We start from the raw sequence: 72,089 nt of genomic DNA, 5'->3' as shown, positions 1-72,089 counted from the left end.
AAGATGTGGTCCGGTACGCTTAGCACAGGAGGGCCGCGACGGTATCTCGTCCGCGAGATATACTTCCCGTCTACCCGAGCATGGCGCTCCTGTGGTAACTAATGTAGCTACTGTCATTTTTCAGGGTTTTGAATCAGGCCACCTCTACCCACTAGGTGGCGAGGAGAAGACGGGTGGCTACAAAGGATACTGCCTCAGCGCCATGAATGAGGTGTTCTGCAGCTCGCTTTCAGGTAATTCCACCTCCTGTTATGATTTTAGATAACTTAGTTGCCCAGCAAACATTTTTGGTAAATATTACGATAAAGGCACCTATTTCCTATTTTAAGTCGCTAAATTTACGGTGACCAAAATGAGATAAGTACCGTAAAGTCGAGTTACTTTAGCCCTGGACGGTAACTTCTCCACTGAGATGAAAATATGACATGAGATTAATCTTAGCTAACCTTTCACGTTTTTATGTTTTTATGTGAGGTTTTCATGTGGGTCAAAGTTACCCTCCATTGGGTCAAAGTAACCCCAGTTTACGGTACCTCGAATTGACGTCAGCGTATCAGCGTTGGGGTTTATAACATATTCAATTTTCATTATCAAACGCTGCCTTCAAAAATATTTCAGGAGCCCTGGCAAGCCACCAACGCCCGTGGGGTGGCACCAACCCCGAGGACCCGCCCAACCTGGGGCAGATGTTCGTGGCCATTGACCCGGGGTGCTTCGCTCCCGGCTTCGGGGACCGTCTCGCGGAATCACTGAGTCACTGGAGGGGTTTGCCACCGGTAACGCTCATTCGTTTTTATACAAAAAGAACTGAAAGCACTGATTGACTAACACGTTATTTTTTCGCGTATCAGCAAAGCTATTAAGGTTTTAATTAAGAAGAAAAAATATAAGTACCTAATATTTACCTAACTTTAGTCTGGAAAACCAATTTTGTCAGTAGCACACCCAACTAGCAAAATCACGCTAACAACAGTCTCTAGACTACAATTTTGTCGCTCTTATATTGATTTTATATCATCGTATAAGCCCGGGTTTGGGCACAAAGCATAAGCGTATTTATTTTAATATCGTTCTAATATCAGTCTAATTGAATGTTGTTTGCATTCACAGTAATCTTTTTCAAAACTATATTAAGCTGCTTTAGGCTAATATCGCTTTTACGTAAGTATCTTGTAAGCCTACATAGGCTTATATTGGTCGAACGTAAGTATCTTGTAAGCCTACATAGGCTTATATTGGTCGAACGTAAGTATCTTGTAAGCCTACATAGGCTTATATTGGTCGAACGTTAGAATCTTGTAAGCCTAAATAAGCTTATTTTGGTTTGAAACATTCTATTTGTGAAGTATAAATATACGGGTGAAATTAACTGCAACGTGACAAAAACATATTAGTGTAAGTGTTTATCAAACTTTTTATGAATTATGTTTAAATATAATAACGTGCTGTTTATCATCGTCTGTTTATGTTTCAGGGTAAGTATTCACATGGGAAAATATTATTTATTGTAAAGTAGACCCTGTTTTACACTTCAAACTTTATGCGCCTACTCAAATATGGTATTTGAATATTTTTATAATTATTTTATTTCTTTATTTTGTATTGATAGTCAGCCATTGATGTAGGTGCATTTTTCAAGCGCACTATTAGAGTATTTTAAGCATTCTGAATACAAATGATGTGGCCATGTTGAATACTTATACTAACAATAGTGTTCCCAAAAACGATTTAAGATCAAACCATCTGATATTGATCTTCTCTATTGTGATATAAGTGTCTTGATCTTATATCACTCTAATATCTTACTAAAGTGCTGCTGTTGATCTTATTATAGCTTTAGTAAGATCAGAAAAGTACGTACTTACTTACAGTGTTCTTATGCTATGTTAATATTAGTCTTACATTCTTACAATAGCATTTAGAAATCTAATATAAAATCAAATGAACTAAGAGAATGAGGATATAAGACCAGGTACTCTCAAGTTCAATGAGACTTCGTAAATGTTGTTGTAAGAGCAAGAGGCTTATAATAGTATTATGCTATGTTGATATTAGTCTTACATTCTTATAATAGCATTTAGAAAGTCTAATATAAGATCAAATGAACTAAGAGAATGTGGATATAAGACCAGGTACTCTCAAGTTCAATGAGACTTCGTAAATGTTGTTGTAAGAGCAAGAGGCTTATAATAGTATTATGCTATGTTGATATTAGTCTTACATTCTTATAATAGCATTTATAAAGTCTAATATAAGATCAAATGAACTTAGAGAATGTGGATATAAGACCACGTACTCTCAAGTTCAATGAGACTTCGTAAATGTTGTTGTAAGAGCAAGAGACTTATAATAGTATTATGCTATGTTGATATTAGCCTTACATTCTTATAATAGCATTTAGAAAGTCTAATATAAGATCAAATGAACTTAGAGAATGTGGATATAAGACCAAGTACTCTCAAGTTCAATGAGACTTAGTAAATGTTATTGTAAGAGCGAGAGGCTCATAATAGTATTATGCCATGTTGATATTAGTCTTACATTCTTATAATAGCATTTAGAAAGTCTATTATAAGATCAAATGAACTTAGAGAATGTGGATATAAGACCAGGTACTCTCAAGTTCAATGAGACTTAGTAAATGTTATTGTAAGAGCGAGAGGCTTATAATGGTATTATAAAATGCTCTTATATACATATATAAGACTAGGTAATAAGACTAAACTTACTAAAGTGCGTATTAGCTTGTCTAAGACTAATATAAGAGCGATGACAAGTTCAAAACAAAAATAAGAGCGCTATAAGCTCACTACTCTTATAAAGTGCGCAATCTGAGACTTTTTTGCTAGTTGGGACAAGGCACGAAATCCATTCAATGGATTACGGACCCTACGCGCCTACATTATTCAAATATGTCGTCTTTTTGTACTAACGGAAATGGTTTGCCAAACTAATATTTAAAATGTTGGTACAGTCAACATCAAAATTGGCAGATGACACAACACGCTAAAAGTATCTGCTTCTCTGGAATACTTTTCAAATCTAGATATCTGTATTCTGTATAGTTCGAGTTCAATCATGTATTTATACCTAACAGTCTTTCAACTATAGCCCGCGGTGTTTCTAGACCGATACGCTCTCCAAACGTTCAAGAAAAGATTTTTTAATTTCCGATTATTAAGGCCGGCAACGCACTTGCAACCTCTCTGATGTTGGAGGTGTCTTTGGGCGACGGCAATTGCTTGCCTAGAAGGCATAGCCTAGATATTACCTACGTACATTGTCTAGAATATCATAAAATCTGGTTAACGTATGTGCCCGTTGTCGAGTTGTCGAGTCTACAACTTCTAGGTATGTTTAAGCAATTAAGTTGTCGAGTCTAGAACTTCTAGGTACTTATGCCTAATCAAGTTGTCGAGTCTAGAACTTCTAGGCAAGTTGTAGAGTCTAATAGAACTTCTAGGTATGTTTAAGCAAGTTGTCGAACCTTTATGTTTGTTTTCTTTTTCTAGGCCGATCCTTCACTGCCAGTACTGGCTCCCGGAGACAAGGAGCGTAATCATTTGGAACAAACGAAGAAAAGAGGGACGATTGTCTATGAACCCAAACAGATCGAGACTTGTGCGGCTCTCGCAAAACGGCTAGGCGTGAAACCTATACAGACTTTGTAATTTATTTACCTTACCGGAAAATCAGGTAACCTTAGTCCACTACTTACAACTATGATCCAAATTCAAGTTCCAGTAAAGTGTGTACCTATATAATATAGAAAGTAGAGATGCACCGCGAATATCCGGTATCCGGCCCATCCGGCCATTAATTTACTAACCGGCCGGATACCGTATAGTGGCCTACTATCCGGCCGGATACCGGATAGTAACAATGCTTGATTTCGGAGTAAACAAATTGGATTTATGAAACAGACACAGTCATAATCATACTTGTTTATTATTTTAAAGCAATTTAATCATTCCACTGACTTGCACGCGCACTCATATCGAACCTAGAAATGTGTCCGCGCGAACATTTACTAGGAAACAGGTCAAACCTGCAGAATGCGCAACCTGAAGAACCGAAATGTAGTATAGTTCCGCTGGCCGAATATTCGGCGGCCGGATACCGGATATTCGGCCGATGGTCAGGCCGAATATCCGGTATCCGGTATCCGGCCAAACAACTATCCGTTGCATCTCTAATAGAAAGAGCATTAGTGTACTAAGCTCCAAAATAAATGTACCTAACGAGTACAAATCATAAAGGCTCGTTAAGAATCAACGTTATAAACTGGGCCATAGTTGTACTTAAGGACTAACCCCCTTATTCATAAACGGTTACTAAAGTTAGCAAGCCGATAATAATCGTTTGTCCCTTTCCATCATATCAATACGTCGGAAAGGGACAAACGATTATTATCGGCTTGTCAACTTTAGTAAACGTTTATGAATAAGGGGGTAAATAGTTACCTGATTTTACGGTACTGTTTTATTATTATATTATACAATTAGTTTGTTGTTTTATTGTGATAAAAAAGATAAATAATTAAACTCGTCAAAAAGAATCATAATATGAGTGCAATCTCCAGGGGTCTACCTATTAGTAGCCACCGAAAAGTGACACAGGTTTGTTATAATATGCTTTGATTATACGTTTGTACAATTTGTACATATTGCAGCGACCACGAACGAACAGACAAGTCGGATTTTCGTTAGGAATTTAAACACACAAATTTTATACGCATTTAAGTAGTATAAAGTAAGTGAATATTAACTAATTCTCTAGTTACGACACAACCGATCTCTTTGGAGTCCTGATTTTACTTAATTGAAATACGTAGTGTGACTTTATTGCTCGTTTCATATGTTTAGGCGCTACAATGATTGGACACTATAAACATCGTTCATTTGTTTTATTAAATTGTTTAAATACTTTGTTTACTTAAAAAAAATTAAAATACCTACTTAAACTCATAAAATCTTCATTTCAGTGGCCTTATTTACAGGATCAAATGCTGATATTAAGCTGCCTAAAGAACAGTAGGTATTTCGTATATTTATTGATTAGGTATGTTTTATTTAATTATTTAATAAAATACAGAGATATTCTTAAAAATAGTCATAGCTCCGCAAAACTTATTATGTTTCCAGTAGGTATATTTATGCGATTATACGACTCACCTCACTGAATTATCACAACAATAAGGTACCTAATGCTGAATTTATAAAATAAAATTTATTGGCAACGTGCTTACCTAAGCATAGTCCTGCGACGTGTAATTAATACTCGTCACACGACTATGCTTATGCCATAATAATTATCCTGTTCCCTTGGACTATACATACGTACATAAGTAGAGTTGCATATGCAGGGGTTAAAAAAATTTAAGAGCCCTTCAACGTGCACACTAGCGCCACAGCTAAATAATCGTCATTATTTAAATTTCACGAAAGATATTGAAAAAAGGGGGCCGCTACGTACTGTATTGTGTATTTAAGTACCTTTGGAATACATCAAACTAGTTTTTATGTTGCTGGTTTCGTCGATCTAGGAACTCAAAACAAAAACGGCCGTTTTAATTTAACTTTGGACGCATAGATTGACGAATCCTGCAACATAAAAACTAGTCTGATGTATTCAAAAGGTACTTACATACACAATACAGTACGTAGCGGCCCCCTTTTTTCAATATCTTTCGTTAAATTTAAATAATCACGATTATTTAGCTGTGGCGCTAGTTTGCACGTTGAAGGGCTCTTAAGAAAAGAAGCCAGCCACAGAAAAAAAACAAAACATAATTCTATCATTTTTTGAAGCCAGTAAATGTGGCTTTACGTCAGAGAAGGGGTCCTAATAGTCCTTAACTTCATGTGCATAAAGAGCTTATGCAAATGAAGCATAAGGACCCTTCTCTGATGGAAAGCCATAAATTGAGAACAGGTTGTCATAACTCATTTCTGCTATAACCAACACCAGCGGCGTAAAAACCATTGAAACTACGCCGTTTTTACCTGCAATTAGCGAGGAGGCAGATGTATACGAGATAATTTACGAATGAATATGAATGAACTGCAGGTGCACATTTCTTGGAAATTGCTTCTCCATTTGCCAGATCTATCGGAGCGGCCAAGGTGCCCAAAAATTTCTGAACATGAACTGTAACGTCTTGATCATAGAGTCTTTTCACAGATTTGTGAACATAAGTGTAGCACATTTTTATGGTAAATTGGTCTCTGATTCTCAGTTATGTGGTCAAGACTACGTGAAATATGTGTTATAAGAAATACCTGCATGATACAGTAAACCTATAAAATAAAGAGGACTGAGGTATGTTTTTACATCGATTATTATGATGAACTAGGTATCACGGTTTTGCCTCATGATATTAATCTAAAATTCTCAATTTATGGTTTATTATGCTCTGTTTTTACTGTTTACCAAGTTCATGTATTATTTTATTTTTTATTATTACTTATTCCTTTATTTGTCTTATAGTTCGTTTTTTTTAGCATTAGAAAGAACTCCACAGAAGCAAGCGTGCAGTTTTTATCAGGCTCTTTAATTGTTAATAATTATTGAATTATCTAATGTAGCATGGTCAATACATATAATTTACTTCAAATTATTACCGCTAAAAGTGCCGAATTTGGAACCACAAGCTTACTTCTGCGAAGTTCTTTCTAATGCTAAAAAAACGAACTATAGGTTAGGGTTTTATAATATGAATATATAAGTAAAATATAAAAAAAAAACACTAACAAAATAATAAAAAATACATATAATCACATTATAATAAAAAAACCCGCCGGCAGCGGGGCAAGGCCCACGCTACAATTAGAAAGAAAGAAAGAAAGAAAGAAATACATTTATTTAACGTCACAACATAGTACATGAAAAAAAAAGAAAAGTATGCAGACATAAAACAGATTAGGACGCTAAAATAGGATCCCCACTCAGCATGATGCCGCGGCAGACCGTGGCGCTGGTTTTCTGTGGGGACCTGACTTAATCTAAAATTGAATGGCGACACGTATTACGCCAACGACACACAAATAAATTATTTACATTGATTACAATTACTTATTTTTATTATTTAATGTGACAATCATGACATATATTTGTATGTTTGTCTATATCTTCATAATTATGTCTGCGCTGCTTGTATAGTTAATTAAAATATTTATTTCAACGTCGTGAAGTACCTTGTGCCTACACATAAGTAACACTGACTTTGTACCTAGATAAGAGGTCAAAGTTGCCACATAAGGTTATCCATCCCACACACACACACCATGTAAATAAGTGTTAATCAGGAAGACTTTGGCATTCCTTGCAATACTAAAGATGTTAAAAATTCATATTTTCGTCCTCAAAAACGAAAAGACTTATCTTATGTGTTGGTTGCATAACATCCTAAGTTAGGTTCCTAAAATACGTTGACTTATAATTTTTGAGGTATATTTTTCTCACTTACACAAAATGTCACGAACTCTGGCAAAATGATCACTACGCCTTATAAAACGAAGTCCTCCGCCGCGTCTATCTGTGTGTTTGTATGTTCGCGATAAACTCAAAAACTACTGAACTGATTTTCATGCGGTTTTCACCAAGCGATAGGGTGATTCTTGAGGAAGTTTTGTGTATAATTTATTAACCCGTTCGAAGCCGGGGCAAGTCACTAGTTATACCTACTAAAAATAAAGTAAACATCCAATCTGGTGTCAATACCAATAATTGACAGCCCGATTGTCATCTCTATTGCTTGGAGTTAAGATCGAAGGTGTAAACTATTGGGTGTAAACAGCATCTGTTAAGGGGCCAGGCCACACCATAATGAAGAACTGCACTGCTCCATGTTTCTGCGTATACAAAGAAAATAGAGCGAGTAATAGACTTTGCCCCGCTTTGAGAATGAATGATTCGATTTTACACACACTGTTTTTCGTGTGATTCTTAACTTAACGAACGCTTAGAGCTTACCACGCAATAAATGCAAGTAAGTACTTAAATATATACGTGCAGTGTGATGAGACCTTTAGTTGGCAGTAATTCAAAACGAGCCGGATTTCTCCGAGAGAAAGGTCCTTGGCGCTGGCGCCGCCGTCGATCTGCAATGTGTAGGAATCCGCTTTCGCCGGGGAGGTATAGTAGTATAGTAGGTATAGTGGGTCTCTATTGTTTCCATAGTTTTAAGTCATAATGTATTGTATGTACGCATTTTGGTTAAGGTGACAGTCCATTTCCAACGACAGCAGCATTACCATTAATTTTACAATACACCGACGCGTTCGTACTAGCGCAGCTGCGGTCAGAAATGGAGTGTTATCCTTAGTCATAATTTGGTTTATCTTATATTAAAAATGCGTAAATTTTCAGGATAGCCATAATACAAACCAAACCTAACCTAACCTATCTATATAGGATAACCTTACGAAAATCCTGAAAAGTGAACGATTTCAGAATGATGACGACCTAGCTCTGCCCGCGAACTAGTCTGTGTCAGTAAGTGACTAATTCACCCCTAATTTCTCTCCCTCTCCCCTGGAGGCGGAACTTGAAGTAAAGTTGACAGATGTACGATGTACGCTAGAGGACTATTCTTCTAGCGTACATCGTACATCGTCATCGTCATCTCATCTACTCAAAGGTTAACTGGAAGAGATCCCTCAAAGGGATAAGTTCGCCTTTGTACTTCTTGCTAATTGTATGTTATTTTTAATATGTCTTTTTGTACAATAAAGAGTTTACTACTATAGTAACAGCACCAGTCATGGGACATTTAAGAGGAAATTTGGAGTATTGATGATATTTCCCTTATACATGTAAATGGTCTACCGCTTAGCGTGTTAAAAGATGAAAGTCCTATCCGTCTTTCATGTTTTAGGCGTGTTGTATCAAAGATACTGCAATTAGTTTCCACATATTTAACAAATTAAAACTATGCTTTTTTTCTCCAGTCATGGACACCAAAGTTCCAGTAATGGGCCCCCGGTAATGGACGTGGATCCAGTAATGGGCCCCCTATAATGGACATTGCTCTATCAGTATAAAATATTGAAATGAGGAATAAATTACGGCAAAATAAAACCATTTTTGGTATAAGCTTTTATCGCTGAATGTATTTTTCTTTCCACAGCCAATTATTATTGTATTAGATCCATTGAGACAATTCTAATATACCCTAACACAATTATAGTTCGTTTTTTTTAGCATTAGAAAGAACTTCGCAGAAGTAAGCTTGTGGTTCCAAATTCGGCACTTTTAGCGGTAATAATTTGAAGTAAATTATATGTATTGACCATGCTACATTAGATAATTCAATAATTATTAACAATTAAAGAGCCTGATAAAAACTGCACGCTTGCTTCTGTGGAGTTCTTTCTAATGCTAAAAAAAACGAACTATAGTTAAGGTTTAATGCGATAAAGTTCCCATGGCCACCTCCTGTCTCCATCATCAGATCAGGTCCATGTTGTCATAATATTGCATTATCATCCGATTTGCATACTTAATTACGTACTTACACAAAATTTCAACTGAATCGGAAATCGAAAAGTGGCTGTAATTCAGCTACCAAGATTGGATCCACACTAACTAACAGGGCAAGTTAAATAAAAGTTTGGAAAAACGATATTAATTTATCCGAAGTCCGAGAATACCTCCTGATTGACATATTTCTTAACTACATTTTATTTCTGTATTGTTTAAACATGAAATTATGGCATAGCAAGCAACATTCTGTCATTTGTCCCATCATAGGAGGTACGCAGTTTTACAGCTCCTATAATGGGATTGGGCCAAATACTACTATTTTTTTACATCTGTGGAGTCACAACATAGTGTGTTGTATACCTTATCTCATGGTAAATGCAATTAACAAAACACATTCTAGTTTTCATCAAGTATTAATTAATTACAATTTAATAAATTAACTCATCACTCTTAGCGAAGTTGTTAAGAATTCGTAGTGGTATTTTTTTTCAGTGACACGACAACTTTTGGGTTGACGCCAATTTCTTAAAAAACAACCAAATTTTATAAAACTTCAAACTGAAACAGCTTTAGGACTCTTATTTATGATAATATACAGCCAGTGTTTATAAACTACTTTTAGATACTTATTTTAGAGGAATTATGTTTTTTTGTCCCATTACTGGTTCCACGTCCATTATAGGGTCCACTACTATACTACTACTACTACATCTGTCAACTGTAGTCCTGATAAAATATTTCTATTGTCCTGATAAAGTAGGTATCACTAAATAAAACTGCACTCCAAAATCAATAGCTTTATTTGCCCTTATTCAAAGTTTTGACGTGATTTAAACGACCTAGAGATAGATAGGTAGATGTATATCGAACGATACAGTAAGGTACACCCGGGTAAGACCGGACTATTTTTCGGTACAGATGGGGTATCGCGAAAACCGAAATTCGCAAATTGCGGGGATCTTTCTCTTTTACTCCAATGAAGGCGTAATTAGAGTGACAGAGAAAGACGCCCGCAATTTGCGAACTTCGGTTTTCGCGGTTATAGCCCTGACCTTCTTCAGCTTTATTATATGTATAGATATGCCGCTAACTATTTACAGTGCCGAGCTAATATAATTTCAATTTTCTCTAGAGGTACTCAATGATGGTCGAGGTTATTTTTAACTACTTTCTGCCGCTATTGTTTTCAAAGCGTCCAACGATAAACTGAATGATCGCATGACACTTTACCTGTCATTAGTAAACAATTAAAAGTCGTTAGAGAGCAGTTTCTCGGAACCCGCATCCTCGGATGGACGGATCGATGAGTGATAAGCTGATAAGTGATAAGTGAATTTATCTTAAACTATGCTATGAAATATGACAATTTTGTATATAAAGATGTCCATTTGGATGCATTCGGAAGGAATGGTGAGTAAATTGTGTCGCTAACTTCAAACTCGGGTAAATCCATTCGACCCTTTCAGCCTACCTTATTATACCTTTAGAGAATATCTATATAGGTACCTTATTACCTTTTCTTAGTACCAAAATCGTATAATCTGACAGATGGATTTACCAGAGTTTGAAGTTAAGCGTCTTAATTATAGACCTAGAATAGAATAGGACAATTTATTACGGTAATGATTTATCTAATTACAGTACCCGGCGATAGATATTGCACTTCGGTCCTTGGAAAGAGACAAATGATTTCCGAGCTTAATAGAGCTCCGTCGGCTGTCTATCTCCATCAATTATTGTAATTATTAAGTGTCGTTCCATGTCAAACAAGTACTGCGCTTGCTGGACATTATGCCAAATCGAATGTAAACTTTAATACGAGTAATATGAGATCTTTTTACATACGCCACAAAGGTGTTACAACTAACAATGCGCTATAAAGCCGAAATTACAAATCTCTTCCCAAAGACCAATGTGCAATATTTATCGCCGGGTACTTTATTTAATAACATAGAGTAATATTGAGTAATGAAAGAGTGGTAACTCCATACATCAGTTTTCCTACCAAACATCTATTCTATCGTCAAGTACGTCTAACGTTAACATTTTGGTCCACCTGCGTTCACTCTGCCTGGCAACGTGTCCCGCTAATTTCCAAAATATCGATCCTAGAAGAAAAATTGTGAGGACCAAACTTGTAGAGAATCAAATGTCCTACAATTTTTGTCCTCACGGTTTTACTGTAAAATCAAAAATGGCCGAGTTATTCAAGAAAAACCGTTTTTCGAATATACACAGGAACCTGATTCCGTCTACTTTTTGAATTTACACTCCCAGCTCCCAGGGACCTACGAAAAAAAATCCAAGAACTGATTAAGTATTCACGGGTATGGTCGGTTTTTTGGATATAATGACTGGACTACGCCCAGCTCTATTTAAGTTTGTGCATTTTAGTCTTATTTCCCCTAAAGGGTGACTCATCGCTCTTCAAGTTAAAATATGAAGCAAGGTCAGGAACAAGGCTTAAGGTTGCACAAATTGCACAATGCAACTAAATGTACAAAATAATGGCAGTTGGAGGAAACTGGGTTGAGTTAAATAAGAGGAAGTGCAAGCGGAAGATGGACCTGGTTAATTCACAGTGGATAGTTTATGTCTTTGACATTGTTATAGACATTAAAAAACCGGCCAGATAAGATTTGGACTCACGACAAAGGGTTGGATGTAGGGCTCGAATCTTTTTCTTTTTTTCTTTTTATTTCTGACTATGAAATTATTTGCTTTTCAAACAGTATATTCCAAACTAATTATTACCACCCACCATTTCTGCTAAATGCAGCTTTTCGTGTTTTCCGGTCCTCTAACGAGGCGGTTCTCAAACTTTTTTATCGTTCCGTCGAAAATGGAAAATGTACAAATTGTTTGTTTACTTTTATTTCAATATCTAAAGATACAGAGTATAGATCTTTGATCTAGACAATGGTTTTGTGCAGATCATTTTGGAGACTTCGCCTAAGCGACTTCTGCTGTTGACTGTACGTGAACCTAAACAGCAACATACCTAATCTCAAATATTAGGTAAGTATGTTGCAAATAATCCTATTTTGAACATTATGTCCAAAACGTGAATCGTTAATTATAGTAATATTCTAGCTTGGAGAGGCAAATCCCAGAATCTGGTTTTAAGCCCGTTGCTGGCGATTTGCCACAGTCAAGGCGAACGAGCTAAGCCTAAATGCCACGTTGTTGTGTGACCTAACAGGATTTCATTAAGATGTGAAGCCTAAGGGACACTTGCACCATTCACTAACCCGGGGTTAACCGGTTAAACCTGGAGTTACCATGGTTTACCACTACAATTTGACACGGTTATTATGAACGGTTTAACCAGTTAATCCGGGGTTAGTAGGTTGGTGCAAGTGGTTCATTTTCTATGAAAGGGTACTTTTTTTTGTGATTTCGGGGTTGGTCCCGTGGTAAAAGTTGCTCAGTATAATCCGGGCAACGGGAATGCAGTTATTTTTTATCCACCCTGTATATTCACTGTGGGGACCAATTGGCGTTGAGCAACTGTCGAGGTCGTATCAAAATCAAAACAAGATTAAAACCTTACCTTTACACCAGAACCCTCAAGAACAAATTTGTTAAATGTCAAATTTTTTTCGCATTATTTTTAGTTTAAAAATCATTAGTAGGTAACTTATGTGTAGATGGTACAGTCAGCAGCAAAAGTTGCTAAGCGGGCAAGGTGTTCAAAATTACCTTGACACGCTCTTATTCTCTTTTCAATACAGTCGCGTATAGATAATTTTGAACACCTGGCACGCTTAACCTTCTGCTGCTGACTGTAGGTACAACCGGGGTACGAACCGCGACCTTCGGTTTAGAAGTTGCACCTTAGGCCCCCCCCACATCTAGCGTCTTTCGAGCGTCGGCGTCTGTCGGCGTCTGGTCAGCGCTATGGAAAATGACGTCGCTGCGCAGTTGCGTCGACGCTGCGTCGACGTTGCGTCGACGTCGGCCATAGAATTGTAGACGCCGACGCTCGAAAGACGCCAGATGTGGGGGGGCCCTTACCACTACCAGAGATCTTTTTTCCGCCATTGTCTTCAACTTATGCATAATATAACTTTTTATGCGAAACGAGGGAAAGTTTTAAATAATAAGGCGTTCTAGGAACCGTGGTGATTAGATAACGGCAGGCAGTGTTGCCAACTTGGATTTTGAAAAAATGCTAGATTAATGTCTAGATTATGCCAAAATTATGACAAAGTTTTTTGATATATGCTAAAAAAAGGCTGACATGTCACTTGACATTAGACACTTAAAACACATACATTTTTCAAATTTTCTACTGACAAGATCTGCTCAAACAACTTTATATACATGTAGTCCGTCGACGTCCATCCGTCCACAAAAATCAAAATTCATATAAAAATATGAACCACATACGGCGATGGCGCATATTGTTGCTGCCAAGTTGGTGCAAACTTGGCTTAGACTAAATTATGCTAAAAATATGCCAGATGCTAAATGGAAAATTTTGGTGCCAAAGCGAGTGAAAATATGCCAGATCTGGCATCATTTATGCCATGTTGGCAACACTGACGGCAGGAGATAATAAATTGCATCACCGCCAACGATATAACACCACCGCCTGTAGTCAAATAGATTAGTGGTAAAATTTAAATTACTTCATAATAGAGAAATTAGAATTAGAAAGTCGATATAAGGTAAACAATATTTCGGGGTTTAAAAACCTGAGTTCTCTTAGAATCTAAGAGAACTTAGATTCTCTTAGATCTTAGAATTCGACACATCAAATCCCGTTCTATTTTTGCATAAAAGTGTAACGATAACATTTACATGCGTACTAGTAGTTACGTAGGTACGCCCTTCTAAATCACGTTAATAATATTAGTAGAAAATATGGAGGTTATTTCATCATTTGTGAAATTACAAATAAGAGGAAAGGGAACGACGGTTATCCGTATAAATATAGTCCCCATTTTCCTCTCTGGATATTAACATGTCAGAAAACAAGTTTACACAATTTGTTGTATATTAACCACACCACAGCAATATCCCTTAGTTTTTTAGATTTTTACAAATTTACACAATCGCATCCCGGGCCGTGTCCGGGCCGGAACTTCCGGCGCTTACTTTTCTATAACATGACAGGCGATCACGTGATGTTTTCCATATTTGCCAATTTTGACATCATTCCGATTTTGGTCGTACTTTTGATATTTGACAGGTAATCTTTTACAATGGATCTAGAATCTACATTACAGCTACATGCATATGTAGAGCAAAATTAGCTTGGTCCGACTTTAATCATTCTTCTATTGTATTTTTTGTCGTTTTTGACATATTTAAACTCGCGCTCAGTCCCAATAAGGACGAAATCTGGTGCATCAAATTGATGACATATTTATTTTTATGTTCCAAACAAATAATCATGGATGTTATTCAACAGAACTTTAACTTTTTTATTTGACCTTGACACACGTAAGTATAAAAACCGGGCAAGTGCGAGTCGGACTCGCGCACGAAGGGTTCCGTACCATAATGCAAAAAAAAAAACAAAAAAAGCAAAAAAAAACGGTCACCCATCCAAGTACTGACCACTCCCGACGTTGCTTAACTTTGGTCAAAAATCACGTTTGTTGTATGGGAGCCCCATTTAAATCTTTATAGTAGAAGAGCGGGCCGCAAATTTTCTAACCGACTTGATACCACGATGAAATGCACAATGGTTTCCCATAAAAGTGGTGCTAAGTCCGAATTCGATAGTCTGCCACGGCGGAACTTGCCGAAAGTACGAAAAAGAAGGCCACTTCCGGTGCCAAAAAAGGGGGTTGATTTAACCCATCTGATACCGAAATAATAGTTATGGCAGCAGTTAGAAATTTACATGTAGACACATAAAAGCGAAGTCTGCCAGTATTTTTTTTGCCGGAAGTGCTTGGCAGACGCTCTCAAAGGTGGCCACCGGGACCCCTAATTTAACCCATCTGATACCACCATGAAACCAATTCCAGTCGGTAGTTATGAACCCCCATTTGAGGAATATATAAGTCTGCCAAGGTTTTTCCTGCCGAAACACCTTGGCAGACGAGATTACAAGCAAGATGGCCATCGGTTACCGTACACTAACCCATCTGATACCACCATGAAACCAATTCCAGTCGGTAAGTATGAACCCCCATTTCAGGAATATATAAGTCTGCCAAGGCTTTTCTTGCCGAAACACCTTAGCAGACGAGATTATAAGCAAGATGACCATCGGTTACCGTACACTACCCATCTGATACCACCATGAAACCAATTCCAGTCGGTAGTTATGAACCCCCATTTGAGGAATATATAAGTCTGCCAAGGTTTTTCCTGCCGAAACACCTTGGCAGACGAGATTACAAGCAAGATGGCCATCGGTTACCGTACACTAACCCATCTGATACCACCATGAAACCAATTCCAGTCGGTAGGTATAAACCCTCATCTCAGGAATATATAAGTCTGCCAAGGCCTTTCCTGCCGAAACACCCTGGCAGACGAGATTATGTTAGCAAGATGTACATCAGTTACATGAAACCAATTCCAGTCGATAGGTATGAACTCGTATTTCAGGAATATATAAGTCTGCCAAGGCGTTGGAAGACTTGACATGGCAGACTGGACTTTTCAAACAAGGTATCAGAAGGTGTACTGATGTACACCTTGCTAACATAATCTCGTCTGCCAAGGTTTTTCGGCAGGAAAAGCCCTGGCAGACTTATATATTCCTGAAATGAGGGTTCATACCTACCGACTGGACTTGATTTCATCGTGGTATCAGATGGGTTAGTGTACGGTAACCGATGGTCATCTTGCTTATAATCTCGTCTGCCAAGGTGTTTCGGCAGGAAAAGCCTTGGCAGACTTATATATTCCTGAAATGGGGGTTCATTCATACCTACCGACTGGAATTGGTTTCATGGTGGTATCAGATGGGTTGATGTAGGGTAACTGATGTACACCTTGCTAACATAATCTCGTCTGCCAAGGTGTTTCGGCAGGACAAGCCCTGGCAAACTTATATATTCCTGAAATGATGGTCCATACCTACCGACTGGAATTAGTTTCATCGTGGTATCAGATGGGTTAGTGTACGGTAACCTATGGTCATCTTGCTTATAATCTCGTCTGCCAAGGTGTTTCGGCAGGAAAAACCTTGGCAGACTTATATATTCCTCAAATGGGGGTTCATACCTACCGACTGGAATTGGTTTCATGGTGGTATCAGATGGGTTAGTGTACGGTAACCGATGGTTACCTTGCTCACATAATCTCGTCTGCCAAGGTGTTTCGGCAGGAAAAGCCTTGGCAGACTTATATATTCCTGACATGAGGGTTCATACCTACCGACTGGAATTGGTTTCATGGTGGTATCAGATGGGTTAAATTAGGGGTCCCGGTGGCCACCTTTGAGAGTGTCTGCCAAGCACTTTCGGCAAGAAAAATACTGGCAGACTTCGCTTTTATGTGTCTACATGTAAATTTCTAACTGCTGCCATAACTATTATTTCGGTATCAGATGGGTTAAATCAACCCCCTTTTTTGGCACCGGAAGTGGCCTTCTTTTTCGTACTTTCGGCAAATTCCGCCGTGGCAGACTATCGAATTCGGACTTAGCATCATTTTTATGGGAAACCATTGTGCATTTCATCGTGGTATCAAGTCGCTTAGAAAATTTGCGGCCGGCTCTTCTACTATTATTTTATTCTGTTTTTAGTATTTGTTGTTATAGCGGCAACAGAAATACATCATCTGTGAAAATTTCAACTGTCTAGCTATCACGGTTCGTGAGATACAGCCTGGTGACAGACGGACGGACGGACGGACGGACAGCGAAGTCTTAGTAATAGGGTCCCGTTTTACCCTTTGGGTACGGAACCCTAAAAAACAAACCTCGTCAGAAATTTAGAAAAAAAAATTCACTCATAGTGTCGATTACAAACCGGTTAAATGGGACTTAGGGCCATTTCAAGTGAATCATAGACAATTATTCTGATTCGCAAATTACACCTCTTATTGTAAAACTGGTTTAAGTGTGTACTTAAGTGGACTTAGCTGGTTGATACTCATAAGTAAGTGTAGTAGGTCCAATGAACTTTAACTATATGAGAACAAGTGGATTGTGCCCTCGAAAGTCGTTGTCAAAAATGTGCAACCGAATTAGTTAGAAAGGTAACTTTTTTATTGTCTACGGACAATAGAGGCATAGATAACAGACGTTGATCTCTATTAAAAAGTTTTTGTTTTGTCTACGGTTATGTTAAAGTGTTTTTACACGATCAAAATTGGTTGAATACAACGCGAATATGAATTCTTTATGATATGGTCCGGTCCGATCGTGTACAGTCATTTTAAATACAGCTGGTCAAGCAAATCGTGTCAGTAAACAAAGGCGCGAAATTCAAATTTTCTATGGGACGATATCCCTTCGCGCCTACATTTTTGGGGTCCCGTACCTCAAAAGGAAAAAAACGGAACCCTTATAGGATCACTCGTGCGTCTGTCTGTCTGTCTGTCTGTCCGTCTGTCACAGCCTATTTTCTCCGAAACTACTGGACCAATTAAGTTGAAATTTGGTACACATATGTAAGTTTGTGACCCAAAGACGGACATGTAACGTAAACAAATGAATTTTAAACATGGGGGCCACTTTTAAACTGGGGGGTAAATGAGAAAATCAAAAAATAAAGTTTTTCAAACTATATCGTGTTACATATCAAATAAAAGAGCTCAATGTGAGAATTTCAAACATATTTTTTTTTATAATTTTAGAATAAACAGTTTAGAAGTAATTCAAGAAAATAGGCAAAAAGTTACCATTCCCCCGCCTTTATCTCCGAAACTACTGGGTCTAAAATTTTGGAAAAAATACATAAAATAGGTCTTTACCTATAGATGACAGGAAAACCTATTAGAAATATGTAGTCAAGCGTGAGTCGAACCAATTACTTCGTTTTTGATCCGACCCCTACGGGTTTTTTAAAGTCAATTCAGTCGCGTTCCACATATATAAAAAAATATATTGTTAATTTAGTAATGTACGGAACCCTTGGAACGCGAGTCCGACTCGCACTTGGCCGGTTTTTTCAAATTTGCCGCCTTTTTCTACTGACAAGATCTGCCTGACCAACTTTACTTTTTTTTAATTGTTTTATTACAGTTACAATTAATTGTATGGGACCTACCTAGACGGGACAAAGCGTTTGGGGGCGTAATAGAAGAAGTAGGCACTCGATAGGTACTCAGAAACTTTAATATACTTACCTACTTCATTTTCTTGGTAAATATTAATTTGTAATGCCTAGTAACCAAAACCGAAAGTGACGCAAACACGGAGTAGTTACCAAAACCTGCTGCAATTTGCTTTACAACTTGACAATCGATCGTGTGGGAAAATCCAGTAACAATTAGAGTTTTTGCACTTCCTTCTAAGCCGAATTCATCGTTTGAGCCATTTAAAGTTATTTAGTTTTCCGCAAGAAACGTAAAATAACTCAAAGGGAAATACAGTGACAAAAGATCGAGTTTGGAGCAGGTTTTTTCGACGTAGGCAATCGAAAGCTGTTAGCCTCCGCATAAGATTTTGCTTGTTGATTTTGTTCTTATTAGGAACTTTTGGAATGGTCGATTGTGCTCGAAATAAGTATTTCCTAGTTACGAGCGTCGCTAATTAATGGATAGAAGAAAAATAATGAGTGCCTAATGTTTTTAGAAGGTTGTAACTATATTGTAGTGTGCACCATGACACGCACACTCTTTCACATGTACCTATCCTATACATATATATACCCTAGCATATAATAAGTACTATATAATCATATATCGGATTCATACACTTATACTCCAGAGATAGTGTTTGTCTTTACGTCTCACACCACATGGCGATCCTGCCAGGATCCTGCCAGGATCGCCATATGAGGTGTGGCGTCAATTGAGACAACTTGTCGGTTAGAAGTATATATATAGTTTATGAAATATGAGCTCTAACCTTAGGAATATATATATAGAGATAAAGTGTGAAGGTATGTGTAACGTACGTAACGCACATTCCAACATAATAACCTCGTTAAGAGCCCTTCAACGTGCACACTAGCGCCACAGCTAAATAATCGTGATGACGAAACCAGCAACATAAAAACTAGTCTGATGTATTCAAAAGGTACTTAAATACACAATACAGTACGTAGCGGCCCCCTTTTTTCAATATCTTTCGTCAAATTTAAATAATCACGATTATTTAGCTGTGGCGCTAGTGTGCACGTTGAAGGGCTCTTAACCCATTATCAATCCGAGGTTATCAATGTTGCAATTCATTGAAAATCAGGGTTGGCAACAGCGGGCCTACCGCGAACCACGTTCGACGTGTTGCCTCTGTGTCGCACTTGTAAATTCGTACGTTAGTGTAACAGGAAGGCAACATGTACTCAGAACGTGGTTCGCGGTAGGCCCCAGTACCTATTGAATCCCGCTATTGGGCATTTGTTTGTGTGCTTATCATAAAAGTATATGGATGAGTTATAATAGTAGGTACATGTGTTTGAATAGTCGTCATAAGTAATAGATATATATATCATCGTCTGCCTACAATCTTTATTGAGCTCATTGGACTCCTTTAAGTTTTGTTCAGATCACTTTGCAAGTTGTTTTTAACTACCTATTCTCATTTGATTTCCGTGATATTGTTAATACTTAAGTACCTATAGCTATAGCTAGTATACCTAATAATGTCCTTCCTGATTATATGTTAATTATATCGCGCAGATTCGAACTGGTTTGCTTAAAAATAACTTAGTGAACTTTATAAGATCAAACCTTCTAGAAGATTTTATTAAATTGTAGATAAACATGAGACTTAACTAATATAACCCTGCAGATCTGTAGGTATGTTATTAATTTAGTTATGAATTTGAATAGTACCTATTTAAAATTAATTACTTAATTATAAGTAACTTGTTTTAAAAGGAGGCAAAGTTGATGTTTAACCGCTTATGCTAATATTGATACCAGAGCAAGCGAAAGATTCCAACATTAAACCACGAGCGTAGCAAGTGGTTGGAAAAATGGAATCTTGAGAGTTGCGAAGGTTTCAACACGAGGGCTATGTCTGGCTTTAAAAAGAAAATAATGTAATTAATCAATCTTTTGATCATAATATCATTTACCCTAGCTACTTCTATAGGTATACGGTATATCAACTCGTTGATTTTCTAGATTTTTCCTGTTTCGCACATGTTGATCGCATAAATACGTGACTTCTCTCGCGAATGCAACGAGTTACGATCTCGGACCATAACAGTCTGGGCGCACCTTCATTAATTTATGACGTTTTTTGCAAATCTTTGTAGCCCAGTCTGATTCGTCTTTATAGAGCTATTAATAAGTCTGTTTACTGCTTAGGGGCTATCCATAAATTACGTCATTTCAAATTAGGGGGGGGGGGGGGGCGTCTGGATATCGGATGATGGTATCATGATGTAGGAGGAAATGGGGTGATTTGAAGCATGATTTTTGAATGATTTTAGGGCGGGGTCCAAAATCGTCAAAAATCGATTACGTAATTTATGGACAGCGCCTTAGGTAGGTATTCAACATAATGTAGGTACTTATGAAATATATTAATTAAATATTGTCCTGTAATTTTTAATGAACAGCCCGAGATGTCGTATTATTAATAGCGTCGGATCATGAAATTTTTTCGAGTAATTCAAAGCATCAGTCAAATTGCAGTAATAGCCTTGTATTTTGTATTTTGTAGTCACTCACAATGCCTATTTGTTTTAAATTTATTCTTTGTACTTTGAAAATTCTACATAAATACATATATCCTTCACAGCTCTGTCACAAGTACTTAGCCTAAAGGATGGCTCACGTTTGAATGGCCCGGGTCTAGGGCGAAGCAGACTCTTCGTATGATATAGAAAACACCTGTCATAGAATATTAAGTGTCGGGTGCCTCAGCCCGGGTCACTGCCATTCCAGCATGAACCTTAAATCTTTCAAAATATACAACTCATAAAACGTTACCTATGGTAGGTAGGATTCGTAAGATATCTATCCTAAATACTAATAAGTAGTGAGGACATTAATCTCTATAATCTATCTATCTATATCTAGCGACCTTCACCAAGGAGGAGTTTTGGCCGAAGGGTGTCAAGTTCCGGCGGTTCCGCGGCCGGCTCCCTGACACTGCGGGGTTGCGAACTGCGTCGTAACCATAATTGTGTTTTTAGTTTTAAGATATATTTTGTAATAATATGTATGCTAGTTTTAAGGTATTTATCTATGGGCCAATAGTTGACTGAAAATAAATGTCTTCATTCATTCATTCATTCATTCATTAATTAGTCCTTAACACGCAATCGGCATCGATACTGCCATTAACAACGCCACGACTGACAGCACATCCTGTATCTACTGATCATTACAAAGTTGCAACTGTTGTGACGTTTTCAATCAAGAGGTACCGCATTATGTGTGTGAATATTATCGGAAATAATCACTCCTAAAACATTAAAAAAATGTGTCTTTCCTTTCCATTCCACCTTTTGCAACACAGGTCCAAAAAACCGGGCAAGTGCGAGTCGGACTCGCGCACGAAGGGTTCCGTACGATAATGCAAAAAAAAACAAAAAAAAAAGCAAAAAAAAAAACGGTCACCCATCCAAGTACTGACCACCCCCGACGTTGCTTAACTTTGGTCAAAAATCACGTTTGTTGTATGGGAGCCCCATTTAAATCTTTATTTTATTCTGTTTTTTAGTATTTGTTGTTATAGCGGCAACAGAAATACATCATCTGTGAAAATTTCAACTGTCTAGCTATCACGGTTCGTGACATACAGCCTGGTGACAGACGGACGGACGGACGGACGGACGGACAGCGAAGTCTTAGTAATAGGGTCCCGTTTTACCCTTTGGGTACGGAACCCTAAAAATCATGAAAATTTAAGATTTTTTCATATGAAAACTACTTAGCTGACATGATCGGTTGAGCTTTTGTTGTGTTTCAGAGAACGTAGATTATGCCTTCACACGAGACGAAGTCACGTGGCATTAATAAAATGCTCTCCCCTATAAAGGATAACTCACGCTTGATCAGGACGGGGCCGGGACCGGACCGAACCACTCCGTTTTCTGTGGAAATCACCACGTGATCACCGATCAACCGTCATAGAAAATAAGATGTCGGCCGCCCCGGCCCAGGCACAGCCCGGTCTAGCATCAGTCATCCTTGTCACACGTGACCGGGAGCTATTTTAGAATGGCACTTTTTAATTGCATGATTATACTAGTTATTCGCTCTTTTAATACATTTTAAATTATTCATATATGCGTCTTGGATGTTATGTTTTGATCGTATATAAAATTAAGGTAAAAAAGTTTTAAGTTAAACGGTTTTATTTTAATCAGAAAGTGTACCAAAAACTAGAAAATAAAAATTATTATTACTATACTAATCGGAGTTCTATATATGTACTACCTACGTTTCTTTTCTGGGCAGTAATCATGCAAGACGTTTAGCAAAATGTAGTTTTCTCGAGTCTGATTCTAAACGCCACTTTTCGACACTATGTCAGTGGATTAAGTATTAATCGGATTTTTTTCTGAGACTAAAATAAAAACGTGGGGCGTTAGAATAAAAATACATTCATATATTTGGAAAAGAAATATTAGTAAACATAACTAGAAATCATTATAACACAATTTTCCTACGTCATACCTATCTCAGAAAGCTCCACATTTCATTGTATATTTTTACCTTTTTAGATCTTACTCAACATTTTTAAATACTAACGCCCCACGTTTTTATTTTAGTCTCAGAAAAAAATCCGATTAATACTTAATGCACTGACATAGTGTCGAAAAGTGGCGTTTAGAATCAGACTCGAGAAAACTACATTTTGCTAAACGTCTTGCATGATTACTGCCCAGAAAAGAAACGTAGGTAGTACATATATAGAACTCCGATTAGTATAATAATAATAATTTTTATTTTCTAGTTTTTGGTACACTTTCTGATTAAAATAAAACCGTTTAACTTAAAACTTTTTTACCTTAATTTTATTTTTAAGTTTTTAGTTGAGAGCCCGAAGCCTCCGGCAGGATAGTGCTCGAACAGAGAACAATGGTTCAAGTGTCTTAATTGCGAAGGCCGAAGGCCGAGCTCCGCGTAGGGCCGAAGGCCCGAAGCGTCCGGCAGGTTCGAACAGAGAACAATGGTTCAAGTGTCTTAATTGCGAAGGCCGAAGGCCGAGCTCCGCGTAGGGCTGTAGGCCCGAAGCGTCCGGCAGGTTAGTGCTCGAATAGAGAACAATGGTTCAAGTGTCTTAATTGCGAAGGCCGAAGGCCGAGCTCCGCGTAGGGCCGAAGGCCCGAAGCGTCCGGCAGGTTAGTGCTCAAACAGAGAACAAAGGTTTGTCTTAATTGCGAAGGCCGAAGACCGAGCTTCGCGTAGGGCCGAAGGCCCGAAGCGTCCGGCAGGTTAGTGCTCGAACAGAGAACAATAGTTCAAGAGTCTTAATTGCGAAGGCCGAAGGCCGAGCTCCGCGTAGGGCCGAAGGCCCGAAGCGTCCGGCAGGTTCGAACAGAGAACAATGGTTCAAGTGTCTTAATTGCGAAGGCCGAAGGCCGAGCTCCGCGTAGGGCTGTAGGCCCGAAGCGTCCGGCAGGTTAGTGCTCGAACAGAGAACAATGGTTCAAGCGTCTTAATTGCGAAGGCCGAAGGCCAAGCTCCGCGTAGGGCCAAAGGTCCGAAGCATCCGGCAGGTTAGTACTCAAATAGAGAACAATGGTTCAAGTGTCTTAATTCCGAAGGCCGAGCTCCGCGTAGGGCCGAAGGTCCGAAGCGTCCGGCAGGTTAGTGCTCGAACAGAGAACAATGGTTCAAGTGTCTTAATTGCGAAGGCCGAAGGCCGAGCTCCGCATAGGGCCGAAGGCCCGAAGCGTCCGGCAGGTTAGTGCTCAAACAGAGAACAATAGTACAAGTGTCTGAAGGCTTGAAGCGTCTGGGAGGTTAATACATAGAACTATAGTATAAGTAACAAACACAGAACTATAGTATGTATAAGTGTCTAAATGCGAAGGCCGAAAGCCGAGCACCGCGTAAGGTCGAAGGCCCGAAGCGTCTAGAAGGTTAGTCCTAAAACACGGAACTTAAGTTTCTTCGGCATCCTCATACTAAAATGATTACTTGGGACTTCGCATATTTTGCGAAGGCCGAAGGCCAAGCTCCGCGTAGGTCCGAAGGTCCGAAGCGTCCGGCAGGTTAGTGCTCAAATAGAGAACAATGGTTCAAGTGTCTTAATTGCGAAGGCCGAAGGCCGAGCTTCGCGTAGGGCCGAAGGCCCGAAGCGTCCGGCAGGTTAGTGCTCGAACAGAGAACAATGGTTCAAGTATCTTAATTGCGAAGGCCGAAGGCCGAGCTCCGCGTAGGGCCGTAGGCCCGAAGCGTCCGGCAGGTTCGAACAGAGAACAATGGTTCAAGTGTTTTAGTTGCGAAGGCCAAAGTCCGAGCTCCGCGTAGGGCCGAAGGCCCGAAGCGTTCGGCAGGTTAGTGCTCAAACAGAGAACAATAGTACAAGCGTTTGAAGGCTTGAAGCGTCTGGGAGGTTAATACGCAGAACTATAGTATAAGTGAAAAACACAGAACTATAGTATGTATCAGTGTCTAAATGCGAAGGCCGAAAGCCGAGCACCGCATAAGGTCGAAGGCCCGAAGCGTCTAGAAGGTTAGTCCTGAAACAGGGAACTTAAGGTTCTTCGGCGCCCTCATACTAAAATGATTACTTGGGACTTCGCATGTTTTCCAAGCTAGGGTTATACCTATAGTGTGGACAGGCCACACCTTGCATCATCACGACTGAGGAGTTGGAGGTCATTTTTAAATGCTAATGCCCCTACTGCCTAATATCCTACTTTGAAATCAGAACTGTATCAATCCTGGTTGTTAAGGCAGACAGTAACCCTGCAGCCTCAGAACTGATGAGTTGGGAGGACAATATTAAACGTAAATGCATCTACCTAAAACATAGAGCGCTACTTTAAAATTGACACATTTTCCAACCGGTCGGTTATGGCAGGCAGTAACCTTGCATCATCACGATTGAGGAGTTGGAGGTCATTATTAAATGCAAGTGCCCCTGCTCAATACTTTAAATCCTACTTTAAAATTAGAATTTTTGCAATCCCTACCGCTAAGGCAGGCAGTAACCCTGCAGCATCAGGACTGATAAATGGAGGTCATTATGAAACGTAAATTCCTCTACCTAAAACATAGAGCACTACTTTAAAAGTGTCATATACTCTAACCTGTCGGTTTCGGCAGGAAGGTACCTTCCATCATCACGACTAAGGAGTCGGAGGTCATTATGAAACGCAAATGCCCCTGCCCAATACTTAAAATCCTAATCTAGAATCAGAACTGTATCAATCCTGGTTGTTAAGGCAGGCAGTAACCGTGCAGCATCACTGAACTGAAGAGTTGGAGGTCAGTAATAAGTCACTAAGAATTTGTTTCATAGCAAGAATAATATAGTGAAACTAGCAAGTCTGTAATACTCTCGGTTAAGGTAAGCAGTATCTCTGCAGCATCAGGATTTGAAGATCCAAGGTTGAAAATATTATAAAAAGTCATTGTCACGGGGACCTGATACGGATGCCAAATTTCATCGAAATCGGTTAAGTAGAAGTGGTCGAAAATTCGATTGCAAGATTTGAAGCACATATATGTACAAAGAAGATACGGGGTCAAGCTAAATAAAACCGTTTAATAATAATAAAACCGTTTAATAAAAACCGTTTAATAAAAAACCGCGAGTCTGTTGTAAAGGTTACAATTCAGGGGCCAAATTCGACATGTACAACTGTCAGATTTCGCATCCACGTCAAATCAACAGTTGATTTTATTGCATACTGAGTGGTGATTCCATCAACGGTGGATAATATCATTTGGTACAACCAAAACTCAACTCTAAACTAAGGGTGGATAGGTTTGGTTTGCTTGTCGCCCTAAATGTGGATTGTTAATGTCAAATTTTGACTTTGTACGTATCCGAGAACTTATGATGTTTCCCACATCAACGGGAGATCAACACGATACGTCAAACGTCGCTTGTCGAATAGGGGTCCAGTTGTGAAAGCATTGCTGCGTAGAATTGCAGGATGCTTTGTGCAGCAGAAAACGGGCAATGTCACTGTCCAACTTCTTGATACCAGCAATCAAATTACAGGTGTAACGTTTAACTGAGGCGGTTGATAAAGTCTGTGTGGGAAAAAAAGACTTACGGGGCGATTCGGGAAATGATTTAGAGATTGACTAGATATGAAATAGTAAAGATATCTTCACTATTTCATATCTAGTGAATCTCTAATTCATTTCCGAATCGCGGCGCCAGCCGCCATAAGGTACCTTTTGCAGTGGATCGTCACATATCTTTACTATTTCATATCTAGTGAGTCTCTAATTCATTTGCCGAATGGAGCCGTTAGATTCACTAGATATGAAATAGTAAATATTATGTAACGTTCCACGGAAAAGGTACCTTATGGCGGTTGGCGCTTACGCTATTATTAACGCCGCTCCAATATTCAGCCGGGGCAATGGTACCTTTTGCTGTGGAACGTCACATATCTTTACTATTTCATATCTAGTGCATCTCTAATTCATTTTCCGAATTGCGTCGTTAATAGCGACATATATGGATACATTTTGATATGGAGTACACCTGTCACGCAAAATGCTTGTAAACAGCAAGTCAATTCGTGACTTGTGTCAGTTAAAACACTGACTTCGTTCGTGTTTTAAACTCACCGACACTCGTTGGGAAAGACCTACCTACTTTCCACACTTGTATTATAAATAGTAAATACTAGTGATGTACCGACTATTGATTTGGCCGACTAGCTGACTAGCCGACTAATCGGCGCTCGAATGGCCGATTAGTCGGCCGACTAGTCGGCTAGTCGGCCAGATCATTAGTTTCGTATAAGTTCACGTGAAAAACAATAGTTTTGCTCCTTTTGTTGCGCTATTCATCATATTAGCTTGGCTAAAAGGTGGTCTCTACAGGTTCAAAGACCTCACAAGAATCACAAGAATCCTCGTTCAATTTCTGTCTTTAATTCTTTTATTTTACGATCCTGAGCAGACCGTCAGTACAGCTCGAGGAGGTATTTCCAAGGCTTTATTTCCCGTATGAAGTCGCCAGTTAAGAACCTATCCCCTCAGCGTCTTCACGAGTAACGTCTAGCCCTCACGAGCCCTGCTAAGTCTCTAAATTTTGCAATAACATCAATAGTTCCTCATGGCTCTACCATCAAAAAAAAAAAAAAACTGAATAACAATAAAAATAATTAACTGTCGAACTTGCACATGAAATTACATGAGAATCAGTTGAGATCGACCTGTAGAGGAAAACACCAGCCCACCAAAATACGATAACGATCAAACGATCAATTATTTATATGAACAAAAGTTTTCGTATGCATCCTGAATAGTTATTTTAGTAAAATAGACATAAAACATATGGTATTCTTTCACTAATAAAGTGCCGACTAATCGGCCATTTTTGCCGACTAGTCGCCGACTAATCGCCGACTACAAATGTGGCCGGATAGTCGGCTTTCCCGACTAGTCGGCGACTAGTCGGTACATCCCTAGTAAATACCAAATTTCAGGCTAGCATTCACTGTGTCCAATACAGAGCGATTTGGAGAGCACTGGTGGAAAGTGTCCACATTCGTCACGTCCCTTAGCCATGACATGAGGATACGACAAGGAAGAGAAAATCATAAATAGCTATTATCGATTATTTTAAACTAAGCCCATTCAAAAGACACTTGAAGGAACTGTCATTAGGGACCACTATTCGACGCGATATCAACGCAAGAGGTGTAATAACGAGGCAGGCGGCGTTGTTTAGCCTCTAGCCGCCCATACGTCAAACCTTGCCAAGCAAAATGAAATTTTATTTTGTCAACACAAAGTTTAAATTAGAATGGAACAGGAGACCTTTTTATAGGTCTCTGGGCGGCTAGAGGTTAGTGGTTCTAGAGTCTGTGCAGATAAAGAAGAGTTGTAGAATGTATTGGTTCCCTTATATTCCATTCTCTTTCCGCACAACTTCTGAGAAGGAATAATAATCAGCTACAAATTGAAGGCTTGGCTAGATGAAACAGATTTTTATTATAATTCTATCGCTAATAAAATGTTGTTTAATATAAACTTGTTTTAAACCCAAAATTCAGCTACAGCATTCTACTAGAAAATTACCGCGCAATTTCTTTACCAACTTTTAAGATATTTTAGTGGTACCTATAATAGGTACTTATTTAAAGATATAACATAATAAAATGGTTGTTCGCTTCTCTATTTAATTCAACATATACAACATATAACATTCCTGATAATATAGAGAGTTTTATTACTGCATATTTCTTCTCATGACTGGCGAGGTAACTTTCTAAAGAAAGGATTCGCATGAATGGTCTAAATAGTCGTAAAAAGCTTTGTATGCAAATGTAAATAAACAAGCCTTGGGCAAGTAAGAGTAGCCATATTGTTCTGTTGTTTGTTTAACACGCCGACCCCGAATCCACATACCTTACCTGCCTTTTTAAGCACGTTAAGTAGGACTTAAAGTAGGTAGTCAGTATATTAGCTTATATTAGAACCTTTGCATACAAACTTTTATGCCAGGGGTACGTTTTCTCTGCAGCTGACTGTATCTGAATAAAAAAAGTTGTAAACGTATAACTAGAGCTGGCAGTTACCTCGCTCAACGCTTCAGTCTGGCAGTTCAGCGGGGTAACGCAGCCAGCATCTTGGGGACCTTGCCACAGGGGCCTTTTTTTAGATTTAGTTTAAATTAGTTTTATTTTATTTTAGAATAGTTTGTATTTAGTTTAATTTTAAGTTATTTTTATATATTGTTTTTGACTTATTTTTGTACCATATATATATATATATGAATAAATAACTAAGTTACTTATTACGTACTTTACCTACAATTCTTGTAGGTAAAGAAAAGGAATAATATACTTATAAAGTTAATACACAGCGTTTCTGCTTTTCGTCTGACGCTTTTGTCAGCATTCTAATTTCTATATGTATGTATAATAGTCGTAAGATTGTGTTAGATAAGTCAAAATAAGTCAGAATATATAACCAGATCCAAAGCATCTGAGAATTCTCGCCTCGAGAAATCTCGAGAATTTTATCCGTAGTCGAAATGGGAAGAAATCTTAAAACCTCGAGACCTCGAGAAAACAATTCCGTGAATCAGGTAAGCAGAGCCTTATTTGTAACCAAACTCGCATTTTACTGCACTGTTAATCTGCTCTAGGAATTTATATAAAGCGCAAGAACGCAACATATACTCGTTTTTCTTTACATATACGTGATCAAAAACACGAAAGCCCCAGGACATTTCTGCAGTTCAATAACATTCGAAGAATTTAGGTCATTGACCCCATCTCCCAATACAGTTTTGAGAGCAGTAAGTGTCGTAAATCCATTTTAATGTATATGCCATTTTAGGGCGAATTTTTTGACGATAAGCAGCAAAGTTGTATATAAAACAATATGACTTAAGTCTTTTTAACTTCTACAAATGTCTTCTGATAACGGACACCCATGTCCTTTTAAGATCGTAATATTGAATATCTTTTGTAATGTTTATTTTTTTATATTGGACAGACAGGCCAATTCGAATATAAACTGATATCAGAATGATATCTAACTTATCATGCATTTCATAACTAATAACATGATTCAAAGATTATTCTGTTAAAAAAGCTGTAAAAAGCTGTTTTAGACTGTTCAAAATAAGTAAATCATAGTTTATTTTATTGGTTTATAACTTTATTAAAGTACTTCAAAAATTCAACAATGAATTTTTACGTAAGTAAATGCAAATTATGCAATTTTTGATAATTTTCACAAACGTGTGCTTGTATATCAAAGTTAAAATTAGGATATTTTGAAAATAATTCTATTTTTAATACGATCGTAGTTTTAATTTTGAATGCAATTTTATAAAAGATGTAGGTAAGTCAGAAAAAAACCTAATCATTCTTTGTCAAGTCAACATATTGGTCACACTGTAAAGTTTCTAAAGGTTCAGGTACGTTTTGGTAAGGTCGTGTCAAAAACATACTTTTTATTTATTTGGGCAAATTTATTTCACACCTTTTAGCTAAATGATGATTACCTACTTATGGGCCTTATGGCTATATATAAGTAGGTAAGTATAAAAAGTTAAACAAAAACCTTGGGTCGTACATGTCACAGCTCCTATAAAACAGAAATATGGCCGTATATGGTTAGGATGTGTTTTTTTTAATTTTATTTGTTTAGTTTCATCTGTTTTGATGAGTGTAAGTACTTCTCAGTTCTTGATTGAAATAATATTTAGCTGTTTCATCTTAGCGTTTATTTTGGTTAGAACTAGCTGCACAGCTTAGAACTAGAACTCAAATTTAGCATGTGACTGATAGTGACCGAAGGTACCTATTAGAGGATGAATTGGGGTTGAACGCTGTTCTTGTACTATGTTGTGACGTTAAAATAAATGTATTTCTTCTTCTTCTTTTAACGATAATGCAAACAAAGTCGCGGGCGGGGTCTAGCCATAGAACTAAGTATACTAAGGACCTGGAAATATGCCGTCATGGTGTACCCATGGTGTAATTCGCCGTGATCTAAGGACCTGACGCAACCCATACACGATCCGCATGGCTGCCCATACACAATGGGATTTCAAATGGCTGTATGTAACTTTATAATCTTCTTGTAGGTTTATCGACGTATTGCAAGTTCGGAAGAAATAGGGTATCTCTATCTTGTAGTACAGTTATTTATTTATATATTTATTTAATCTTTATTACACAAAAGATAAACCTTGTAGTACAAAAGCAGGCACACACAATAGCACACACAATCTCGTTGTTATGTGTCATCTTCAAAAACGGATGGTAGCGTAGCGCCAAAGATTTAAGTAAGTACCTACTGAAAATAGCCAAACAAATCAATATTTTCCCGATTTTTCAGGGTAATTTTTGTAGCTTAGTCTGCCATAAACATAGGCATAGAGAAAATAGTAATATGGCAGATTTTTTAACACCATCGATAAATAACACTTGAGTATCAAAATTGTTTAAAATTCGAAACGTATATTATTATTACTTTTTTTTTCTAATATAAGAGAGTAGAGACTGCACGATCCCACAGTCAAACCGTGTAAACTGTTTTGTGGGACACTGTAATTGTATAAGATGTATATTTTTATGTTATAGCTGGTCAAGTAGATCTTGTCAGTAGAAAAAGGCGGCAAATTTGAAAAATATAGGCGCGAATGGATATCGTCTCATAGAAAATTTGAATTTCGCGCCTTTTTCTACTGACAAGATTTGCTTGACCGTCTATAATAAATAAATAAATAAATAATAATTATGCTACATTTATACATATGCTCCGTTCAACATCGTGATGTAATTGTTATACTTTATACCAGGTATTTCAAATAATCCCGATTAGATACTGTACGTATACAGGGTGGAAAGATAAGTCGGGCCCTGGAGGGAAACTACCTTAAATCCTTAAGCTGGCTCATTTTACTTAAAGGAGACATTTCTTTATTTTTAAAAAGTATATGAAGTTCTGAACTAAGTATATTAATAAAGAAGAAATCGAACAATGAAAGTTAAATATTATGCTATGGGACTGAAAAACATTTCCATTGAACAGTTCTATGTTATTTTTCTACCATTGTGTTTTCAAAAAAGAGTATGTGTATGTATTTTTATAATTGTTTTATTTTCTTTTCGTTTGTGTGGTGTTTTATATTATGTTTTACTCGATGGCAAAGTTTATTTAACCCTCGTGTTTTGAAACTGGCGCAACGCTCAAGATTACAATTTTGCATGCTCGGGTATCAATATAACACGAGGAGTCAGGAGTCAAACGACAACTTTGCCCCCATGTAAAACCAATAGGTAACTATTTTCGATTCGATGTACAAATATACTCTGGCAAAGGTAACCGTAGCAGTTATCGTATTGAGTAAGGTAACAATTTTGCATATATCACCTAATGCAGTTACGCGTCCTTATGTAACAATAGATAAGTGACTAGAAATCAAATAGATGTATTTGCCTGCCTCGTAACAGTCGTAACTCGTTGACGATACTTGGCCTATTAAATTTACTTTCTAGTATGCATGCGCCTTTAGCTGCTTTCTTGTGCAAAAATATTTTTATTTAAACTACATTTTCGGTATATAGTTGCATGTATACTAAACATAAACATTGGTTGGTTGTAGTCTGTTCAAATATCCTGTATTGTGTATTAGTTGCAATAAAATATATTTTTTACCCCCATTTTTTTTACTAACAGGAGTTAAAAATTTAAAATTAATTTAATTAATTTTTAGGTAGGCTCTATAATACTTGATATCTACAAAAAAACGATGTATTTTTCATGAGGTTTACTACTGGAACTGGAAAATTTATCCGCATTATTTTTTACCTTTAACAGGTGAAAACCTATAAAAGTGCATACTGAAATAAAGGCACACAACGAACAAAACGTTCTGTACTATGACTATTTTTTCTACATTTCTATGATTTAATTAGTAATTAGGTATTCGAAACTTTTCAATAAAAGCACAAAAAAACGCAAAATTTGGAAACTTGTTTACATATCCATGTAAACATACCGCTATATTGCACTTCCTCGTTATAACTTCCCTTCATTTACCCTTGAATCTTGTTTCAGATCACTTGCAGCGGAAGAAAGCGTTGACCGACCAACAAGTTTACTTATAACCGCGCGTCGCAAGCATTACAACACAACTCAACTGACTCGCGTTGTCGACGCGCGGACGGCCATTGCGTTCCGTCGAACGGGCGCGATTCCATTTTCAAATTTTCTTTTTTTTTTATCGAAGTGCATTTGCGTGGCATGAGCGCGTTTTGTTTTTAATTTCTAAAGGTGTTTTTCAAAATGCGTGTAGTGTTATTCGTGTTTGCGTGTGTGTCGTTAGTGGCGGGACAGGACATAAACAGTTTGAGGGATATGCCAAAGTACGATAAGAGATATGACTATTTGAGTGTGGACGCTATTTTGGAAAACAAGAGATTAGTGAGAAACTACGTGGACTGTCTGATCAATGCGAAGCCGTGCACGCCTGAAGGGAAGGCGCTGAAAAGTAAGTCACAGCCGATATGTGCAGCATGCATAACGATGAAATGGATCGATTGCAATTTCTTTCAGCTTTCAACATTGAGGGCTGGTGAAGCAAAGCGTTTTTAGCTAAAGTTATGTATAATAAATACTTACGAAATAAAAATGAGTAAGTACATAATTATTTTCAAATAATAATGAAAAAATTTAGCAGGCTTATTATATTATGCTAATTATAAAATCTGAAAAGGTTACTAACTACGTATACCTAGTTTAAAAAGGGTAAATTTTTAATTCGCTCGAATTATCTAAATTGCCCATCTCATACCTTTTTAACATAGGTATTATCACACAAGCTATTATTACTAATTATCGATGGTCAAGCAAATCTTGTTAGTAGAAAAAGGCACGAAATTCAAATTTTCAATGAGACGATATCCCTTCGCGCCTACATTTTTCATATTTGCCGCCTTTTTCTACTCACAAGATCTGCTTGACCAAGTTTACAAACGTTATCCTTTGACACCGTTATAATACTTATAATCGTTAAAACACAATGTTAATAATTTACACAGATCTTATCAGTATAAACACCAACTCACGTAAGAGGACGATCATTACCAATTTGTTTATGCAAAAACTAAAGTACACAGTTAAATTGTAATAAGGGGTCATCCATTAATTACGTCACACGTTTAGGGGGAGGGAGGGGGTCAAGAAAATGTGACATATTGTGACATGGGGGAGGGGGGAGACACAAACTTTGTGACGTCACTTTAACTTCATCAGTAACCGAAAATTTATTTAAATTATTTAGTTCGCTGTACATTTAAATAACAAGTTTTTAAAACGAAAATAGTTTTTAATCGTTTAATTTTCTTTCCTAAGCAGTTTTGGGTTATAAAATTACTAATATTTATATCGTCAAAAATATTTTGATAAAATATTAATAATACTTAGGTACTTACTTAATTCGATTTGGCGATTTCGTAGAAAAAATGTGACGTCACACTAGGGGGGGAGGGGTTTGCCAAATGTGACCAAGTGTGACAAGGGGGGGGAGGGGTCAAAAAACCTAGAAATTGGTGTGACGTAATTAATGGATGACCCCTAAGCACACATTACGATTCAAGTGTTGGGGATAGCCCAGTTACGAGACAGATTACTTTTTAATTGTTATTACTATGGAAATAGTCTCTAATCGATATCGATACTGAGTTTTAATTACTGTGAAGAATTTCAATTCGTATATTTCCTGTCTCTTTATATTTCCTGTTTAGTTGTTAAGAAATAATTAACTAAAAATTAATTTGTTATACGTCAACGTTACTGTTTTGAAAGCATGGCCTACCTGGCTAAAAAACTTACCCAAAAGAAAAGAAAAAAAACTTTATGTGGGGATTTAGCCCCTCATTTCTTATGGGATTATATAGACACTTGAGAAAACGATAGGTACTTGATGCTCCAAGAAAATTTTCTTTCTGACCAAACTAATTTGACTTCTTTAGACCGTAAGCGCCACTTGCACCATTCCACTAACCCGGGGTTAAACCTGGAGTTACCATGGTTACCAGTACAATTTGACACTGAGTTAACGGTTTAACCTCTTAACCTCGGGTTTGTGGGTTGGTGCAAGTGGGCCTAAGTGTCATGGACTGCCCTAAAGGTCCTCGAGTCTCACTTGACCAAGGCCCACTTATACTCTGGCAAGCCAGCTTTGCCAGTAGAAAAAAAGCATCAAATTTGAAAAATACAGGCAGATAGAAATGGTCTCCCAAACAGACTTTGAATTTCCACTGATAAAGTTCGCTTGCTAGAGTATATCAGTCAAACTTAGCGTTAAAGTTAAAGTTATATGGCCATTATCAAATTCTGATGTAATTTTGTCTGCCAGTAGTTTTCTGTGAATTTTTCCTAGTTTATCATCGTGCTGATAAAATAGACATTAGTTGAATTTTCTCTCTTGACACCATTATAATCGTTATTTACTGACCCAGTTGATTTCTTAGGTATATCTATCCAATACTTCGATGATGATCATACCTGTGCTAACTTGGGGAACCAAAACAAATTAATGTTTATTATTAAAGTTTATTGATGTAATAAATATCTAAGTATAACATTAAGGTAACATCGATAACAGACATGGCGATATTTCATTTTGTCAATCACTTTATTTTGCCACTAAAACTGCTAGTCTGCTCATGACATGGAACAGTTAAGCCTACAACGATTCTGATAGCGCACGCAGTGCAAATGTTATTTTAAGCGTCAAACTTCTAAATTATGATGTATTAAATAACACTTGCACTGCGTATGAAATAAAAATCATTGCAGATTTTTCTTGTCTCTCTATCATTTGACAAAATCGCAGACAATACGAGTATAATTTCAAAACACGGAATCGCTTTTAATAAGAAAAACGTTTTATGGATATTTCAAGGTTAGATAAATTAATAAAGCAGTCAACCAACGGTCGTATTAAGAATCACGTTTAAATAAATTAGCATGCAATTAAAAACATATCATAGAACATAGGAGCACAATATAACTAACTACAATACTTAAGTATATATACTTAAACCTCAACCGATTTACATACCTATCTACTGAGTTTCTACTTGTACGAAAACCGCTTGATCGCATTTTACGTAGTCTAAAGTTCAAGTCAGTTCAGCAAGTAGGTATGATTTGGTACATATAAAAACTAGGTTAGTCAGTTATATTAATCGCTTATTTCAATATTTGTACTCAATTTTTTGTACTCCTTTTTCTCCTATTAGGATTAAAAGAGCTCATAATTCTGAGTTTCAAATAAAAAAGTTCCCAAATTGAAAAAAAAAGTGAACCTACCTAAGTACAATTTTAAACAAAATGGCCTAGTTGCTGGATACAATGTAAAATAAAAATGCGGCCAGCCTTTTGGGCGCCCTGCCCGTTGACGGCTATTTAGGCAAATTTTTCTACCTGTAGGTATTTAGTATTAAGTTTTATTATGCTGGTTTTTTGTTTATTTCATTATGTTTTAAATAATAATAAATGTTACCTGTAAACTTGAAAATGAGTGGTATTTTAAACCAATAGGTACCTAGTCTATGCTCTGTGAACTTGACCCGTGGCACGCGTTCGCGCGTTCGCGCTCAAAACAAAAGAAGCGAAGTAAAAAGCAGAGCGTTACAAATTCAGTTGTAATACAAACACATTGAATGGAACTTACATAATCATTCATTTTGACTTGACTCGTTTTTCCATTAAGTATATGTGTATTGTTATCCGTGGTATTATTTACCGTAAATATTTGTTTATTTATTCATATTCAGATGAAGATGGAGTAATATTTAAGAAATAATAAATAACGATATAAAATGATTAGAATAAAACATTTAGTGCCAATATGGAAATATTGACATGGTTTAAAAATAAAATAAATTCATCGAAAAAAACTTTTTAGAATTTGGTTTGTAGAACATTTGTTGACAGTAACATCGATATATTTAATTGTCGATAAAATATTTTGCTACATCACTTTAGTATAAGTTTGCTCATAATTACCATTTTATAATACGGTTGATTACAATGATTACTACGTTCATATTCATATTATATTCACTTAAATATTTATTAACTTAATGCATAATAAACTCATTTCGGTGAATATTTAAGGTCAAATTAAGTTTAAGGTTGAGGTTGAAGACTGTTATTTTGACTTCAAATATATATATTTTTTTATGGTAACACATTTATTACGTTAAATAATACAATTTTAAGCTTATTTCAATACAGTTGTGCGGTAGAAAGAAGAGAAATCTAATCTTCAAGGATGGGTATTCCACAGCCGTCTTCGGATCCAAATCTTTCTATCCTTCTTCTCGTTCCTCTAATTCTTTTAATATGGGTACTAACTTCTTATTCTTAAAAAAAAATCTGAATACCTATGTTAGCAAAATGTATACTTATATAAATGTCTTTTAAATTAAACATATTTTCTAAACCGCCAGACAGTTTAAATGATAGAGTGAAGCAGATCTCCTTCGTAAGTATTACTTCCTGTGCAATATGTTTTTCTAAGGACCGGCCTGCATCTTCCGCCACGTGGCATGTGCACAATGCACACGGAAGTAGGTAATTCATATGTAACATAACATAGGTATAGTTGATCAAGCAAATCTTTTCAGTAGAAAAAGGCGCGAATTTCTTCTATGGGACGAGAACCCTTCGCGCCTACATTATTTAAATTTGCCGCCTATTTCTACTGACAAGATTTGAATACTAAATACATAGTAGGTGAGCGTTTTCCGAAAAAAAGTGTACATTTCATTCATGTCTTCAAAATATTGACTTCTTGGGCTCATTTTACTCAGAATCATTTGTACATTCACACCTCATTCATGAAAAAATGTGTCCCAAAATTTTGTATGAAAAAATGATTTTCCAGTGCGTCACGTTCCTGACGTGAAAACCCCCATATAGCAAATTTCATCGAAATCGTTAGAGCAGTTTTCGAGATCCCCGAAATATATATATGTTACTGTAAAAGCCCGAAGTACGGCAAAACCTAGGTCTTACCGGTAAATCCTAGTTTTTATCGATGCCGATCGGTAAAAGCCCGAAATGTTAAATCTTACTAGTTTACTTCGGGCTTTTACCAACACCGATATGGTAAATCCTAGGTCTTACCACGGCGACCGGTAAAGTTTGAATCATGCACTGATTCTTGAGATTATTAGATGATAATATTTAAGAAAAAAAAAACCGACTTCTATGGGGCCCGATGAAAGATTATGGTAGATGGTGCACTATGTAGAATACATATATAATACATAATGACATATATAACTAATAAACATATAAATAAACAAGAATTGCTCGTTTAAAGATAGATATAGAGATAGATAGATTAGATTAGATAGATTAAGTACAATACAGTAGGGTTACTGCTCGCTCGCTCCAATGAACCGAATAATTAGCAATGTCGTCAGGGATGTCAATGTGTACGTGACGAAACTGATTAGTCGCAACATCTCATCGCCAAAGTCATCGGCTAGGGATGTGGGAGTGTATTGCACCTTCCACATGTCCTGTCAATATTAATGGAAACAGAGTTGCATTTGTTTTATTTTGTGAAACATATATAAACTTATGTATCTGCAGTGGGGAGACACTCCTGACTTGGGCAAAGTCGGCACGACTCGGCTCAGCATTGCTGCAGCTTACGACGATTTTGAAAAATAAAACTTAAAAAAATATTTTAACTTAATTTTGTAAATTAATGTGACGATTTTTAGGGCTTTTTCAATTGGTTCTAAAAGGTACTTTGAAAAATTCTGAAAACGAGTCAATTTTAGGAAACAATTTCAAAAAAAATCAGCTGATTAAACAAACATTGTCTTTGTCACTTCCAACTTCCAATAGATTTAACTGATTTGTCTTACAAATCATTTAAATCTATTTATTTCCAGACTGCAATGCTCTGGATGCAGTCAAAAAAGTAATCTGTAATGATTTTCCCCACTTTAGAAATGTCCGGACATGTCAATACACCATCGATTACATTTAAAACATTCACACCTCTACTCGCTCCAGACCAAAAGCGGCACCAATTGGTCAAGGCTCGGATCAGGATTGAACGCCTGACATTTATTAACTAGGCTAACCTTAGATAGCTAATTTATACACTAGAGGCTAAATACACCTGCGGCGGTAGCACGGTCGCATTTTTATCGCTGGTCACCATGCCTGTCACGTTCTAACAAGTATCTAAGTGCGAAAGTGACGGGCATAGTGACAGGCGATAAAAATGGAACCATGCTGCGCCCGCTGGGTTTGAATTGAATGTAATTATAGGGTATTATATAATGTTAAAGTATGAATAATTTTATCAAACTGCACAACGGGACTTAATCGCGTATTTAAGTTTTAAGATTTACCTCCGACGTTTCGAGGACGGCGTTGTCCCCGTGGTCTCGGAGAAGACTGGCTCAAGTTGACATCAACATCTTCTAGCCGCGCGAGTTTTTCGAACTACCCGCACTTGGTCTTGTTTATCAGTTTGAACGTTTTGCGCACTAGGGATGTCACTCTGTCGACACACAACACTAACGATATTCGATTTATCGACTGTCGATATTCGTTTCCGCTTACATTTACTAATGACTGGATTCCATGTGGATGAGATCTTAAAACCCTCGTCCCGATTAAAATTGCAATGTTTTTTGATTTCAATGGCTTCCCGCACTTTTCTACTGTAGAAATGGCGATCCGTGGAGAGGATTTTAGGGTTATGCAGCTCAATCCAGTGGTTTGGTCCTGACTCCAGCAAATGCTCAGCCACCGCAGACTTGTTGACCTGACGATTTTTGACAGCTGCGATATGTTCCTTAACTCTTTCTGCTATGGTGCGCTTAGTTTCTCCGATATAGGAACTACCACAACTGCAATCTATTTTATAAACGCCAGGTGACTGGAACGGAATAACGTCCTTCGGTGACCTTAGGCTCCCTGCTACTTTGGATAAAGGTGTGTACACCGTCTTTATAGAGTACTTTCCAAGTACTGTGCCAACTTTATCCGTTACCCCTTTTACATACGGCAAAAATGCCGGCTGTCTGGAGACATCAGGACGTTTCCGCCTTGCCTTTCGTCTGGGTTGCCACTTTTTTACCTTGTACCCGTTCCTCCTTAGTACCTCCTGAATATGCGACATCTCGCTCTCTAAATATTCAGGGTCACACAGATCATGTGCTCTGTTTACTAGCGAGGTAACCACCGATTGTAAGTGACGAGGATGGTGGTGAGAAAGGGCGTTCAAATACCTGTCAGTGTGTGTAGGTTTCCTATAAACAGTATGAGTTAGGGTTCCGTCCACTCGACCAATCACTTTCACGTCCAAAAACGGCAAACTGCGCTGTGATTCCAATTCATACGTGAACTTCGTCTTCGGATGAATTGAATTTAGATATCGGAGTAGTTGCTCCACCTCCTGCTTCCCACCCTTCATAATACAGAAAACATCATCCACATAGCGCTTCCACAACTTCACCGCCCAAGGCTGCAAGTTTATACTGGCTTCGATATGCTCCATCCAGATATTTGCCAAAACCGGTGCTACAGGGCTACCCATGGCTACCCCATCAATCTGGAGGTAATGCTTTCCACAATACAAAAAGTAGCTTCCTTCCAAGCAGTTCCTCAGCAACACCATTACTGACTCCGATATACCCTCATCGCTCAGTTTCCTTCTGACTACTTCTAGACATTCTTTAACGGGAACATTGGTGAAGAGCGACTCAACGTCAAAGCTCACCATTACCTCATCTGGTTCCAGCGTTATTCCCTTGAGAATATCTATAAAGTGACGAGAGTCCTTCACAAAAGACGACATACTACCCACAAGCGGCTGCAACACCGACGCAACATGCTTTGCAAGATCGTAAGTGGGAGAAGAGATTTGACTCACGATAGGCCGCAAAGGCACATTCCTTTTATGTACTTTTGGCAATCCGTACAGTTTAGGTGGCAGTACGATCTTGGGTTTGTACAACCGATCGAACACGTCTTCTTCGAACAACTCCCTGTTGTCTTTGATGACAGCCCTAATGCGACGAGAGACCCTAGCTGTAGGGTTGTACGAAACAGGCTTGTATACGAGACTGTCATCCAGTAAGTGCCGTATTTTGCTGTCATAATCCGTTGAGTTCATCACTACAGTGGCGTTTCCCTTGTCAGCCTTAAGAACCAGGATGTCCTCATTTTCCTTTAGATCCCTAAGGGCTGATCGCTCCTCCGCAGTGGTATTACTCTTTGGAAGTTTGGCTTTCCTTAGAATAACGGCAACATCCTGTCTTAACTCTTCCGCGTCGCACGACGGCACCTTGTTACGCGTTATAGCCTCCTCAACACCACAGATCACAGTCTCATACGGAACCCTCTTAGGCGTCATTGCAAAATTTAAGCCTTTTTCCAGTACGCTAACAGTTGCATTATCCAGTGTAGCACTCGATAAATTCACAACTGTGGTGGTAGTTTTGTCCCCATGATGATCACTTGTACTCACGTTTCTCCCATATCGATAAAGCAGTCTGTCATATTTCTTATCATGCACATCACTACTAGACTTAGAAATACGATCCGCTTGTTCAAAGGTTATCCGATCGAGTAAATCAAAATCATCACGTGACAACACTGCACTACACATACAATGCACCTCGTACAACTCACACTGCACTTTGTTCAAGTCTGAATAATTGTTTCTTATTAGCAGTTTTGCGATCGAACAAATGATATAAATCTATTTGTCAAAGATTACGCTTACGTAGACACCTCGCATAACAGCCATTAGAAATTGGATTTTATTGCAATAGATTACAGTAAACAATTGAATGAGGTTTCCAATGCCAGTTACGGCTGTTATGCATAACGGAGCACTATGCCACGGATTACCACGGTATATGGTGTATTATGTAACTAGCAGAACCAGTTACCGTTGCTTCACATATTGAATTGAATACACTCGGAAGTGTTAGTCACAGTTCCTAAATCCAATTCCCATCTGATTATGTCGCAATACAGGCAAAATAGATAGTGTAAAACCATCCAACTGTGGTCTAAAACTGCAAATTTGCAAATAAATGGGTCAACACATTTTAGAAAATGGTCACTTGTGTGGATATAGGCGGCCGATCGTAAGATCAGGCAGATTGTAATGTTCCTGTGTATTGTTTTGAGAATAGTCACATTAAACCAATATATAGATAAGATATTAGGTTCGTTAGGTTGCTTCAGATGCCTGAAGGGCCAACTGCCCAGAAATAGAAGCCCCGCGTAGCGGGGCTCCGTCGACTCAGGGAACGAGTCAAAGATTTTCACGTTTCACGATATCCCTAGGAATTTCACGATATGCCTGATCTTACGATCGGCCGCCGACATGGACAACACAATAAAAGTTAACGACTTTGTGGCAGTAGCACGGTCGCATTTTTATCGCTTGTCACCATGCATGTCACGTTCTAACAAGTTTGAAAGTGCGAAAGTGACGAGCATAGTGACAGGCGATAAAAATGGAATCATGCTGCGCCCACTGGTATACATAGATATCCCGTTTTTCTTTTTATAGTCTCAAGTACTGAAAAAATTCTATCCCGCCTGTAAAGGTGCCGCGGCAAAATTAGTTTGAGATTCCCTTTTTGCGATGATGTTTACAGAAAAGTCGCGAACGAGTTTAGTATAAAATGTGTATGACCCAAATCCATACAAAAGCCTCTCATCCAAAACCGACATATCAGTATTATTCATATGTATTATGACCAATTAGCACACAATGTACTTTTACTCTGTATTTGCGATTTCGCCGATCGCATTCCTTGTGCGCGAGCGCCGTTGTGTGACACAGATCTTGAGGCCGCCGTGATAAAGATACGTTCACATGATCTTCCGGAAAATTTACAGTCAGCCAGGGATCGGATACCGGTGTTTTTTTGGAAACGAAAACTGAGCTTTTTCGTTCTCTCTTAATTACTTCATTTCTAATTGTGCAATCTAATAATACGAAATCATAACTTAAAAAAAAATAACATATAAAATTATTCGAAAAATATGCCTATAATTTTTAAGTTTTTGCGAAATACCGGTTCAGATCCCTGCACATTACTGAGCGGCCGGTTTTTGGTTGACATTATTGATTTTTATGATTATTTTATTAATTGTTGCTTATTATCAGAGGGCGGAATTGCTCATGGCAAAAATCAAATGTCAATAGAGTTGGAACATTGAATTTTATCGACTTTTTCAGCAATCGATAAGTTCAGTTATCTTTTACATTTTACACTGAGAGAAAAGTACAACAAAAACATACTTAGAATTACAAAAATAAACTTAATCCGGGGACAAGGACAGTTAACTAATAGGAACAAATTGACTTTTGCAATTTCTATTAGTTCTTGCAATTTCTATTATCTTTTTGTTGAAATTATATTTGGGATTACTGAGCTGTTTGTAGAAATAAATAAATTTTACTGAAATAGTGAGACGTCCATAATTATTACTAAAACTTCATTTTTTCCCCCAGTACAGAACTGTTTTTTAATTCCTGGTGATGATTTTTCTCTCAGTGTATAAGAAGAAAATTAGTTTAAAGGTGATTCGAATCCTTAGGTTGTATTTTCAGTTTACTCGATAGTCGATAAAATTTAACGTTCCAACTCTATTGACGTTTGATTTTTGCCATGAGCAATTCCGCCCTCTGCTTATTATTATTTTCTGTATAACTTGACTTGATGACGATCGTTTTATGAATTTGTGCTATTTAAGTGAAAATAACATGTAACTACCAATTGGAAAGGAAATAAATATATCTTTATCTATTATCTTACTTACATAAAGTCTATAATTGAATGCAGAATAGAAAAACAGAGAGGCAGAGGAAGACCGAGACGTGCATATATTGACCAGGCCAAAGAGAAAATTAACGTAGTGACGTATCAGGAGCTCAAAACAGTGGCAGAGAGAAGAACGGAATGGCGATTACTCCACCGACAAGAGCTAGGCTCTTAAGAATAATGATGATGATGATTATCTTACTTAGTACCTATGAACCCGGTTAATTTTAAACATTATTAATAAAATGGGAACACAATCTTTTTTTTCCACGATTCAGGTTTTAAGATTTCCCAATTTTGATCTTGAGGATTAATGCCAAAAAATAGCTTTAGATTTCCTAATTTTATTTAAATCAATAAAGAATAAATTACTGCCTAATTTAAAACTCGTAATTTAAATATTTACTGTTAATTACGTAAACAAATATATTTATTCAGACATAACGTGTCTTTAATTCTTTATTCGTAAGAAATAGCAGCATATTAAATATCAATTTAACATAATAATTGAGGAAATGACACGACGTGCATAGGTAATACCTTTATACGTAAGATTTAATATTCCTATGAACTGTGGATATTTCTCTTTAAAGAAACACTGGAAGCTTTTTAAAACCAAGTTTTTCAAGGCTCAGCAATTCGTAAGCCTAGTAAATTTGATCAGCCATTTAGGAGTAGGTTACCTACTCGTACTGCACCAGAGTCCAGTAGTACAAGTTCCGACAACAGCCTTAAAAAAAACCGGCCAAGTGCGAGTCGAACTCGCGTTCCAAGGGGTCCGTACATTACACAATTTTCAACAATATATTTTTTTATGTGAAACGTGAGTGAAATGTCTTTAAAAAATCCGTAGGGGTCGAATCAAAAACTAAGTAATTAAGTCCGACTCAAGCTTGACTGTACATTTCTAATAGGTTTCCTGTTATCTACAGGTAAAGAACTATTTTATGATTTTTTTTTCAAAATTTTAGACCCAGTAGTTTCGGAGATAAAGGGGGGGGGGGATGGTCATTTTTTGGCTATTTTCTTAAATAACTTCAAAAAGACATGTTATCAGCAGAAATAGGCGGCAAATTTGTAAAATGTAGGCTGTGACAGACGGACAGGCAGACAGGCGCACGAGTAATCCTATAAGGGTTCCGTTTCTTCCTTTTGAGGTACGGAACCCTAAAAAGGAGAAAAGTAATAAAAAAAACATTTGTTTACAACTAAACATACTTGTCGTAGTCTAGTAAACACGAGACTTTGTTAATTTTATTCGTCTGTGGTCACTGAGGTATTTTAAATGCTTTAAACAATCTGGCCACAAAACTACCTCTACCACATGCCAAGCAATTTAAAACCTAAATCCAATGCAACAGGAGCGTTGACAGATTACTCTTAGTTGGCAGTCTTTTATTGTTGTGGCTTCTTCACACCAGCCAGTTATAAAAAAGCCCGGAAGTTATGCTGCCTCTTTCGTAAGAAATGTTTTTCTAATTTTTATAGTCTGTGGTCGCTGCCTTATTTTACTGCTATGCGGCTCTCGGTCGTTGTTGTGTGTTATTGTTTTTGTTTATAAATGAATAAAGATATGAATTTTAATATTTTTTTAGTTTTGTATGTTGGCTGTTGATATATTATTAATGTCGGCGGCCGATCGTAAGATCATATTGTGAAACGTAAAAACCTTTGACTCGTTCCCTGACTCGACGTAGCCCCGCGTAATTTCTGGACAGCTTGCCCTTCGGGCATCTAAAGCAACCTAACGAACCTATCCTACCTATATGTATATTGGTTTAATGTGACTATCGTCAAATCATTACACAGGAACATTACGATCTGTCTGATCTTACGATCGGCCGCCGACATTAATACAACGATCCTAATTAAAAGTCAAATAAAAAGTAACATTGTTTTGCAACGTATGTATCCGAAATAATCAAGTCTAATCAATTCATCCTTTAACGAATTATCAATTCATCATTATATCAATGTGGGCGGGATTATAAAAAAAAATGAAAAGTTCTAGAATTTGTTGTAAACATGCTATTAAAACAATAAGATGAGTTCTATAAATACAAATCACATTGACATTTTAAAAAAATCAATTCCGCAATCCGCAGTTACGTCAGCGTTAGATTTATGCTCTAACTATTGTTTTTTTTATGTGCATAGATAATGTACATAATTATCACTTTAGTGATGACTTCGGGTCACATGCCACGACTTATTTTCCATCCACCACACCTGGATAGCTAATTTTAGATCTTAAATATATTCAAATAAGGTGCCTTAGATTTTAGATTTAAGCTAGTTATTAATTTCGTTTAGTTGTACCACTGTATATATATTGTATGTAAATAAAAAAAAAGATGCCTAATAGGTAGGCTGGTAGGTAAACATCTATTTATATGCTGATATATTCACAAAGATAAAACTTTTTCTCTATAAATATAGGTAATCCGGTATTTTGTTTTCCGATTGCATAAAGTTATTTAGTTGTTAACCCTATTCCAGGCGATTTATCCACCACATATGTGTCAATTTAATTTCAACCGTTTTAAGGTTCAGTTTAGATTTCGGGCAATATTAACTCGCCCTCAAATTAAATACCTACCAAAGCTTTTGTAATTATATTTGGAGTTTTTAGGAAATCGTTCTAGATTTGTACGAGCTGGAAAATGGATAAACATCTCTAGGTCAAGTTATACTAAAGTGGCTCAGAGATGCAAGGTAAATGCTTTGCGAACTAACAGTTTGCAAGGCGAGCTTCTTTTAAGAGACAAAGCCTGTGTTATACGGAAGAGTTTGACAAAAGAACGTGCGTCAGGTCAGGACCATTATCAATGCATAAAGTGGGCAAATCATAACTATTTCTGGACTATTGTGTAATGCAACTTCTGACGTCGGAAGTTCATATGACGGTCACATGGCAGTTCATATGGCGACCACGTACCGGAAGGCGCAGCGTTGGTAGCCCCCCACAAGATGGACAGATGAACTGGTGAAGGGCGCGGGAGTCCGCTGGATACGGGTGGCGATGGCGCAAGACAGGTCATTGTGGCACTCTTTGGGAGAGGCGAATGTCCGGCAGTGGACGACCTCTGCGCTGGCTGATATAATGATTCTTATTATATCAGCCAGAGGTCGTCCACTGCTGGACATACGCCTCCCCCAAAGAGTGCCACAAGACCTACCTATATACCCCATTTTTTAAAAGATTAGAATTTTTCTAACCGCAAATTTAGTGGTAATTAACTTTTCCTTCCGAAATCCTAGGGTCCCTATTATATGAGGATATTCAATATTGCGGCACGGATAATATACAAACAACACCATAATTCAGTGCATTAGTTTGGGTTTCATTTTAGAGGAAAATAGCTACCAATACTTTTGTTGTTGTTATAAAATTTCTAATCTGAAAAAACGGACTACAAAACCTGACTTGAAATAAATCGGAAGGTTTTCGAACTTACCCATCTACTCGTAATCTCTAAATTTAATGCTATTGAACAAATATTGACTCCATCCAACGGCGGGCAGTTCGTATTGTCGGCGATCCCGAACTTACTGACGGCTTAGAGTCTCTTAGCCTTCGGAGAGACGTTGGCTCTCTTTGCATGTTCTACCGTTTGTATAATGGGGAATGCTCGGAAGAACTTTTTGATTTGGTGCCATCGTCTCGTTTCTATCACCGCATCTCCCGCCAAAGGAGCAAAGTTCATCCCCACTTCTTAGATACATGGCACACCAAGAATAAGCGGGCATCTCGCTCGTTTCTCCCCAGAACGTGCAGAATGTGGAATGACTTGCCTCCTGAGGTATTTCCTTTGCGCTACGACATGGGATTCTTCAAGAAGCGGGTATTTAGGGTTCTCAAGGGTCGGCAACGCTTAAGTGGCTCCTGTGATGTTGCTTATGTCCATGGGCGACGATGACCGCTTCCCATCAGGCGGCTCGTCTGCTCGTTTGCTGACTATTACATAAAAAAATATACATATAATATTGTTTTTTACAAAATAGTCCCGTTCCAAATAGATTAAACATAACAACAACATATAGTCATAATTTGCAGAATCACAATTATAGGACGCGTGGTGAATACTCAACCAGCTGCGGTCGGTTCCCGAGACCTTATCTGACGAAATATAAATAAGGGCACGATTCGGATTTTGAAATAGACATCTATTAGATATCTTTCAGACATCACCAAGATACGATAACGATATGTTTAAGATCTAACCTGTCAAATTTGACATTTGCGCGATTCTGGAGATACTCTTGAACGATTTCCTCAGGATATGACTTAGAGATCCAATTCACATCTAATAGATATCTTACGGTATCTTAACGTAAAAGTGACATTGGTTGCCCGAATTGCGCTGCAAAAGAGAACTAGTTGATATCTTAACTACAACGTATCTAGAATGGATCTAGTACGTGTCGTCTCTTGTAAATATCTTGAAGTTCGAATACGGCAGTAAATATCTATTTGTGGTTTCCTACGACGTGTCTATACTAGCAATGCACGCACGAGAACTTTCCAAAGTTGCGAAACTTTCCACATGAGAAATTCTCGGTAACTTCTGAGAATGTTCTCGAGAACGAGAATTTATTTATTTATCGTAGTTTATACCTTGAATATTCACGACAGTTTAGGTGTAGTCCTTACCCCCAGAAAATTCCGACTTTTGGTCGTCCGCTTCCGGTCAGAAAAATGTATGACGGCCCGGCCAAACGGTCAGACTTAGGTGGGGGGTGCTCGACCAAATGTCATAGAGGGACCCTGGCAGTTTTTGACGCCGCCTTTTTTTTTCAATATGGCCGACTTTTTTTTTTACTTTTTTAATTTTGTCCTAGCGCGCTGAAATTTTGGTCACGGAATCTCGGGGTCCCCTAAATACTTATAAAAAAATTTTTTTTGGAAAATGCTACAATTGCGGGAAAACTGGCCACTTTTATTTTGTATGGCAACTTTTAAACGGTACGTGATAGGTGGGGGGTGCTCGACCAAATGTCATAGAGGGACCCGAGACAAAACAATCTGCATTAAAAAAAAATCAAAATGGCCACCTTTTTTTTTTAAAAAAATTCAAGTTGGTCCGAGCGCGCTGAGATTTGGCATGGTGGGAGATAGAGGCCTCTAGATTCTAATGAAAGAAAAAAAAAATTTGGAAAATATTGTCGAAAGTCGAAATGTTCTCTGATATACAGTGAGAATTTAAGCAACTTATTGGTAAATTTATCACATGAACAAAATAGCTAACTGTAATAGACAATAATATATGCATAATAACATTTAGTTTTAAGTTATGCCTATTTAAACTTTATTTCAAGTATATTCTCTTGTTTAAACAATCATTTCCATGTTGCAGGAATGTTCTGAGAACATTCTCGAGAACGTTTCCGCTTTTTGGGAATGTTCTGCAATTTGTACATAGCTATACCTATTGTAACCGCAGAAATGTGACAATGCATTCCTAGATAGGGCTTTGTTAATATGTTACAATGCTATTTTATGTCATAAGATAGAGTCAGGTTAAGCTAACTCTGCACCGTGTTTGATAACACAGAGTGTGGAAGTGTTATCATAAACGCCAAACTACATAACATTAGCACACTCTGTGCTACCAAACTCTGTTCAGAACTCAGCCTGACTTTAGTAGAGTATTTCCAATATTTCTAAAATTTCTAATGTACCTATTTATTGTACTTATACCACTGTTTGCTCCCAACGTGTACTTGATTTCTTCGGCCATCAAATAGACGTCACAATTGAATTGACTTTTTTCTATTATCTATGGTTAGGTTACTTACGGACATACACACAGACAATGGATACCTATTGTAAATATTCACACAATCACGCTTCCACGCTTACTTGATCATGTAGAGATTGAAGAGGTTATTACTTATCAATTGTTTTTTTTATAACAATACCTATTAAATAAGTACTTAATTCGCGTTATGTTAAGGATAGTGCAGTTTTATTAACACAAAATATATATATTCACATGTTGGAGGAAGGTAATCTACGTGAGACAGCAACTTAAAATTATTAATATAATTAAGTTTTTGTTCTTAAATGTAATCCGTTATGTAGTTCCCAATGTTAACCTACCTAAGCGGCCCACTGATTAACAGTCCGCCGGACGGTATCGGCCTGTCAGTTGTTCGGGACTGTCAAAATTTTGTTCTAACTGACAGGCCGATACCGTCGGGCGGACTGTTAATCAGTGGGCCTCTTTATACAAACACTAAGGGTCGGGTCGGTTGCACCAAACTGTTCGTATCGTTAAAGAGTTCGCTAAATTTTTATGTCATGGAAAGTTACATAGTTGCGCGCCGGGGCGCGCCAGCTGACGTTGATCAGTCTGTCAAATGTGGTCGGTGCAACTGGCCCTAAGGTATAATTATAAAAGAAAAAACACAGACAGTTTATATACTAGAAGGAAGTCGTGGAATATATTGGTTCCCATACATTCCACGACTCTTCTCCAATGCTCTTCTCTTTCCGAACAGACTCTATAATTATATTTTATCACAACAAATCTGATATTTGGCTTCGGAATTCGAGGTAATAAGTGTCACTTAAAACCTGCGTGATGCGTGATTATTGTAGACAATTGTAGCCTAAAATAAATTTCAATTATTGTAAAAACGTTTCTTTTCATGTCAAAAACATAACCAAAATAAACCTACTGTAAAGACAAGTCTTGTAAGCGGGCTACAATACCGTTTAAGCCGACCACTGACTAACAGTTCGCCGGACGATATCGGCCGGTCAGTTGTTCGGAACTGTCAAATTTTTGTTCTAACTGACAGGCCGATACCGTCCGGCGGCCTGTTAGTTAGTGGTCGGCTTTAGAATTGGCATGGATGTAAACAAATTAATCAGTGCGCAGTGCGCGCACGCAGCACGCGCGGACTCGGAAATGTTCCACATGCGTTTGCGTTCACGTACACATACGAGCATGGAATATAAAACACCGATTACCTACTTATTTGCGACGCATCATCTCTATTATAAGATGCAGTGGTATTCTATAAACATCTTATATTACGTACAATACTTGTTATTATCCAATTAAAAGTATTGTAACAATTGTTAGTTGTTTTCTTATTCAATTGTAAGTATTGTAGTGGTTAAGGACGAATCGTGTCACGTTATTCTGAATGAAATAAAAGCACTAAATAATGTGTTTATACCTAAAACCCGTGATTAAGAGCTATAATTAACTCTAATAAGTACAAAAAAGTGATCAACAACACATCGGTTTTGGTATATTTGGTAAACATTGTAGAAATCAGGCGATAATGTAGGTAATGTATAATACTCTGGTTGATGACTTGTATTTGCCTAAAATAACGAAGCCAAATAATAAATGAAAGAAGATATCGGATTATAAAAAATAAACCAATAAAGTATAGTGAACAGAAACCTATTAATTATTAATATTAACTACACACAAAAAATCTAAAAAGCTAAAAAAAGTGATTCCATGTTGCAAAACGTTCGGTCTCAATATCACCTGTCAAGTAGCTATTTAACGATATATAATACCTACCGAACAAAAAAACTTACAAGATAAAAATGATGCAAAGCTTGCGGTCAAAATAAATCATCTTTCATGTAGTGATTAGTCATTGCTACTACTGTTATGAAATGAATCCACGTGGTCTTGTCCTATACTGACACTAATGATATCTAGTGAATAAAAACAAATTAATTTGTTAACGATATACCTACCGAACAAAAAATCTTAAAAACAAAAAAAATATTCCGACTCCGTTAATGATGTGAAAATAAATCATATTTCATGTAGTGATTAGTCATTGCTACTGTTGTGAATTGAACCTACGTGGTCTTGCCCCATCTTGACCTTTGACTATTATAACAAATTAATCATGAACAAAACAACATGACACACATAGTAACCGTGACCAACACAACGCCCTTACATAACAAGAGACCGATTCTATTTAAAATTGTTGATAATGTTTTGATATTATTTTGATACGACCTTGTCACGCGCACCAATAAGAGTTAGATGCCTTAAGAGACTCCTGATTGCATTTCGTGAGGACCAACTACTCGTAGAAGGGTGATCAGCGGTCAATAGACGACGACTTAGAAGAAATGTCACGGAAACATTACAGCCTTGTTTCTTGCACCGGTATCTTTTTTTTAATTTAAGAAAAACTATTCTACCCTCCACTATATACCTAGTATTATAAATATTAATACAGCAGGCTTTTTTATATATCTTAACTTACATACGAGTGGGGTCTGTTATTGAACACAGGTCATTGTATTATATTTCAAGTTACTAATAACCTAACATTATAAGTACAACCGAGCAAACCGGTCCGTGGGCCCACCATAGAATCTTCTCGGGGCTGTGGTTAGGGTTAGAACCTATGACTTTTTTCGACAATCATAAGAGCATTGTTTAATGCCTATATTTAAAAAGAAAGACTCATTTTCACCGTATAAAGTTCGAATCGCCCTTCAAGGTGCAACGGCGCACGCTGTCTCAAAATAGTAAGATGAGTTGAAAACCACAATATATTTTTAAAACAGAATCGGCCTCTAAGTGAACAAATTATTCAGAGTAATATGACAATTATAAATTACAAGATGACCATAGATAGAGCGAGTATGGTCTCAAATTAATCTTTGTGCTCAACACTAAGTTATGAATGTGATGATAAACATCTTGTAGAAGATTTCCACATCTCATTTGTTTTAATTTATCTACGTGCAGTTTATTAAACAAGATTTAATTGTTCATTTGCGTGTGTCTAAATACTCAGGATAAATTTAGAACTTAAAAATACTTTAGGATTTGAATACAACAACTTTAACTGTCAGTCTTTCATCTTGCCCGTTTCTGATACTAAATGATACTAAATATAAGTTAAATCCATATACAGAGTGGAAAGATAAATCGGGCCCTGGAGGGAAACTACCTTAAATCCTTAAGCTGGCTCATTTTACTTAAAGGAGACATTCCTTTATTTTTAAAAAGAAACAAAACTGCATTCAAAATATTTTTCTTTTTTTCTTCAATTTGGCTTGTCTAAAAAAATCTTAAGTACTAAATATTAGATTTTATGGATATTTTGTACGACAGACGAGTGTAAGACCTAACGTTTCTTGGAAAAATGTTATCATTAACATTAATTATTGGTTGTCGCTTATCTATATTAGGTAAAACTTGTAATGATAGATTTAAGTTTTAATTACTAAATAAAAAAAAATTGTATCGACTAGTAGAATAAAATTGCGAGTTTTTATTTTTTGGAATTTTTAGTCGGTTCAAGTCCCGGGCGAGGCAAGCGAGTTTTTAGAAAATCTTTGAATGCAGTTTTGTTTCAATTTAAAAATAAAGGAATGTCTCCTTTAAGTAAAATGAGTCAGCTTAGGGATTTAAGGTAGTTTCCCTCCAGGGCCCGACTTATCTTTCCACCCTGTATTGTACCTTTAGGAAAGGTAGATGTGCTGTATTCTGTAGAGCCCTAAATAAATGAAGTAATAATGGTAAATTTAAGTATTTAAATCAAATATTAAAGCAATATGGTACTACAAAAACATACTTCGATGCTAAGAAACTTATTTTTTGTTTATTTATGTTAATGATCAGTAGGAAAAAGAAATAAACACTTACACTAACAATCTTAACAGTAGGTAGATATTCATTATACTCTACCGAATACGTCTTATTCTAAATTTAAAACCATGTCGAAAACATTATACAATAGAGGTTCACAAGTACAACATTAGAATTAAAATATAATTTAAAATTAATGACATTTTTACAACTTTATAACAAATCACTAAAACTTATAAATAAAAAATTTGCCCTAAGTCATGGTCACTTATTGTACCTAAATATAGTAAGTAGGTAAGTAAGTGAATATCCTTTATTGTCCCATAAAGTTAAAAATAAATACATAAAGCGAAATACAAGCTTAAGACTAGGTAACAACAGGCGGTCTTATCGCTAAAAAGCGATCTCTTCCAGACAACCTTTACACACAATACACAACAATATACAACAGCGATATACATACAGTATAAAAATTAAACAGAATAATTATGCTGTGTTAAGTTATTCTGTTGCTTGGAGGTGGTTTGCTCAGGAATTATGTTTATTAAGTAAGAATTTCTGACGCAGTTTGCATGATAAAGGCTTAAATCATAGCAAGGACTCAGCTCGACTGACTAGGTCATAGCTGTTCTGTTCAATGATAACGATTGTTTTGATTTATAAAGGTTGTTTGCTAATCTTTAACAGTGATACCGTAAAACGGGGTGAGTAGGTTTCGCGGGGAGAGGTGGGTATGAATGGGGAGTGAAGGTTTGAGAGGGGGGTGAGAAGGGATTTTAAGGCTACTGCTACCACAATAATGTATTCTAATTTAAAATGGGGCTATAGTAATACTCATAATAAAAAAAAATCGATTCAACAATCTTCCAAAATTACCTTTCTATGAAAAACCCTCTCACCCCAAATACGAGGTACTACGGGGTGAGGTGGGTTTTCCTCTTTATCGTCAAAGTTATGAAATGGAACTACCCAAAATAAAATACAAACTAAAATACAAACGTCCGAACCACTTATTATATACACCATTCAGTTTTCACATGCATTCAATTTTTACATGTAAAAATAAAATATTATCGAGGTTAGAAAGTCAAATTTCAGCCAACTCACCCCATTTTACGGTACCTACTTATTTACCGACCTGTAATAAATTCCAACGCAGACTGAAAAACCTTTCAAAACTTTGATCATCCCAATATACATGTTTCATATCAGCATTGTTTTAATAAAAGATAACAATGCCATTCATCGTCAGGTAGTCTCTCAAGCAAGTGAATACGGACATTTTAAAACCATACGACTATACAAACAGTTTTGGCACAGCCTGATGAGCCCTGGCAGTGGTGGGTGGTGTGGTGGAGATTAAATAAAAGCTTCAGGATTCTTCAGACATTATTATAATTAAATAAAAGGAAATTAAGAAAACATACGTGCGGCTGAGTGTAGCGGAGTTATTGTAAGAGGGACCACAGACAATCTAGAATACAGAATACAGAATACAGACTTTATTGGTAAATATAAACATAGTTACATTTTACACGTCATTAACTTAAAACTATTGAGTACATTGTGTTTAAATCATTAAATACAAGTAATAAACAAGTAACATTTGTAGGTAGTTAGGTATTAGAACCTGTTTCTCAAACGGTGCTGGGTCAATTACTCACCGGCGCACTCATAAAGTCGGCAATACTATAGTATGCCTGATCTATTAGAAAGGATTTAAGTTTATTTTTGAATATTGCATCGCTAGTCGAGTCTTTGATGACATTACTAGAAAGCTCTTATAAACTAGTATATCATAGACAATGTAGACGGGTGGATAAAATAAAATAAGGAATTACATTCATTGTCACAGCCAACAGCCCTCCGTCGTAAGTCTCGTCGCTCCATTCTATTAACCTTCTATCTTGTCCCCAGAAATACTCCCAGAAGCGCTTCGAACGAAATGTGTCCGATGCACAGAAAACCAGAAGCAAACAGCAGTGAAAGTGATCAAGCGAGTGAAGGCTGAATATCCTGAGGACTGGCAGAAGTTAGCTTCGCGATGGGACCCCACGGGAGACTTCACTAGGTACTTCGAGGAGGTGCTCACCAGGGACCACTTCAACACGATCCCTAGTAAGTAACTGTTAGATATGACTGTGATTCGTCACAGGTCGAGTATCTGTTAGTTTTGCAGCAAAAATAGCTGAGTTGAGACTCCAATTAAATAAGTACTTGGCATTAAAGTAAGGAAACTTATTAACTCCTACGAGGGACAAATGAGAATCAAATAATAATGATTATTGAAATCCTCAGGTAACGAGATCCCTGGATCATCACCGCTGCCGACGCCGCCACCGCCGCCACCACCAACGCAGACCACCACCACCAGACGACCATTCTCCCCACCACCCCCACCAACTCTACCGCCGCTCTCCGTGATACCATCTAACACGCAGACAACTTCCACGCCTCCACGACCGGTCATATTGAACCGGTAAGTTTGTATAACCATTCCAGCTACGCCGCCAAAACAGACAACCAGACGACTATTCTCCCCACCTCCACCAACACTGCCGCCGCTCTCCGTGATACTATCTAACACACAGACGACTCCCACGTCTCCACGACCGGTCATATTGAACCGGTAAGTTTATATAACCATTCCAGCTACGCCGCCAAAACCGACAACCAGACGACTATTCTCCCCACCACCACCAACACTGCCGCCGCTCTCCGTGATACCATCTAACACGCAGACGACTCCCACGCCTCCACGACCGGTCATATTGAACCGGTAAGTTTGTATAACATTTCCAGCTACGCCACCGAACAGAACAAGACGATCATTCTCCCCACCACCCCCACCAAATCTGCCGCCGCTCTCCGTGATACCATCACACGCAGCCGACTTCCGCGCCTCCACTTTCGGTCATATAGAACCGGTAAGTTTGTATAACAGGAATCGGTAAGGAATAAGTAACTACAATTCCAGCTACTCCACCAATGCAGACTAGAATAGATAGAGATAAGCGTGTTTTCTCATTGGGGGTATTCAGTGGTAACCATTAAAAGTGCGTCAGTATGTCATTAGCCAGGGATTAAGAATGTAGCGATTTGCTAAACAGTAATCATCATCCTCCTAGCGCTAGTGTGACGGGGTCCGCTTTCCTACTTTTGTCCATCCCTTTCGCTCTACCAAGTCCAGGAGGACATCGGTTTCCGCTAACCCACAGGCGTTTTAAATCTTTGGCGATGACGTTACGCCACCGCTGCCTTGGCTTTCCCCTCCTGCTGCTCCTGCCGGCGTATTATGGATAGCTTTATCCATCTTTATCCACGTGATAAAATAACTATCACTTTTTAACACCATGGGATAGATAGTGACGGACATCGTTGTATCACGCTGTCACGTAGACAAGAACGACCATCATATCCGTACAGCTTTGCTCCTGCTTGATCCAATCCTAAGCATTTGTAATGGGAAACAACACTCTTATAAAATGTCTGTTTAAACTCCCACATCTCCATCACCCTAACGGGATTTCCATTAGTTCTATAGAGTTGTGGAAGTCTAAAGTTGCTTTAAAATGCGCCGCTATCGCGTCTTCATTCATCGCTTAATAATCTAGAACTTTAAAGCAGAGAGAGCAGTTAGAGAGCATTTTGCAAACATATCAAGAAGTCTTCAAGTACAAAATGTGTAATTCTATAGATCTAATGAGTATATCCCTCGCCAGGCCTTCAAGCCCACCGCCTCCGCCGACGCTGCCGCCTGCATCAGTACCTTCTAGCTCGCAGCCGCCCGTCTCCACTTCGCCAAAGCCTGTCATACTAAATAGGTTAGTCTATTTAGGTTAGGTCTGCCATCTTGTGGCCTGAATCGGAAACATATGTACATTTCTAAAGCAAGTGGTACCATCTACAGTTCTCGTCGGTACGTTTCCTTGTGCATAGTAGGTTCTGCCATCTTGTGGGCTACATCGGAAGCATAAACGACACTTTTACGCCTCGCGCCAAAAATCTGACGGCTCCTTTGCTGTTCATGCACGGGGCCTATGGGCCCAATCCGAACTTTAAGATACGTCAATTAATAGATCTATGAAACGATATGGATTAGATGTGTCAGTATCAAAAGTGGCGTTTTTGTTTGAAGAAACGTCACATTTGACACTGACAAAAATACATATAAGACCTAAAGGAGCCTATCAAGTCGCGCAAGATGTATGGAATCGCGCGCGGGAACGCAACTCATGCTAGCAGGTCTGAGGGCCTACCGCGAACCACGTTCGACGTGCTGTCTCCTGTCACACTTACGTACGAATTTACACGCGCGACAGAGAGGCAACACATCGAACGTGGTTCGCGGTAGGCCCTCAGGTAGGTGGGCCACTGGTAACCGTTAGATGCGTTACATTCTGATTATGACAAAACGTCTTCAAAAAGTTTTAAATATCAAATAAAATGTCAACAAGTTTAAAAGTGGAATTTTTCACATGTCCGATAATACCCGACAACATAACAGACACCTTCAATCATAAATCACCATAAATTAGAAAAAAACAATCGCGACTGATTAGAATAGTAATAAAACTTAGCTTGCGTCAAGCTCTTCATAATTTGTTATGCAGAATCTTTAAACTGGTTTATCGCGGCGACTCGTCTGCCTAAACTATTGATATGATAACTAAGGTGATGAAACTTACTGCGCAAATTCCCAACTAAGTTTTCTCGAGGATAGTAAAATTCAGTGGCTCTAGTGAAAAGGCCTCGCATTTTTATTACTTTTATTGGAGACAATTCATGTTATTTTTAAATATTATGAAAAATGAAAATGACATGTTATTAAAATTTAAATAATAAGCTATAAAGCAAATTCGGGAAATAGCGTATTTTCTGTGGACAATATGAAAGATAACGATTTGGGTACTTAATTATACCGCCTTAAAAAGTAGAAGGTATAAACATGCCTACATAAGGGTCTGGCAAGAAAATTAGGCTTTAAGGTCCAATTATTTCGCGGTGCCCATAGGAAAGTCACATAAACTCACACTGGTTATGCTAAAAAAGTTTTTGACCCATGCGTCGTTATTTATTATTTTTAGCATTCAAAAAAAGGTAAACAATCTTGGCGTGTCTTTTTATCGAAAATAACTCTAGAAAAATAAGTCACGACAAATATGTAACAATTATGAATCATATACGATTATTTATAATTTTCATAAGTAATACATAGTTACTGATTTTTAAAAGCGTTTTTCAATTAAAAGACACGTCAAGATTGCTTACCTTCTTCCTTATGCTAAAAACGAACATTTTTTTTATTACAAGTTACGTAACTTCGAATAGAACATAAATCTGGATTACATTATAAAACTAGTACTGACATAGGAAAGAATGCAGCCTTAATGTAATACGAGATTATGCTGAAGAATGTGGAAGATTAAATGGATATCATTGTTTACGCAATGGTTTTACTTCATTTACTCGTACTACAGTCAGCACCACAAGTTGCTAAGCGGGCGAGGCGTTCAAAATACCTTGACACGCTCTTATTCCCATAACAATAAAGTCGCGTCAAGATCATTTTGAACACCTCGCCCGCTTAGCAACTTCTGCTGCTGTACGTTAAGTGTTTTAAAGTGACAAAAAGCAATAGTGTGTCAAAGTCGTTTTAACCATTACTAATCATTAGGAGCCAGTTTATGTGTCTTGCAGCATAGTTAGGTCATTAGACACAATTACGCGAATCAAATATACGAGTATTTCTAATTGCTATTCGTTAAACACGTGTTTACGATTTGACCGGAATTTAGACACGCGAATACTTTGTTGTTACGCGCTCCTTTCATAATGACTTAATAACCGAAGAACAACGAAAATTCAATAGGTATTTATTGGTAGTCCAGCAGAATGACTCTTTAAAAAGTTCTTAAAATTGAAGCAGGTCTGAAAGGAGCTGATTTTGAGCTCAGGTGCAAGGGCACTCTGTGAGGATGTGCAAGGGCGTCTCCTCTGCCTCCATACAGAGTCTGTACCGCCCCATCCCATGTCACGTTTCCCCATAGTGTGCATGTGCTTATTTTTGTATACTTATTTTATATATTATAATAAAAAATATACCTAAGTCAAACCCGTTTGGATTGAAACGGGTTATTTTTTAGGTGTAGACACCTGTGTACATTTCAAATTATTATTAATAGATCCAAACTTTATATTCGCTGCGGGAGAATTTTAATTGTATTTGATTTTGTTTTTATAGAATATTTTATTATCAAAATTATTGAGCTGCGTTAAATTTTAATTGCTTTAGCCAATTTGATGAAAAGCAAATCGTTGCGGTGTATTAAAATTTATAGCGACGTTATAAATTGTTATACTCGTAAAATAGCTTTTTAGGGTTCCGTACCCAAAGGGTAAAACGGGACCCTATTACTAAGACTTCGCTGTCCGTCCGTCCGTCCGTCCGTCCGTCTGTCACCAGGCTGTATCTCACGAACCGTGATAGCTAGACAGTTGAAATTTTCACAGATGATGTATTTCTGTTGCCGCTATAACAACAAATACTAAAAACAGAATAAAATAAAGATTTAAATGGGGCTCCCATACAACAAACGTGATTTTTGACCAAAGTTAAGCAACGTCGGGAGGGGTCAGTACTTGGATGGGTGACCGTTTTTTTTTGCTTTTTTTTGTTTTTTTTTTTTGCTTTATGGTACGGAACCCTTCGTGCGCGAGTCAGACTCGCATTTGCCCGGTTTTTTTATAGAATGTACGTCGTACATGCACTCATGCGGATGTGGGAAATTTTGAAGCATTTTTTTTTTATTATTATTAATATTATCATTTTGTTATTTCAATTTATTCAATTCGGCTCGCAGATGTGTTACCATTGATGCCAGTAACTATTAGGTAGGAAGTAGGTACATTAACTAACAAACGAGATATGGGGTGGTTGGTGTTGGTACACGCGTGTGTAGGTACGTTGAAATATTTTGCATGACTCGACATTCTTCTAATAAACCTATCTCACTCATACTGACCCCACTATATCGTTTTATAATGAGAGCATAACGTGGATTTTATGGCGGCGGTCAGGTTCATGTGACTCTTAACCGAACTATAGAGTCACCTTGAACTTAAGTCTACCTTAACTTATTTATTCGTAATTAAATGAAGGTTTAGATTACAAAGTTTCTTACAAGAAGAGTTAATAACATGCCTGTAAAAACTCTCATTAACGACACTTCAGCAGAACAACAATTATTCGAAATCATTATTTGAAAAGCGTTTGAAAAATTCAAAAAACAAACAATGGCGAAGCTAATCTCATACAGATTCATCATTAAGATGAGGATGCAGGCATAGTGGAGTAATTGAGCTAATATAGCAGCTTTCCCACAGTGAAGATACTCAGTTATGAGTACAATGATGTTAATTGTTTCTTGTTTCTCAATAAAAAATACCTGTGATTACTTGATTAGAGTCATTAGCAAGTTGGTGACAAGCTGTGGCCAGTATGAACATTTTTATAGCGTACTTATAACTGTTGAAACTACGATTGAATTATTTACCGTCTCAGTAAACTGCAAACCGAAAAAAACTTAAATTTATTTATTGAATCAAGTTATATATAACATTACAGCTTGCGCCAAAGCGTTACATAGATTCATAACTTAAAATTACTTATTTTCTAATTTAAAACTAACTTACATCTACGAATATCTGTCTTGCATCCTTTCAAGCACTCCCTTCCATTCAGATATCAGCCTCCCTGTCCCAGTCGCAAACAAATCACTCTCAGGCAGTGCCGCGAGTAAGGAGTTGGCGAGCGCAGTTGCGCGCAGTACGGGGGAGTGTACGCGCAGACGAGTGCGCGAGTGCATTACGGCCAATATGGGCGGGCGCCTCCGTCTACTACAGTACGCGTCAGGTGCAGAAAGTTTAAGAAACTTTTCTAAGAGGCCAAGGCTATCTATTTTACACCTCAAAACCTTAACTATAAAGCATGCCAGTCCTAGATTTCTGCGCAGCTCTAGTGAGTCATAGCCTAAGTGTCCCTGCAGAAATCTAGTCGGGTACATGAAGGGGTAATATGTATGTATTTTCTTATACAGGTTGCGAAGGAATTTCTTTTGGACTTGTTCGAGTGCCAGGATATACTTCTTTTCGTGTGGACTCCACACTACAGCGTTTGTCTCGAGTATGCTTCTTACGAGTGCCGTATATAGCGCTCGCGTAGCATCTACAGTGAGCGAGACAGCATTGCGTAGTACGAAGCCCAACCTTTGAAACGCCTTGCGGGTGACATCCTGTATGTGTGGCCGGAATGTGAGCCGCGAGTCGAATATTACTCCGAGGTCACGAACTTCTTCGACGCGGGCCATTGTGCTCCCTGCCATGCGGTAGTAATGGCAGAGAGGCAAGGAAGAAAGAGAATAGGTCATTACCTCACATTTTGCAATGTTAAATAATAGCCTGTTTCCCAAACTCCATTCATAGACCGCGTCGATGTCCTCCTGAAGGTTTTCACAGTCACTAGCGGATTTAACTGCCATGATCAGCTTCACGTCGTCTGCAAATAACAGTACCGTAGATTTTCGAATAACTTCAGGTAAGTCATTTATCAAAATCAGGAAAAGCAATGGCCCTAAGTTTGATCCCTGACTTATACCTGAGCGTGTTGTGTACGTCTCGGAAAGATAGGGGCCATACTTAACAAATTGTTTTCTGTCCTTAAGGTAACAAGAAAACAAGCGCAATAGGCGGGGGGTGAATCCCATCTTTCCCAGCTTAAGTAGCATTACGTCGTTGTCCACCCTGTCGAATGCCTTCTGGAAATCGAGATAGACGATGTCAACCTGACAGTGATCGTCCATCTTACTAGAGAGAAGGTCCACCAGTTCCATCAGATTGGTGGCCACAGATCTCTTAGGTAGAAAAGCATGCTGTTGGCTAGCGATATATGGCAAGCACTGTGGTAGAAGGTAATCATGGAGAACCATCTCAAACACCTTGGCAAGGGCAGACAGTATGGCAATGGGCCGATAGTTTTCCACGTTCAACTTGGAACCTTTCTTAGGGATCGGGGTGACACGGGATATTTTCCATGTATCTGGATACTCGCCACTGTTCAGTATCAAGTTGAAAATGTATGTGATCACATCAATCAGGAGATCAATGCAACCTTTAATTATGAATGCCGGAATTGCATCCGGACCTGCAGATGTACCTGGCTTCAGTCGCTTAACTGCGCGCCTGATAGAGTCAGCAGTGATTGTTCTTATATCCACAAGTTGTGAACTGGCCAAGGTATTTGAGCTGGCCTGCCTTGGGTCGAGTTTCGGAGTATCTGGAAGGAAAACCGATTGGAAGTGCGCAGCGAATGCATCGGCTGCACCAGCTCCCTGATATTCCTTACCATCTCGAGTGACTACTGGCTCAGTTCCCCCATGACTCCGTAGGGTATTAACATATTGCCAGAAATGGGAGGGATTGGTGGATAAGGCGCGGGACGCGTTAGAAGTATAGGCGTCATAGGCTACTTTAATGTCTTGTTTGATTTTTGATCTTAATGTCTTAAATTGGTCTCGGACACATTCGTTTTTAGTTCGCTTCCATTCTCTATGGAGGCGGGCTTTAAGCTCGATGTCAAGAATAATGGTAAATGGTAAATGAAAGTTTGACTTCTTAAAAAAATACATATATTAATATTTAATTATCATGACACTAACATAACTGCTTTTAGCCACTTTGATAGTAGAGCGATTAGCGGATCTTATTATAGGCATTTCAAAATCCAGGGGTGTCACAAACGCGTTGCCGGTCTTTTAAAAACCATTGGGTACCGTATAACCGTAGTAACTTAAAAAATATAATTGGCAAGGAAAACGCATTAAAATTAAGCGAATAACCTCGCCTACACAGTACCATGTTACCTTCATCCTGACTCGAAGTCTCGAAAGCAATGTCAACGAAAAACAATTCTACAAATTACTAATTTACTATGTAGTTATATCCTCGTCAACCGCCGTCGGAACGAACAGTCAATTTTTAAAGGTTGTCGTATAACTGCTCCAAAGCTTAAGCATATTTATTTATTGTAAGGTAACAAATTAACCTATTACTTCAGCAGACTAGTTTTATCTTAGATTTAGGCCAAGCGCTCACCACGACTTTTTGTCGCGCGATAATTTAGTCGCAGAAATGTAACGTATGTGTTTATATGGCAGTGCGCGCAGATGCGACAAAAAAATCGCAGCGATTTTAAAATTGTGATTTGTCACATTTTTCCGCGACTGCTCGCGACGCGATTGTCGCAAAGTGAATTGCAGCATACGGAGTTGTATGGCCCCGCGCGCACTGCGATAATAAAATCGCACCCCGGACCTCAGTCGGCATTTCGCTCTCCAAGCGTCAACATATCGGAACCTGCTTCTCCAATGGAGTTACAAGATGAGACGCTAAGATGTTGACCGTTTAATTATAGAAATAGAAGGAGATCACCTTTGTGGTATAAATACTCAAAGTCATACAGCGATTGCATATTGTTTCACGACAAGCGACTGGTACGAAATCCAAGTCGAGAATGAACAAATCGTCGACTTTTCATCGCAGTGCGCGCAGTGAATTTTCTGCGATAAATTACAGCGCGATTCTAAAATCGTGTCGCAAAAATAAAAATCGTGGTGCGCGCTTAGCCTTACAGCCTGGTAAAAAGAGTATTAATTAAAAAGTGGCAACACTGTAGTATTAATTCAATTCAATTCAATTCCACCACCACCACATGCCAATAAGATACAAAAATAAAAACACACACAGACACCTAAAACGAATTAAACCTAAACTACACTGACGTCAATTAATTTAAAGAAAAAATAGTACACAATATTAATACCAACAAAATAATTATATAATCAATGTCCATAAAATTCATTAACACTCTTAATTTCTACTCTTTTTGCCAGGCTGTACGATAGACTATACTTACATTACAGCATAGAGGTAGGTATGTTTTGTCCCTCACGAAGGCACGCGTATACCACTTCTATAGGATGCTACCTTCTATGACTTACAGGGATTTTGCATAGAGAGTCAATTCCCATTTTTCATTCAAGGCATTACTGTCACTTAAACGGTTAAAAATTTAGATTTTGAAGCATAATGTCTTAAATCATGAATAAATGATGTATAAAATAGTTCATAAATCAAGTACCATGTATGTATGTATCACAGTTATTTTTCGTATGTGGATATGGAGTGCATTTTACCCTAAAGTAATGTCCAGCGGCTTGTCACCATGCCTGTCACGCTTTAACAAGCATGTAAGTGCGATAGTGACGGGCATAGTGACAGGCGATAAAAATGGTGTACTTTCGTTTGGGCCAAATACGTTTTGCCAAATTTCACTTCCCAACAAACTTATCGCAATAGTTTCATTTCCCAAAGGAACCAAAGTTACACTTCGCATATAATTTATTTGGTCAAATTATCATTTGGCATGATCTTACTTTGTCAAATGTTATTAGGACAAAAACTTATTTAGCAAACGTTTTTTATTGTCTAATATTATATTCCAAAAAGATGTTTGGTCAAAATTGTCACTTCGCAAATTTGACATAGAGGCATCTCTATTTAAAGTACTTTTTGTTATGTTAATATAGGTACATTAAATTCTACGTAATTTGGGTGGGTTGGGTTAGGTTTGAACTGCGATCCTCACAAAACGGAACCGCTATCAGAAAAGTGGGTTAGGTTAGGTTAGAACTGTGACCCTCACAGAATCGAAATGCTATTAGCAAAATTGGGTTAGGTTAGGTTAGAACTGCGGTCCTTACAGAAACGAAATATGTACTAGAAAAAGGTCATCGAAGTGGATTAATTAATTTAATAGAATAACGAGATGTAAAAAAATTGGTTTAATTATTGGCGGTTATTTACTATTTTTGGGTTACAATGATTACTTTGGTGTTATTTGCTTTAATAGAATAGCAAGATGTAACAAATTTGGTTATCATTTTACATTTAAATGGAGTTTTAATTTTAGTGATCATTTACTACATATTTTTGGCACTAAGAATGTTTTTTTTGACGTTACATTTTACTATGTATATGTAATGATCAGTTAAATACCAAACAAATAAAATTCTGCAGCCTCCTCTCTATTGGTATGTAAATTGTATGCCATGCAATATTTTGGGACATGTAAGTTATGCTTAATGATACATTTGACTAAATAATATTTGGTAAAATGAAATTTGTCCAAGTAATTATTTGCTAAACAATAACTTGCCAAAAAAGACTATTTCTAACTGAAAATTTGCGATAAGTTGTTTTGCCAAACATTTTTTTGGGAAATGATAATTTGGGAAACATAGTTTGGGATGTGATACTTTGGGAAACGTTTTTGGCCCATTCGTTAGTAAACCGATAAAAATGGAACCATCATGTTGCGCCCGCAGGACAAGATAAAATAATCTGATACCAGTTTGAGAACCTGTTTTGATGAAGTTAGGTCCACTAGAATACCTACCTAAAATTTGTTTCTCATAATTCCAGGTTCGGCGATGACGGCGAGCTGATGGTGAATGGTCAGCCAGCGCCAGCGCCGGCGCCGACCACCCGTCCGACCACCGTGCGCCCGGTCTACACCACCAGGTAAATGTCACTGTCAATCATTAACGACAACACTCAGTTCATATTCGGTAAAAATAAATGGTTTCCGAGAAGTCAAAACTCAAGAAAACTAACCTAAACCTAAACCTAAACTGTAGTAACCGCACAGTAACACGCTTAGGCCCACTTGCACCATCCCACTAACCCGGGGTTAAGAAGTTAAACCTATTAACCTAATGTCAAATTGTGCTGGTAAGCCTGGTAACTCCAGGTTTAACCGGTTATCGCCGGGTTAGTAGAATGGTGCAAGTGGGCCTTACTGAACTGACTGGTCATTGCATTAAAATGAAGGTATGCTTCTTCTTCTCTCTGTCGTATCGCTCTTGACAGAGCGGTCGTGGTCACGTTGAGGCGTCCGCATCGATAGTAGAATAGAGGTGGACACAGCTCTTCGCACGATCTCCCGCCATCTCTCCCTGTTGGCAGACTGGCACAGTCAGACAACGCGGTTTCCCACTGCGGATTTTATTTGGTCAGTCCAGCGCATAGGTGATCTGGTTCCCTCCACTCTTCCTTGCACACCCACCACTGAACAGCTGCCAAGCGCCCGAATTTATTAATAATGATAGTATGGCACACTAACTAGAGGGATTTCGTTGCTCTATAAATTGCAAACCTATTTCTGTAGCTAGATCTCCGTCTATTACGACTATGTATTTGAAAACATTATTTCACATGTGCGTAACCTAAAGCCCGATTTAGACGATGCGTGAACTCGCATGCGAGTTTCATACCATTGCGGGTTTTGATTGGTCGGTTGAATTGGACCTAATCTACAGTCCGCAATGTAACTAAAATCGCATACGATTTCACGCGCTGTCTAAATCGGCCCTAATGCAACGCAACACAGTTTTCGCCAACTATGCAACATTGCAGTAAATACAGGGTTACTTAAAAAAAAAAACCAAGGAGGCGTGAGAATTCGCTTCCATACTTAATGTATGCATGATACATGGCAACTCGGATGCAATTATAATGTCGTTTGATAGTCCTACTAGAGTTTAAAATATGTGCCAGTCCATTTTTTGCCTTAGCACATTACATTAAGGTGCTTGTTTGATATTTTTCATGTCGACGGCATGGTGTAGTGTGCAAGGATAATAGGCGTGCAATTGTAAGCTGTGAAGTAATCGTTTGAGATTTATAATTCAAGTCAACTACTTACCTAGGCACTACATATTTTCAAGCATTAAGGACTTACAAGTTTTTTTTTATCTCGCTGTTAGTGGTATACTGGTATAAACCTCTATAGATCGTTAACCAATGTAATTAGTTTTACGTCCGTAATGATTGTTAATGACTTGATTGAGGGACAATTGATTTATATCAATTATGTATATCGATAATAAAATTAATACTTAGTTCTAGCAAAATAAGAATAGATAGCATAGAGGGGTCCTGTCATAGTAAATGTTGTCGTCACTGTAAATTTACTGCCATCTAAGTATCGACACACGACTATAACTCAAAATAAATACATATAAAATTATCAAAAAATGAATATATCATTTATCCATATAAATGATTTTTATTATTTTTATATCATTTTGACCCATGTTTATTCACTGATATCTATGTGTTAAAATTGTTAAATATGAAACGGTGTCGTTACGCCATCTAGCCGAGCATAGGCTAAAGGTGTATGCGCCATCTATCCGAGAATGGCTTTTTCTTGATTTCCGAGGCACGTTTTTTTGCTTAGACTTTATTCATCTTATACATTAAATACTCTTATTCAAGTTACATACGAGTATATGTCTTTCGTTCTAGCAAATCTTACCACCACAGACCCCCTGGAATTTTTGTCACTCCACATCATTTGTAAACTGTAACACAAGTTTTTTTTTTTATGACATATGATTATTCCCGCTATCCACCAAAGATTTAAATACGATAAGGAAAACATTACACTAGTAAAATCTAAGTATATTTGTTTTTGTTGAGCATCGTTTTCTCTTCTGGGTTTAACCATCATTTAATTTATTTATTTATGTAAAAATTGTAACCAGTTATCATTATATTCCACGATAAGTAACGCCAGAATGCTTATGGCATTTATGTTACTTATCTGTTATACAGATTTTTAGAAGGAAATAGGGCAGAATAATTAAAACAGATTACCTATCAATGAAACATAAATGACATCAATGGTAAAACCATTTTCAAAAATCACTTAAATTTTGAATCGTCTTACCTACACTAGTAGGAGTAGAAGGTACCTACCTACTCACTTTGTTGAGTATTGTACGTGACACTTATTCACCTATACGTAGTTCGTTTATTTAAATACCATTATAAAGAACCCCACAAAAGCATAGGCTTGATTCACACGGGGTTAATTTATCCCGTATACGGGATTTTTTGTATTTTATACGGAATAGTGACAGTCAGTATGGGAACTTTTAAAATCGTTCACACGGCTACTTCATTAGTACTTCATATTATCAGGTACCTACTGTATTCGGTGTAGTAATAATGAAATGATCTCAAGCAGTTTTATTTAATTATTACCAACTCACGATTTAAAACCACATGCTTTAAAAAAATATAAAAGTTCTTGGACAATAGAAATCTTAATAAAACTGGTTTATTTAGAATTACATATATGGTCTTTCCTACTTACCTATGGTTGTTCACTATCTTCTTCTTCTTTATTAGGGGCTCTATAAGGCTCCAAAGCCTATGTATCACTGCGACCATTCCTGATCTATTGTGATCGCCACCTAAAACAACTCTCGATCCAGACCTGCAACTTCAAACAGCTGCAGTATCCTTTTGGTCTCGAGAGACTTTACCTCCTCCGGGCGCAATATGTGTCCGCCCAAGATTAGGTTACTTGTTCACTATACTCGCAGCACTAACTTTACATTCCATTTCAGACCCACACAAACGTACTGGGCTGGCGCAGCGTCCGACGTCGTCCCAACACGCTTCAACCTGCGGCCCACCAAGGACATCATGCCGCCCTACACCACGGCCATCACCCTCATCGACCAGATCGGCTACAAGATCATCAGGACGACGGAGTTGGTCACGGATATCTTAAGGAATACGGTCAGGGCGGTCGTGGGACGGTAAATCGTTCGAACGGTGACGCGCTGAGGTAACGTCAGTGTAGTGTTGAAACTGCGAGAGGTATCCTATTTTTAGGACGATAATTTAATATTGAGTCAATCATGTCGCTCCCCAAGTTTTTTGGAACATAATCAATTAATCTGAACTTATCGGAGCTTGATATTTTCTAATAGATGTATGTGCCTACTCGTAACTATTATTTTGAGGATTCTGGGTCGTTATTTCATTCAAATGTTCTAAAAATAGGGTATTACGAGGAAAATTATGTCTTAGGAGGTATTATATCTTCATGCCTACTATTGATTAGGATATTAAGGGCCAGTTGCACCAACCACATTTGACAGACTGATCAACGTCAACCGGCGCTCCCCGGCGCTTTACTATGAAACTTTCCATACATACAAATTTTGCGAACTCTTTAACGATACGAACAGTTTGGTGCAACCGACCCTATGACTCTGGATTTCAAAATGGATTCAAGATTTTAATAACAAAACTTCCGTGAGACACAGACATATTAAATATATTATTATATTGTATTATTAAAATACGTGAGTGACCCGTTCTTAATATATTTAATAGGATTCAAGATTTATTCAGCATTCAGCGGACATATGATTTACCCGCATATCAGCATTTTAGAACTTTCGTTTCAATGGACCTTTTAGATAGGGTAAACGTTCTAGTGCTTGACATGCTAATGACACCTTGTTGTCACCTCTATTGACAATGACTTAAGTTTCAAGATGACCTTTACCTTATGTTATGTATGTCTTTCAGCGCCGCACTGACTTTGATATTGAAAGGTATTGCGTTGCCGGTAACTTTTTGTTAAGATGGTGCCAGTGGTTCTCAATTTGCTCAATACTTCGTAAATGTGCGTAAAATAGTCTAGATATAAATTAGGCGTTGAAACTCTTGCCATTAAACGTCTTAATTTCTCCATTTATTGAATCTGCCGGCTTATTAGCCAAGGTGACAATCGCTATCGCTTCGACAACGAAACGCTTTGTGTCTCTCTATCACTCTTTCAAATTAGTGCGACAGTGACAATTGCGTTTCGATCACTAAGTACGGAGCGTTAGCGATTGGCATGTCGTCTACGGGGCCCTGATTAGTTTAGCTGCAAGAGAATTGGTTAATAGGTCCTATGGATTTTGTTTTTTATTTAGACCTTCGTTTTTATCAACCTTAATGTTTCGTCATTTAGTTTCTATAGTTTGTATCAAATAAAGACAATTGCACGCAATTTCGTCTGCACGTAATTATTCGCGAAATAGTTTAGCAGAAAATAACGTAATAAAATAACCACCGATATCCTATATAAAACGCCCTAAATTAAGGGTAAGAGTAATTTCTAATGTATTTTATTGGTGAAATCTTAAATGATCTTCTTAGGTACATTGATAATAATTATTCCTTGCATCTCTGCCACAAAGGCGCAGTTACACAGGAGTTCACAAGTTGACCTTAACATTAATCCTGTCCAAAAAAATGTTTGTTGATATCTAAGTGATAACAATACAAGACGGTGGCTTGCATTTATAAGTACCGGTATAAATCCGGTATAAATCCGGTATAAGTAAGATGTATCATGGCGAACACATAGAAATAACATCATGGCGATTCAGCATTTTTCGTATAGTTCGTATAACTGCGCCTTCACGACCTGTCTTCTCCAAACTCCATGACATTTACAGTCTGCCAACTAGGAACAAAACCTTTATGACATACGGCACGATTCGGGAAATGAATTAGAGATTAACTAGACACGATATACTAAAGATATATTATCTTTACTATTTCATATCTATTAGTGAGTATCTAATTAATTTCCCGAATCGAGCCGATAGTCAATTTAATTATAAGTTCGATACATGTTTTCCCATGTTCACATTCTCATTGTAATTGTTTAATTATTTATGTTTAGAAAGATTGACATATTTTATACTATAAATGTTGTTTAAGTTTCTTTCGCGTTAAGATAAAAAAAAGTGTAAACCTTTATAGATTTTTCGTTGATAAAGTTTTAGGCATTAACGGCCTTGGATGGCAGCTAACCTCTTGGGCCTTCTATTTTATTTATTTTTTTCGCCTTGTCAGAAAGACACGACAAAACATTTGCCTGTTTATTTTGCGCAGGAGCACTCACATAAGGTAAACGTACTAGTGCTCGACATTCTAATGCCCAATATATAGATGACACCTTGCTATCACCTCTATTGACAAGACTTAAGTTTCAAATGACATGTACTGGGACCGCGTCGAGCACCAGTACGTTTGCCTTAAACCATACTATGATTGGCGAGCATTTTTTAAATAAGTATAGATATCTCATTTGCCTGCCGTCTTTTGATGTGACTAGATTTAAGATTTTGTAATATGTAGGTACTTAGATTTAAGTTTTTTTATTATAATTTAATTATAGTCGAACAGTGACTCAATTAAATATTTTCATAAAATTGATGTTGTTTTTTTAATAGCTTAGGTACGCCACAGTACGTAGCGCAACTACTATTATATTTATTTAATTATATATTATGTAATTGAAAGGTCTTCAAATAGTAATCGTGTCAATACATGTTACCCATATCGGGTGTGGCAATGACAGATGGTTATAAAAAAAGTAATTATACGCTTAGGTAGAGTTAGACCAAGAAAAGTCTGCAGCGATTTTGATAGCCCACGTAGTGCAAGTGTTATTTTTACAACTTTAAAATAA

The 72,089-nt window shown here is 37.6% G+C and overlaps 2 protein-coding genes across 2 annotated transcripts in view; both read left to right on the top strand.

Annotated features, from left to right (window-relative positions):
* The window catches only part of LOC134672016 (uncharacterized oxidoreductase YjmC-like), an 11,537-nt gene extending 7,166 nt beyond the window's left edge, over window positions 1-4,371 (top strand). The window contains exons 7-9 of the mRNA XM_063529915.1: window positions 125-233; window positions 619-776; window positions 3,513-4,371. Of these exons, the coding sequence (XP_063385985.1) occupies window positions 125-233; window positions 619-776; window positions 3,513-3,671 (426 nt within the window). The 3' untranslated portion in view covers window positions 3,672-4,371. The remainder of the gene's footprint in view (window positions 1-124; window positions 234-618; window positions 777-3,512) is intronic.
* Window positions 4,372-33,290: 28,919 nt separating this feature from the next.
* LOC134672087 (mucin-2-like) lies at window positions 33,291-71,829 on the top strand. The gene is made up of 6 exons (XM_063529994.1): window positions 33,291-33,691; window positions 55,553-55,753; window positions 55,934-56,114; window positions 57,358-57,459; window positions 66,176-66,274; window positions 69,172-71,829. Exons 1-6 carry the CDS (start codon window positions 33,487-33,489, stop codon window positions 69,368-69,370), a joined length of 987 nt encoding a protein of 328 aa, XP_063386064.1. The 5' UTR covers window positions 33,291-33,486; the 3' UTR covers window positions 69,371-71,829.
* The last annotated feature ends 260 nt before the right edge of the window (window positions 71,830-72,089 follow it).

This window comes from Cydia fagiglandana, chromosome 16 (assembly GCF_963556715.1).
Source record: "Cydia fagiglandana chromosome 16, ilCydFagi1.1, whole genome shotgun sequence".
Classification (NCBI taxonomy): Eukaryota; Metazoa; Arthropoda; class Insecta; order Lepidoptera; family Tortricidae; genus Cydia; species Cydia fagiglandana.
The sequence above is the reverse complement of the archived record's forward strand: the minus strand, read 5'-3'. Positions and strand labels throughout refer to the sequence as shown.

What these genes read in the sequence shown, in the direction of transcription:
- LOC134672087 (XM_063529994.1), top strand. Translation starts at nt 33,487, where the DNA reads ATGCGTGTAGTGTTATTCGTGTTTGCGTGTGTGTCGTTAGTGGCGGGA. An exon ending in CGACCGGTCATATTGAACCG is followed by an intron (nt 56,115 to 57,357) that starts GTAAGTTTGTAT and finishes ATCCCTCGCCAG; the next exon opens with GCCTTCAAGCCCACCGCCTC. An exon ending in CGCCCGGTCTACACCACCAG is followed by an intron (nt 66,275 to 69,171) that starts GTAAATGTCACT and finishes ATTCCATTTCAG; the next exon opens with ACCCACACAAACGTACTGGG.